Below are 72,089 nucleotides of genomic sequence, written 5' to 3' on the forward strand. Positions count from 1 at the left end.
CATCAGAATCATATAGAAATCCCACAATAAAGTTGAAGAATTGGAAGTATTCTAACTCACATGTACAATGGAGCAGCAATTGGTTAACGTGTTAGGCGTCAGGTAAGTCAGATGCCAACTTTGTCAGGTGCCAGGCCAGCGATGCAATGCGTGCAGTAGGTCAACAGAAGTGGTAGAGCCAGGTTTGACAGGACAAGGGGTTTGCTGCTGAGAGGAGGGATGGGAGAATTGCCAGTGGTACAAAGGGTATTAGGACCAGGGATTGTCAAAGAGACCAGCAGAAGGAAGAATGGGTCTGGTGGACGAGGAGGGTTGCCAGCTGAATGGGCACATCAACTGTACCTGGGTTTTAGGCCATGATGGAGTATTGGGTAACTAGGACCTGATGGGATACGGGAGGGGGGGGAGGGTGGGAAAGTCCATGCCATACAGGAGGAGGTGGTAGTGGAGTGGGGTTTAGGATTCCAGGGATCGAACGTGTCAGCAGAGAGGCTACATGGAAAGTTGAGGCCTCAGCTTGATAGTTAACCAGAAGGTAGAGTAACTATTAGCTGAAGTAGTTCCCTCCAAATTCCCTGTACATTCTGGGCAAGGGAATTTTTCATCAGAAACTTCAATTTGCCCAACAATTCCCATAAATTCTGCTGCACCTATTATTCTGCTGGGTCCCACTATACAATTGCAGACTGTGCTGCTCCTACAGCTGTCTGATCATTGGATTGTCTGAGCCATGACATCAGTTTGTTCAGTAAATCCAAAATAATTCGACCAGACAATGGAACACAATATATTGGTGGACCGTTTTGGGACATATATGGTAGCTGAGTCATAAATTGTGTGACTGCTTCACCACATTTGACTGCTTCACCACATTTCCCCAAATGCAATGGTCTTTTTGAGTGATTGGTCCCTACACTGTCAAGTGCACAATGTGCAGAGACACAAAATAAGATCTCTGAATTGTCACATTACTCTTCGAAGCAACATATTTAGATATGGAATTGCCATCACCAAGGAAAATCATGTTTGGAAAACAGGTTGGGATAACTTTGTTAATTTGTCACCAATCTAAAGTTTTAGAAATACAGGAGAAACGTCCTGAAAAATAAGGGAAGATGAATCAGGAAGTGACCAACATCCAAGCATGAAGCTGTCTCGTCTGCTCAGGAGTCAAGTCATGTGGGTTATACGCCATACTCAGGAAAACTGACTCTCCAAAGAAGTATCTGAAGTGTACAGTAAGCCAAGTCTACAAGATCTCAACATCAAATGAAGCAACGTTGAGGTGAAACAGAAGCTAGCTAAGGAAATTGCATAACTCGATAACATGTACCACCTCCATTTGCACCTAAACCACAACCAATGATGAACTCCGAATGTGAAATTGTGGAAAGCTACTATGAAACAAGCCAGCACTGATGATATCCAGAATGTCAATGTACCTACAAGGTATGAATACCGAAATGATAAGACTGGATCTCAAGAAGACCATATCTTTATGTGGTCCAAGAGGATTAATAAGTGTTCACATGGACCTTTAACTCCTTAACTTACAGATGCAACATTATTTGTGTAAATAGTTTCCAGAAACACTCATGTTGTGTATGTATACGTACCTTTTAATATATGTAATGTTTGAAAAAAAAGATGTTACATCATCATTTTAAAAGGACATTTAAATGCTGAGCAGACCTGAACTATCCTGTAATATACACAGATATGCATTGTGCTGTTCAAATAAGTTTAATCTACTTATAGTTTACTAATCCTGAGTGTGTGTGATTGATGAGCTTCCAAAAAATTCAGAAATGCAACAAGATGGGTGAAAATGATGTGATGCATTGAACAGAATGTGTCATTGCTGGTGTGGTGGACAGGGGATGTTGTCTGAAACTTCAATCACTGACCTTGATCACTCGTACATGTCCATGAGACTTCTGGCATGGCTTCCAGGTCCTTAAGGGCATTGACATCTTTGACCAGAGAATTTACTTCTTGACCACCAGCTCCCACTCCCTTCTTGAGGGTGATCCTCAAGACTTCCCTGCACAGTACCATGACATCTCTCCCCCTGCAACCTCTGCTACTAATGTTTTCCATCACTCTCCCTCTGCCCAGCTGTTCAATTTCCTTGTTTTAAACTACAGACATATTATTGAGTACAGGTTTGCATTAAGATGAGTAGATCTGCATCTAGTGACAGAAGTCTGCCCTCAGTACAATGTTATTTGACCCCCTGTTGAGTGCAGAAACATCAGAACCGACATTGGCAGGGAACAGTGTCAGAAAAGCACCCCTAATGTAACAAAATATCTTAAGGTTTGTTTATAGCTCTGTTAGCAACAAAATTTTATACTGAGCCACGTAAGACCTAATAGGTTAGGGAAATACACAGAAAGATATCGAGAGTGAATTCCAGAGCTTGGGACCTTGGTAAAGATTGTGCAACAACTAACAGAACTATGTAAATTAAGGGTAGATAAGAGGCCAGAGATGGAGAAACACAGCAATCTCCCAAAGATTGCAAGAATAGAGAAGTGTACAGAAATGAAAAAGGGGTGAGGTTTTGAAAATAAGCATAACAATTTTAAAATTGAAGCAATGGTGAACCAGAAGTCAATATAGATCACCAAGTACAATGTTGAATACAGATGTAGCTGGATATCACCCTCGCTCTGCAGCTGAATTCCTGCTGAGATTAAACTCCACACATCTCTTCTGTTTCCCACTCCATTGACTTTATAGAAATCAAGAAATGTATGGAGAACACATGAATAAATAATTGAAGAATGGCAATCGAAATGTATGGGCATGTTTGACAATGTAAGATGATGACATCAACGCGACGGCAATGTGGGTCAATCAGAAAATCAACAGCCTGGATGTTTCTGTATTAATAATGCCAAGAGTAAACACATTAGTTTTTGTTGCAGGTTTCATGAATGCTAGACTTTAGGTTAATTATGATTTAAAATAGTGAAATGAAATTCTGGAAGAGAATGTCTAACTAGAATTCCTGGTAAATACCTCATTTCTAAGAATACCTGTGCGAATAGAGATTCTGATGGGAAGGAAATCTCAAGTAGGTCAGTCACTCACTATCATTTACAACACAAAAGAAATCTGCTCCTGAGATGCAGGGAAGAATAAGAATTAAAACTCTCTAATAAATGGACCTTTACTGATCTGTGGAAAATGGCAAGGAGTAAATGTTTAACTCACTGTTGGAAAAGCGATTTTACTGGAACAAATGATATTGGAATCGCTGAAATTCTGGATGTTATGAACAGAAAGAGATGGGAGTTCATCGAGGTGATAATTGTTTCCAAAACAACTCAGGCAGTATGCAATGATTGTCAAGGTTTTGACCTGGTGTGACAAGGAGAGGTGAACCTCTCCTGAGAAATAGTAATGACTTTGAGACAACTGCACCTTTAAAGATAAATATCAGCCAGAAGCGTAGAGTAAAAGTGTTTCATAACACATTTTTCAGTAATGTAAATTAGTTTATACAAAATGTTTGATGCGTCTTATGTTAATTAATGTATGGTCTATCTTCATTTTAGTTTGTTGCTACAGTAAAAGTCTTCAAAAGTGAAATTCCTCCTTAATTATTTCCATTGGAAATGTGGGAATTCTTTTTTTTAACATGTTATCAATTTCTATAAGGAGCATAAGACAATATGTTAAAACTTTCTATAACTGCAACAACACAGTTATCTGCAGAAATTGTAAGTTGGTTTTAGTGATATCCTGATATTTATAGGCAGCATTGTTGTAGTCTTCAATGACAGAATCTGACAATATAAATATTGTATAACTACCCACCAGCCCCTTGTTTTACAATGGTGAAATATAGATCTAGCACAACTAACAGTGAGTGCTAACAGCAAAATACATGATAATTACTGCTCAACAAATACTTCACAGCTCAAAACTACTTTCATAAATGTGGAGTCTCATGCCTTCAAAACAAAGTTAAGGTTACAGATTTAAGAGAAAAGGTAGCCTCATAGATGTTTACATCACAGAATGAGGCCATTCAGTCCATCGTAGCCATACTAGTCAACAAAGTTCCCATTTCCAGCATTTAGCCCATAGCCCTGAAGCTATTGGGAACACAAGTAAATATATTAATAATGCATAAAAGTGATGAGATTTCCTGACTGAACTACCCTTTCATGTAATGAGTTCTAGACTCCCATTATCTTCTGAGTGAAAGAATTTCTCCACAACTCTCTTAGCATTTTTCTCATCTTAAATTTATGCCCTGCACCCTCCCCCCACCCCCCACACCCCGTAATTGACCTTTCTACCTATGAAGGAAATGTCTTCCCATTCACCATATCTGTGCCCTCATAATCTTACACACCTCTGTCAAGTCCCCCTCTCAACTTTTGCTGGTCCAAGTAAAGCAACTCCAGCCGATCCATAGCCAAGACCCACCATCTAGGCAACACCCCGATAATTATTTTCAGAAGCCTCTCTTGCGCAAATATATTTTTCCTATAATGTTGGTGACCAAAACTGCACAAATATTCCAGTTGTGGCATAACCTGTGTTTTGTATAGTTCCACCAATACCTCCTTGTGTTTGTATTCTGTGTCTTTGCTAATAAAGACTAGTATTCTCAATGCCTTCCACAATAACACAGGAAGCCTGATAGGAAAGAAACATTGTTTATTGTTGAACACTAAAATACAGCCCTACTCATGACGTAGATAGGCTGGTGCAAACCCAGGAAGACAGTTCTACAGACATGTCCCTGAGTCTGCTTTTTCCCCCCTCTTTTCCCCTTTCTCTTTACATCTGGAAGTGTTATCACAAACAATTGAATGGCTTTCCCACCACCAAATCAGCATGGTTTTTAACTATTGACCGCCATCTGCAAAACACCCATGCAGCCAACTAGAAATTTACATGCAAAGCCCATTACAGGCAATGTAAACCGCCAAAAGTGAGGGAGAGATAGGGAAAATGGGAAGAGGCTAAATCAAAATGGAGTTAGACTGGGAAATAAATGACTATATTTGTCACAGTGTCCATCTGACTCTAAAGGCATCAAGAAAATTGGTGGACACCGCATGCTCCCTCTCCAATGACATCCAGGGAACAAAGTGATGGGTCAGATGTTTTTTGATCTGCTTTTCTTTTCTTACATCCAGAAGTGATGTACCAGTTTATATTTGTTTATATACCTAGAAGTGATTTGTATCAATATGTAAAAGGCTGAGCTGATGAGTTCCAGGTGAATAGGCTATTGCCTATTACCTAGGGAATGAATACTCAGTGAGTTGCAAAAGGAGATTAATTTGTGTATATCAAGATGTCTCTGAACTCCAGAGTCCTATTGTATAAGCTATTGCTTAGTTAATCCTTCCAAGAGCATTACCTAATTTTCTCATTGAATTTCATTGACACTGCTCTCTTGAAAGTCCAGAATTATTTATTCTGTACATATGTATATTTGTGAGTGAGGGGCCATATAAATTCAAGTCAAGTCACCATAGGCTTACCAAACCCTAGGACTGCTCTCTCATTAGAAAGAGACGACTGGTGGTGATTTAACCTGAGGACCGTCATACCTCAGGTGAGGGGAGAAGCTGAGAAGAAGAGATCTTCACGGTATCCTCAGCCAGTTTTGGGGATTGAAGCTATGCTGTTGACATTGCACTGCTTCGCAAACCACCCGTCCAGCCAACTGAACTAAACTGACCTTGCTATATTAATTCACAGAACCATACATTTGGCTTTTCTTCTGAATTACTTTTCTTGGGGTTAGAGGGTAATAGAATAGCTATTTCTTTCCCTTAAGAAAGCCTTGTAATTAGCTGTTTATTGTTCCTGGTGAAAGAAAAATTAATTACATTTTAATTGGGAAAAGGCATGGCTACTTGTTCAAAAGAACAGACATTGTTGTTGCAGCTAATGAGGGAGATTAAAAAGATAGGAGCAAATTCCCACCTCCTCACCTGGCCATAGCACTGTATATAAAATGTTGAGTAACACCATTCTTTTGCCAGACAAAACAAGATTTGGCCAAAGTGTTAGATGACCCTGTGGAAGTAAGGTTTATATGAAAATCAGCAGAGGTGGGGAAGCTAAATTCAGATAGTGTTCTCAAAGTGACTGAGGACAACTAACGTGCAGGAATAATGAAAGAAGATTTGCTGGAAAAACCACAGGCAATCAAATTTTAGGTTATGTCATAAAGATGTATCAGTAATCAACATCTAACTCTTGTAGCAGAGATGATCCTGAAGTGTTTTCAGTGACTTTTAGGCTTGTAGCATTTATTCCACAGAACTCGGAATAGGCAAAGAGTCTTCCCAGCACCTTTTGGTACAACGGTGCTTGCTCCTTGGGTGTCTTATCTCCCGTGACTTTTCTAACATCTTCTAGGCATCTAAAGGTCTCAAAGTTTCACATAATAGATTTAAATGAAGATTCACATGCCAGATAGTCATGATGTGCAATGCTCCATTAATTGCTTTGGAATAAAATGGAATTGGAAATTCTGAAATGTGAGTGCAGATGTTAAATACACTGATGCAATTCAGTATGACAGAAAGGTGTGGATTTGAATGATTGCACACATTTCAATAATAGTTTACAATGCAATGTTAACAATTGAATTAAGGTGGACATTAGAACATTGATTTCAAATTATGTCTACTATATAGGAAAATTAAAATAAACAATGTCACACTTACACTGAAGAAATGTTGCTGCCCCTACTAAGACATATTTTCCAACTATTCAGTCATAACAATTAAGACATTATGGGTTTGTGACATTTTTGTTGTGATGTTAATCATTATTTATACATTGCAGCTTTCATTCATGACAACCCTTTGACATTGCAACCATAGTTACAATTCTTTGAACTGATATGTCAACTCTCTGAAGTATGATTATGATCAATGTTATTTTGTGCCATTCCATAGCTGACAATTTAGCTCATGCACTGATGAAACTTTTCTTTTACATTTGATGCATTGTTGACACTTGCAGCTTCAGAAAAAAACGTGCTACCTTTTGTACTTTTAATTTTGTTGTAATTGTCTATTTACTGACAACAATAAGCAATGATGCATTCATTCATAGACATTAGGCAGTTCATTCTAATTGGTAATAATCTCTAATAATTTCTGTCAACATTTGATTCAATGCCAACAGAAGCATATACTTAACAAATGTAAGATGATGTTTATAGATTATTTAAGATAGATACCAGCATAGTATATTTTGAAAAAACTGTTGATATACTTTCAATTCTCTCAAGCATGAGAGACGTAACTGGTGCCAGGGAAATAAATGTTGATACTTGAAAAATTTGCACCTCACAGTTATTTACAAGGTTAGTGCTTAAACTCCTGTGATAATCTATTTAGTTTATAAATAAATACCTTTGCAAAATAAAGATGTGTATTGAGTTCTTCTGATGTCTCCACTTCCTACAGGTTTCCTATGGTACATAATCAAATCCTAATTAGCACTCAAGATGTTCAAGCACATTTTATATTACCCTTGATAAAACTAACTAACATAAAAACTGGCATTGTAAATTGTGTCAACACACTCCACTCATAGTCAATTGACCAAAAATCAATATTGGTTTTATAACTGAAAGGCCTTCATATCAACTATCTTCAGTCATTTAATTAATAACCTCCTTCTGTCATATGCACCCAAAGTAGCAATGATCACTGATGATTACACAGTGCCTGCATCCATTCACAACTCATTTGATAATGAAGAGGCATCCTAAAACTAAATGCAACTATTATCCAAATCTGGAAATTATTACTATTCAATGCTATTAATATTTACATCCCATAACAGAAGTTATCATGCTAAATGAGACAAATTCTAGCAAATTCCTTTTTCCACTAAGAGCACAACAAAGTCTGTTCCCCATTCACAACATCCTGGGGATTACTATTAATTGGAAGACAAATTGAATGAGATACATGGGAATTGTGCAAAATAATTTTTTACACAGTGATTATTAATGACCTAGAACTCACTGGTTACAAGATTGATTGAAATTGAATAGTATGGGGGAAGTAAACTTGAAGAGCTTTTGACACAGCATAACAATTGGAGAGGCAATAGTATTATTGCTGGACTGTTAATCCAGGGAACCAGGTAATATTCTTGGAATCCAGGTTTGAATCCTGCCACAGCAGTTGGTGGAATTTGAATTCAATGAAACAAAACCTGGAATTAAGAGTCTAATGATGACTGTGAATCCATTGTTGATTGCTGGAAAAACCGATCTGGTTCACTAATGTCCTTTAGTGAAGGAAACCGCCATCCTTACCTGGCCTGGTGAACACATGACTCCAGACCCACAGCAATGTGGTTGACTCTTAACTGCCCTCTGGGCAATTAGGGATAGAAAATAATGCTGGGCCTGGCAGTGATGTCCTCATCCCATGAATGAATAAAGAAAAAAAAAATCTCTAGGATTTTTAATTGCCTTGCGCATGTACTGTTGATCACTTTAATAAGCAACGCGTCCATGAAAATTTATAAAAATGAAATTATATCGATTTGCGGGCTGAATGTACATTGCAGACCCTTTGGGATCCTTCAGTTGTGGAAGGAACCATGTGTATCCTATGGGTTCATCCTGCATTTCCTAACCAGGTACATCAAGTTCCAAACTTAGCCAGAGAAGAGGGATAGACAATTGTGTCAAATGGTCTCCTCAATCACCCACTTCCCAGACTTGTTCAGGCTTAAGAGCTAACTAGAAAATCATCCTATATGCCTTCCCTGGCCCCTTTATCAGATGGCCAAAGATCAAGAACATGAGGTTAACCAAGCATTGAGGAAAAGTCACCAGGAGATATTAAAATAGGGACTTCAGCCTTGCGGAGCCTGCATAAACATGGAACACAGACTTTTAAAAACTACAGAAATTACAAGTAAAATTCACTTGATTCACATTTGTTTCATAAATATAACTATAACGAAAGTTGTATGAAAGAATCATGCGCTTATTACACTGATGGTAAATGCAGAAATAATCTGGCAAATTACTGGACTTCCGTGCTTAATTAATGCTACTTAGTATGCATACTATAACTTACCAATTCAAATGAGCATTTATACTTGTGACTCTTCTGAATTTACTGCCATTAAATTCATTGTTCCCAATTATTCTAATATACTGCCATGGTGAAGCAGGCTGATTGACCAGCTTCCAATGCCATAGCAATGAACGTTTACAAACTTTTATTTTTACTTACATTGTATCAGGCAAATTGTCCTCCTCATTCTCATCTTCCACCATAAACCTTTCTTCCACCACTTCGTCATTTGACTGAACTAAATAACAGTTTAAAAATTCATGTATTAGATAAGTGCGTTACAAACTATTACAATATTGGCTCACACATAGCAAACAATTTCAGAGAATTTTTAAAAAATGTTTAAAAGCAATAATTCTTAATTGTGTGAAATATAGAATTTATTCTGTGCTACAATTCACAATAAAACAAAAGTACTCTTTCTACTTAATTAATGGTATTATTCTAAGGACATCTTTAGATACAGTGCTTCAATTACAGTTATTATCATCAGTAAACTGCATTTCCTACATCACGAGAAATTAATAATCATTTTTCAAGTTCTCCTTTGCCTTTCATATTAGTATCCAAGTATGACTTTGAGCTGGATTTTCAGACCTTGCTGAAGCCAAGATTGGACACAGCCAGGAGCTAAGAATAGTCACACTGGCTGTTGTGGGGGTTCTCTTGCTCTAGGCTGCCTTTGTCAAATGTGAAAGAGCAAGTTGGGTTTGGGAATTGGGGTAGTGACAGGAGAGCTATTCACCTGTCTGCAGTAAATCGCTGACATTGAATATGGGTGTGAAAGGGTTAACATTAAAAAGAGCTGTAATCATACTGCATCGCATGGACTAGTGGGCAAAATGGTTTAAGATTACGAAGAAATTGGAGTTAACACATGCTCCTTCTCAGAGAGTCTGTAACAATTTCCATCATATCAATGTAGCGTTTAACTAGTTGCTAGACCAAGTAGACCACATTATTTCCTATGTATAAAGAAGTTTTTAGCAGCAATCTTCATCACAAGCAGCAACTCAGGTAGCATAATGAGCTGGCATGGCCATACAACATCGGGCAGCACATTAAAAGCTACAGTGCCAAATAAAAGAAGAATAACTAGGACTTTTTGGTCAGTTTTCATGTCCCCACAGTGCTAGCACAAAAGTAAGAGCCTAATGGAGGCCACCAGACAGTAGGCCTGAGTGTCCAATTCCAGGCACGCTTCAGAACTTCCCTTCCTGTTGGCCTGCCTGGGTTCGGGAGCAGCCACAGACCTCCCTATCAAATCAGAGTCCCCTACAGTGGTCCCATATCGGCTTATGCCCGAAACGTCGAATTTCCTATTCCTTGGATGCTGCCTAACCTGCTGTGCTTTAACCAGCAACACATTTTCATCCCGTATCTGCAGACAGGATCCACTTCTTAGTTTTAATTTTAAGAAGTTGGAGAGAGGGCACCTCCAAATTGAAATACCTTCTCCTTTTATTAAGGTCGGTTATAGCTTGCTGAAATTTTCAAGCTGGAAAACCTCTGATTAGCTTTCCAGCTTTGACAGTCCCAACCAACCAACACCCCTCAAGCCCGCCTGCCCAATCATATAAATTACTAGGGCACTCCTATGGAAGTCACAATTCTACTCTGCGGGTGGATTCAGGACCTAGGAACAGTTCCAGCTTCAGAGTACAATTTTCCCCAGGTGCAGAGAGAGGTCGTGAGATGTGCATCAATGGAGTGAGGTAGCCCTGGAGAGAAACTCAACTGATTGAGAAAGTCTACTGGTGTGTTTCTTGCCCTGATAGGAATTAAGGCCATTGTGGTCAATTCATTGACAGTTGAGGGTCTCAACTCATCACCTCCCTGACCGAAGGGCCTACCTTCCCAAAACCTGTCTGTCTGTTTGGAGAGGGGTCTCTAGTTTCCCTAATCTGAAGACAGTAGTCGATACAGATAGGTAGGGTGCAAGGTATGGCCACTGAAAGCCACCCCACTCTCATTGTATTAATACCCCTTTCTCTGTGACCTGATCTCACAATATGAACATATAAAATCATTTGGGCAGCACAGTGGCTAGCACTGCAGCATCAGGGACCCAGGTTCGATTCCACCCGAGAGTGACTGTTTGTGTGGAGCTTGCACATTCTCCCTCTGTCTGTGTGTATTTCCTCTGAATGCTCTGGTTTCCTCCCACAATCCAAAGATGTGAAGGTTGGGTGGTGTGGCAATGCTAACTTGCCCATAGTGTCCAGCGAGGTACAGGCTAGGTGGATTAGCCATGGGAAATGCAGGATTACAGGGAAAGGATAGGGAAGTGGGTCTGGCTGTGATGATCTTCAGAGTGTCAGTGCGGACTAGATGGCCAAATGTCCTGCTTCCACACAGTAGAGATTCTACTCTATTTACCTTTTCAGTGCTGGATCCCTCTAAAGAATGGGTCATGACCAAAGAATGTGAGGACTCAGAAGTTACCACCCTCTGTTTAAATAGTTTGGTTCAGCTACAAATTTAACCTTTGTTGGCTTAATACCTAGACCAGGACAGTTTTTTTTTAATTTATTTATTCACAGGATGAAGGTGTCATTAGGTGGCCACCATTTATTGTCTATCACTAGTTGCCCAGAGTGCAGTTAAGTCCACCATATTGCACTAGGTCTGGAGTCACATGTAGACTTGACATGGTAAGGATGGTAAATTTCCTCACGAAAGGAGATGGAACGTGTAAGCCGTTTTCCACAACACATATAAATAGGAGCAGCTAAGAGAAATGTGGAGATGCACAGGGAACAATTTGATATTTGTTTGACCATTTCTGTTGGTAGATTTTTGCAGTGATGTCCAATCTCAGTCAGTTTATTGCATGCTTCAACATTACTTAGTTACATTGGATGCTGTTACCTTCCAGCAGCCCGAGTACCCAGCAGCAGGTGTTCAGCACATTGAGTAGCAAACCAGGGCTCTAGCACATGTTTTAGGAACCCCACCCAAACTTCCTCCTCATTTAGGGCAACATGGTGGCTCAGTAATTAGCTCTCCTACTCATAGTGCTACGGACCTGAGTTCAATCACAACCTTGGGGGACTGTGTGGAGTTTGCACACTCCCCCATGTGTGTGTGGGTTTCCTCCAAATGCTTGGGAATTTTTCTCACAGTTCAAAGATGTGGGGATTAGGTTGATTATCCAAACTTAAATGCTTCATTGTATCCAGCGATGTGCATGTTATGTGGACTATCCATGGTAAATTCAGGATTAAGGGTTTGGGGGGTGGGGGGGTGGGGAGGTTCTTGGTGGGTTGACCTTCAGAGGGTGTGGACTCAATGGGCCAAATGGTCTCTTTCTGCCCTGTAGGGGTTCTGTGATTTGGTGGAAGTCTATGCTATACATGCTCAAATCAACTTTTTTTCCCCCAGAATGCACAAGCTAAGGCCATCCAGAAAAAGGGCAGGTTAATTATTTTTATTAACTATTGTTATATTTTGTGCACTCAGGGGAATAGGAGGGTGCCCCATAAGTATTGCATATTTTCAGCTCAGGCTCCTCTACTGTCAGTTCAGGTTCCCCTGCTTCAATCACTTATTTGTCTCTGGGCTGGCTCAGCTTTACAACTGGCTGAATTGCCCAAAGCTTTGGCTGTGCGCTGCATTGGTGAGCCTGATTTACATCTGCAGCTCACCTGTTTTGTGTAGCCTACCCCAGCCTTCCAGCTTCACTTCCCTCCTGAAAACTGTAATCTCGCTCCAGACGACCAACACTCCCTATCTCTGTAATCCCCCTCCACCCTCAGAAACCTCCCTAACTATGTAATGCCCATCCATTTTCTCAACTCTCCCAATCTCTGTCATGAATGTTGGGTTCATATCTTCCAGCATGCATTCCTGGCATGACTTGCATTTTGCCCCAGATTCTGCCACTACTTCAATTGCTTAAATTTCTCCCCCAGCTGCCAGTTTCTGTGGTCAGTAAGGCAGTAACAGCAACACAATTTCTGAGAAAATGTCTTGAGTAAAATAACCAATTATCTTGAATATTAATTGCTTCCTTAATTATTTTCTGGCTCTCCTTTCTCTTTCAACGTATTTTAATGATCAGATAATTGTTAGTTGTTTTGATTCCTGCCCTGCATTCCTCACCTAAACATTTCTTTTCCCAGAAAATTTGCTTTTTGTCGCTTTTCTTCACCAAATGCTTTGCCGGAGTTTACTTCAGTGCTATTATTCTATGTTTATCTTCCCCCTTTAACACTGCTGAGTGCTTCCTGTCAATCACAGGGTTCATATTCTGAACATATACAGATCCGTTCCCATACAACTTTTCCCACCCACTCTCAAATATTATTCACGTTTTCATTAAACATATGATTTATTTTATTGATTGAATTGCACTAATCTAATATTGCAACTCCCAAGTAATAATAATTTAGCTTTTATTAAGTTATGCTGTCATTTAGAATTTCTTTCTGTTTCGTCTTTGCTATTCCCTATTTCATTTTCATCTTCAAATGAGTGGTAAGATATATCCTTCAATTCATCGTCCACTAAATTACTTGTTAATTTTCTCTGCTTTTCTTATTTTCCAGATGAGAGAACTGTTTTATCAGTTATAGAGGTTTTACTCCTCTACTCCAGCATGCCTTTCTACAGCTTTAACAATAAACTTTTACCTTTTCCTCATTCTTGAAACAGACACTCATACCTATTCCTGGATGTTAAAGAGCAAACATATTTGGCTCGAGCTGATTTCTGCTATTTGTTTCACATTTTGATTCATTATTGCCTGTCTGCATTGCAGTTTTTGTTTAGTATCACTTTTTTGTATAATTTTTCAATTTATTCAAATGTTCTCTCCATTCAATTTACTTCATCATGATTTTTAATGTCAACCTCCCTCATTAGATGCCTGTTGATTTGTCATAGTTACAGACACTACATATTTAAGAGACTGTGCAGTGCCTTTATTAAAATATACTTGTATTTCATAATTTGTGTATACATAAAAACATTCATATTTTAATAAAACACGACAGACTTCAACTAACCACAGCCAACTACTTACCAGGGTGGTCAAAAATGATTGTATTTAACATCTCAAAGATGCGTTTAGTCTCCTGTTTGATGGTTGATATTGTGTTTTCGTCAAGTTTCTTCCAGGACACCTTCAATTTTTCTACTTCAGTGTTGTTGTTCGAAATCCTGAAATTGTTTTGCAGCAGTTAGAGTTAAACCAACCATTTCCAGTTAATATCACCTTTTCCTCAATCTCAAAAGTATATTTGATTTTGCTGTGTGCGTTACTGTCAAGCAAGTTTCAAATGTTTTAAAACAAATATGTTCCTAAAAGAAAGTGATATTGATTTTATATTTTCCATAAAATCACCTAACTAATATTGATGTTGAAATGCCTTGTTACATCAGTTATACTTATTGTTATTGTGGCAAAAATGATGCAGCGTTATTTCATCCCTTTTCCTTACCCATTCTGAAAAAATGTGTGAGAATTAGTAACCATGCCACAGGAAAAATAAACTTTATAAATCCGACTTAATTAAAGATTGTTTGTCCAAACAACTTGTTAGATTGGTTGCAAAGTGGAATGATAATCATTTGACATAAAAGTTCAAACCCCATCAGTCAGGCATTGATATCTGCATTTATATACTGAAGAAATTCAGATCCATTATAAAATCAACTATGTAGTCTGACAAACAGAAAGTAAAAACATTATAAATACTTAGCAAATCTAATAGCATCTGTGCAGAAAGAAACATAACTAATGTTTCAGCTTATGACCTTTCAACAAATCTGGAAAAACTTCAGAACTTCATCAGTCTGCTGCAGGTGAAATTGAGAGTGTGGGCAAAGTGCTAAAAGGAAGGATTGTGATCATATAGGGGTGTGCTCATTTAGTCTCAATCTTATTTGCATGCCTTGGTTTTCATCCTATTTTTCTCTTGCTATTTGTTTTCTGACGATATTTTCAAAATATTCCACCATTTCCACCCTCTCTGGATACATATTTGTTACTTTATTTGTCTAATTATTATTCTTTTCAGTCTTGCAACACTAATTTCTTTTTCATTTAATGCCTTCTTTCTTCTGCCATTTACAGGCATTCCTTTTTATTCTTTTTCCGCTCTCCTTAATTTCCTTAAAACCTAATGCAATGTTAAATGTTTTGAGTTCTAATGAAAGGTCATTGACATGAAATATTAATTCTGTTTCTCTCTTCACAGATGCTGATTGATCTGATGAGTATTTCCAGGATGTTATATTCTCATTTCAGACTTCCGGCATCTGAAGTATGTGGATTTTGAGATTGTCTGAACATCTAATTTTCCAAGAGATCATATATAATCACTTGCATAGCCCTAATTTATATTGTTCTTCAGGGACTTGAAGATTAATTCTGCTCCTCTTGCCCCATGAATATAATTTCTCAGTACTACTTCACCTCAAGGTAAAACTGTGAGAAAGTGGGTCATACCACATGCTGCTCTAAATTTGCATTGAGTTCCTACATTTGCATTGAATTAAGAGTTTTTTTGTTTGATACAGTCAATGCATTTGGGAGAAGAAGTCCCACTTAATCTGGCAGCCAAGTAAAAATGCAGCAGTTATTTTAACTCCATCATTACTCCATTTCCACAGGATGAGCTGAGTCAATATCAGCCTTTCCCCTTGTGCTTACCAGTATCAGCTAAAATCCTACCTTTCGTAAGTAGATTTGAAATCCTGGAAAATAAATCAAAATATTTAAATGTAATTGAAGCTCATATTATTAATTACATCTTTCTCATTAATATATGACAGTGAAATTCAAGAAATTAATAATGGCATAGACATAATTGGTATATAGAGTAACATCGTTTGGCAAATTCATCTACAAACTATAATACTGCAGGGAAAATATGCAAAAATGTCCTCACCATTGTAACTGCAACAGGTGTACGCAGATTAAAAATTATTTCAAAACTGCAATATTTCAAAAATCCACTTGATGATCCCTAGGTATTACAATTTATATTTTGGAAATTAAAGCTCTAACTGCAGATAACTGGTCCATCCAATTAAGAAACTGCTAAAAATAATTCTGATGAAAATACAACCCTGAAAAACTTGGGTTAGTATATTTAAAAGGTAGCCAGTGTGCTTGTCTTGCAATGTCAGAGCTCATAGCGAAAGAACTTTAAGAAGGAATAATTGAAATCTAGGCTTTTAATGGAGCCAAGACGACTTCAGAGACAGAGAAACTATATTCATTAACAATATAATTTGTTCATGTTAATTGTAATTTAAAAGAACATGAAATAAACTGGTTGTCATTTCCGTTTGAGATTATTCCAAACCATTCCACAATTCCATGGAAATAATGATTCAGGATAGGTTCTTGGTTATAAGATTCTTTTGTTTAATTTACTGTACGTGTTTGCTGACAAAGGCATGAAGCTCAGTTTGGGTTTTGAGAAGGAAAAACAACTGAAATATTTACTGTAGCATGTCCTTGTCTAGTGAAAGAAATGTACAATGATCCGTAAATTTGTGGCAGACACCAGTTGGTTTCAATGAATGGTGCAAAAGCTGTTGGCTCAGACTGGGAAAAAGCAAGACATTGGAGTGGTGGGGTTGAAAGATTTCTTAGCCAAAGCTTATAGAAAGGTCTCCATGAAACTTGTGCCTTGGTGGACAACTGGAACACTACGAATTAGATTGAGTTTTCGAAGGTTTCTGCATTCATTTGGATTGGACCCAGAATAAGTTGCGGGATCCAGAACTAGAGGGTATAGGTTTAGGGTGAGAGGGAAAAGATATAAAAGAGACCTAAGGGGCAACTTTTTCATTCAGAGGTTGTACGTGTATGGAGTGAGCTGCCAGAGGAAGTGGTGGAAGCTGGTACAATTGCAACATTTAAAAGGCATTTGGGTGCTGGCAGGCGGGACTAGATTGGGTTGGGATATCTGGTTGGCATGGACGGGTTGGACCGAAGGATCTGTTTCCATGCTATACATCTCTATGACTCTATTTCTATAAATGAATGGATCTTTAAGATTTTGAAAGGAATAGACCTAAGGGGAGTTCAGGTATGATAATGGTGGTCATGATTGAGGGTAAAGGAATGGAACTATGTTCATAACATAAGTATTTATAAACCATTGTGTTGTTATAAGTGCTTACTTGCTTTTTTTTTAAATATAGTATAAGATTTGGTTTGTTTAAAACGTGAAATTTTGTGATGCAGCTCTGTTGGTTAAGTGGTAGACATTCCGAATAGGGCATAATAATGAAAATGTCACTATCACTCCTGATAAAGAGCTCTTGCCCAAAACATCGATTCTCCTGCTCCTCAGAAGCTGCCTGACTTGCTGTGCTTTTCCAGCACCACACTCTTGACTACAATAAGAATACCCAGTCGAAGGAAGTAATGATTTCAGACCTACACAATGTGAACTAGATTTTTTTTAACTATTTGGACAATGTATCCACTTAAGAAAACATACAGTTTTTTTTAAATCATCGATTATTGATTCCTTTGGTTTCCCGGAAGCTGATTAAACTCCCCATGACTATTCATTGACCAACAGCAAAGAGTGTTTTGCAAACAAACAAAATTGCCAGATTAGAAGAGACCAACAAGCCAATCTAATCTGCCTTCTTTATTGGTGACATTATTCAGAGTGAATAGAGAGTTGAGCTGGAAAAAGCGTAGCAGGTCGAGCAGCATCAGAGAAGAAGGGGAGTCAGGTCAGAACATTTCATCAGGGCATGTTATTCATCAGACCATGTGCTTTTTCTCTTTTTTTGAGTGGTTTAATGTTACACTGTGGGTGTAAGTTCAAGTCAGACAGATCAAGGAGAAGATAAGATCAAGAGCTGTCTTCTGATTTACACTTCAAAATAACAGCATTGATTATACATTAATACTAACTACTGTTATCCTCGCAATCAGATACAATTGCCTGACTCTGACCTGATAGTTACTTTAGGTAAGGACTAAATCATCTTCTTTGTGAATTCATGTCCATGGAAGTTCTCCAGTAATCTAAGCTAGTGCAATATAGTCTAATACTCTTACTCTGACCATGCTGTGGTATTTATACTCAGTGCTGTGCAACGCAATGACATCATTGCAGGTTGCTCCTAGGTCCTGTTTAGATGAGAAGTCTGTCTCCTCTGATCAGAAGGTCTGCTGCACTTGAAACAATCAATGGGGCAGCATGGTGGCTCTGGTTAGCACTCTGCCTCCCAGGACCAGGGATCCAGGTTCGATTCCACTTTCAGGCAACTGCCTGTGAGGAGTCTGCACCTTCTCCCTGTGTCTGCTGGGGTTTTCTCTGGGTGTTCTGGTTTCCTCCCATAGGCTAAAGGTGTGGAGGTTAATTAGATTGGCCATGCTAAATTGCTCATAGTGTCCAGGGATGTGAGGTTTGGGTGGGAAATGCAGAATTACAGGATAGAGGGGGTCTGGGTGGGATACTGTTTGGAGGATTGGTACGGACTTGATATGTTAAATGGCCTGCTTCCACACTGTTGCGATTCTATGAACATGTTTCACAGAATATCCTGTATTAAATAGAATAATTTCTGTATAAATGCTTAATTATATTTTCTAGACTCCTTAACCACAGTTTTGAATTCATTTTGTAAATCATCCCTGGGATGTGGGTTTCACTGGCAAAGCCAGCATTTATTGTTCACCCTGAGTTAGGCATGAGAATGTGGTGATGAGCTTCCTTCTTGATCTGTTGCAGTTCATTTGCTGTTTGGAAGGGTGTTCCAGGATATTGACCCAGTAACACTGAAGCAGCAGCGATTTATTTCCAAGCCCAGATTGTGGAAATTGAAGGTGGGTGGTAGTCCCATTTCAATGCCACCCCAGTACTTCTGGTTAGTAGTAGTTGTGAGTTTTGAAGGAGCTGTTGAAGGAGCCTTGATGAATTTCCGTAGTGTCTCTTCTAGATGCAAACTGCTGCTACTGTGGAATTGGTGGTGGAGGAAGTAACCGTTTGTAGATGTGGTGCCAATCAAGTTGCTTCATGTTGGATGGTGTCCAGCTTTGTAAGTCTTGTTGCAGCAGCATTCATCGAGGAAAGGAGAGAGTATTCTGTAATTCCATGATTTTTGACTCATAAATGGTGGACAGGTTTTGAGAAGTCAGAAGGTGAGCTACTCACTTCACAATTCAGAGCAGTTGATCTGCTGTTGTAGTTACAATATTTATATAGCTTGTCTAGTTCAGTTTTTGATAATGTGAATCACTAAAGATATTACTATGGAGGGTTCAATGGTGAAGATGCCATTGAATGTTGAGGAGTGATGGTTGGATTCTCTCTTGTTAGAGGGTGGTCATTGCTTGATACTTGGGAGGTGAGAATGTTACTTGTTGTTTGTCAACCCAAATCTAGATGATGTCCATGTCTTGTTGCATTTGGACAGAAACTGCTTCAGTATGTGAGGAGTTGCAAATGGGTTTGAACATTGTTTACTGATGATTCTTCTGACTTTTGACCTTATGATGAACAGAAGGTCATTGATGAAGCAGCTGAAGATGAAAGGGCCTGGCACACTACCCTGAGGAACTCCTGCAAAGATGCACTAGCAAGGAAATGGACAACCTACAACCATCTTCATTTTGCCAGGTATGTCTTCACCCAGTGGACAGGTTTCCCCCAAATCCTATTTATTCCAATTTTACTAGAGCTTCTTCATGCTACATTTGGTCAAATGCAGCCTTGATATCAAGGACCATCACATTCACCTTACTTCTGGACGTCAGCTCTTTTGAGCACATTTTAACTAAGGCTGTGATGGGGTCAAGACCTGAGTAGTCCTGATGGTACCCCAATTGGGTGTTAGTAAGTAGCTTTTTGCTAAGCTAGTGCTGCTTGATAGCATTGTTGATGCCATCTTTCATCATTTACTGACGATTGAGAGTAGACAGAGGGGCTGGTAATTGACTGGTTGAATTTGTTCTGCTTTTTGTGTATAGGACCCACATTTTTGGGTAGATGCCAGCTTTTTCTTTAATCTGTATTGAAACAGCTTGACTGGTGTCACAAAAATGCTGAAGCACAAACCTTCAGGAATATTGTCAGGGCCACAGTGTTTACAGTATCTAGTGTCTCTAGCTAATTTGTGGTATCACATAGAGTGAATAAAAGGGCTGAAGACTGTTATGTGTGATGCAGAGACCCCGAGAGAGCCAGAGATGGCTGTTAGTGGGGACCTACTAAAAGGCTTTTTGATATGTAGAATGTTCTGGTGGTTTATCAAGAGAAACATTTTGTTCAGAGATGTTTTCTTTACAGTAGCTCTTCAGTTCTGTGGCTTTTTAAACTGCTGGTCTCAAAGATGTACCAAGGTTTTTTTGAACAAAATATTTTTGAATTGTTCTCTTATTCAGACAATCTGGCCTCTGTATCTTGATTTTCACTGCTCCCATGGTTTTCTAGGCAATGAAACTTTTCTAGCCATTGCTGCCACCATCTTTTATCATGTGGCTTGATGCCACACTGTAACTTTGTGTTCTCGACAGACTAGTTAAGGAGAAGGCAAAGTAAAGAACTGTCTTCAGGTTTAGATTACAATAATCCTAAATACATGTAATCATGTAATCATTGTCATTACAAGTTATCATTTTATAGTTACATGAGGTGCTGTTGCATTCATATCCAAGTGTTCATGTGAGTGATCTTGGCTAGTATATACTGTCTGGTTGTGGGCTTATGTAGAATGATCAAACTCTGCCCACTCTGTGCTATTTATACTTAGTGATATGCAACTCCATAACATCATCACAATGGTGCTCCAGGGTCCTGAAACCCTCACACAACATTTCCAACTTGCTAGCTGCCATATTATCACCTGGGGCAGATTAAAAGCAGCAAAACTTTAAAGTCTAGTTGGAAAATTCACAAATATCCTCCCTAATCCTTGTCAGATTCATAATTAGCCCAGGAGGAATACTCTCCGTGGTTTGGAATCATTCGTAGCGCAACGGAAAGTAGTTCTGGCGGTTTGAGGACAAACATCTCAGGCACAGGGAACCCTGTGTTGATTATTGACAAGAAAGTGTCTGGGCAGTGAGAGCATTCTCCATTTGCCCAGATAGTTTTCGGTTCTAACAACATTTAAAGTGTCCAACAATGTCCAGGACAAGGTACTTTTCTTAATTGACTGCCGATTAAACAGCTGAATTAAATCCCTCACTCCATCACTGATGGACAGTGGAGGCTTTGTTCTAGTAACCTGCTCTGCCTCCTTTAATAGCACCTTCCAAAACAATAGCCTCTCCCACTAACAAAGAGGAAGCATAAGATGCGTGGAAACACTATCAGCTAATTTGGAACTATGTTTCCACACATTAGCTGTAGCCAGGTTAAAATTCTGGAACTCCTTCACTGAGAGCACATTTGATTGCGCCTACACCAACAGTTCAAGGCGATGGTTCACCAGCACCCTCACAAGGGATTTAGAGAGGGACAACAAATTCTGGCCACAATGTCAACAATGCCAGCATCCCATGAAAGAATTTTAAAAAAGACTGAACATGATGTAAATTAGTTGGCACCAATCTCTTTTTATACGATATAATCATCAGCCACCTAGGAAACAGCATAATCTTCTCTTGAATGTGCAAGTAAATCAGCAGATGGCTTCATCGGGATTTTCCTTGTCACAGTGTCTCAATCTCATTTTTCTCTGTGGTGGTATAACTAAGATAAATAACTCATCGTAACATGGGACATGAAAATATACTACATAACACTCACCCAAGGTACCGATAGTTTGATACCGCCACAATCTTGGGTCCTATAGATTGCTGCTTCAACATAAAGCACAGACCTACTTACTTTATTTTTGAAGAAAACATTTGTCAGGCACTAATTTTAAATCAAGTACATTAATGTGTTTATGCCTGTGTCATTTGTGAACTGAGATTCTACAAATCTAAAGAAGCCGCCATCATTAGAATACATGGAGGCTGTTGCATATTGATAGAAGCAGTTTAAATTGTGAAACCAAATAAATAGTAGGATGCTTTCACAAATGAAAAATGTAAATGAAAAGACAAACTAAATTAGACAGCTTTGATTAGTTAATGAAAAAATGATTTCAGAACGTGAAGTTTGTAGGAATGAAAAGCCGGGGAAGGGAAAGAGTTTTGTGGTTTTGTTGTTCACACAGTCAACACCATTACCAATTAAACTGTGTGAAATTCATAGCAGTTTTTGTTTGACGAACCTGTGTAGAATTCTGCCTGGAGGATATTGGCAAGTACACATAAAAAAGTGAAATTCTATCCAAAATACATTTTCAAACAGCATAATAAACTGACTTTAATCAATAAAATTATGTTAAATTATTAAGTTGAATCTACTACCTTAATAAAGAACAATGGATCTTTTTGATTTTTCAGGTCTTGGACTTCCTGAATGAGGTGAGTAATAACTTCTCTTTTAATTTCTAATTCTTGTATTTTCTTTAGGACTTTTGAAAGATTTATATTTTTCTCTGTTATAACCGTGTCTAAAATTTGCTTTTCTTGTTTGGTCAACAGCATCCTAATTTCTTGAAACAAGTCAGAAATCTGTTTTCTCAAAACAGCACTGTCTTTCTGTAATGAAAGAAATTTAAAAATCTTATCAATAAATAAGAACAAAATAGCTGATTCTTGCATTAGGAGTAAATGAACAATACATCAATGTAAACTTTCCTCAAACAATGAATTAAACAGCCATCAAAATGCTACCAGGTTCTCATCATTAAAAAAGAATCATTTTCCATGTCACTACGCTATGATATATTTAATAGTTATCTGTTGTTACAAATAAAATTAGGTGAAATGATACATCAAAAGCTGAATACAAATCCATTTATGCTTTCCACTCACCATATAGAAACTCAGAAACACAAGAACATTTGAATAAATATTTTGCATCACTCTTCGCAGAAGAATACCCTAATAGCATTGTAAAGTTAGTAATTAATCAAGGTGCAAAAAGAGGAGAAAAATAAATAGACTGACTATCACTTCCTAAAAAATGCTAGGGAAACTTTTGGGGCTGAAGATCAATAAGTCTCCTAGACCTCTTGAGATGCATCCTATGCTAGTAAAAGAAATAGCTACAGAGATAATGGATGCATAGACAGTAGCCTTCCAGGAATCCTTAATTCCTAAAAATAGTTGCAGAGGAACCTAGCTGGGTAGCTCTTTCAGGAACCAGTTTCCTCCCAAGGTCCAAAAATGTGCAGGTTAGGTGAATTGGCCAAGTTGAATGGCCCACAGTGTTCAGGGATGTGTAGGTTAGGTGCATTAGTCATAGGAAATGTAGAGTAATAAGGTCGGGGAATGGAGGGTCAGTGTGAACTTGTTGGGCTAAATGGCCTGTTGCCACACTGTAGGGATTCCATGATATTGACCTTACCCAATTCTAGAATCTCATTAGCTGCTTTGTATTTCTCTCTTTCAAACCCAAAACTGAACTCCACAAAATATAATCGCCATCAGATAAATATTCTGACATCATTCTCATTGCGTATTATCAGATGTGGCCCTTATCAGATTGAGGGTACCTTGTTACAGAGAGCTATCACACTCCGAATTTCTCCATTTCTTTGGAATGAGTTTACTTATTTGTCACTATCTATAATGCACATGTTAATTCCTGATTAAATCAATCTGTCTTTACTACATATTTGTATGATCTAAGTATTAATCTGTTCTGTCACAATATAGCTGCAATTGGGTTGGAAGGGGACACGATATACAACTGGATGCTGTTCTCTTTCTTAATTCTATACTCAGTACAATGTCTTAGCTGAAAAATCTGTTGCTGGAAAAGCGCAGCAGTTCAGGCAGCATCCAAGGAGCAGGTAAACCAATGTTTCGGGCATGAGCCCTTCTTCAGGAATGAGGAAGGTGTGCCAGGCGGGCTGAGATAAAAGGGAGGGAGGAGGGACTTGGGGTAGGAGCGTTGGGAATGTGATAGGTGGAAGGAGGTTAAGGTGATGGTGGAGAGGTTGGGAAGAAGATTGCAGGTCAAGAAGGCAGTGCTGAGTCCGAGGGTTGGGACTGAGATAAGGTGGGGGGAAGGGCAACGAGGAAGCCTGAGACTCCCCCCTCTCTGAGGATGAAAGATCAGTCCTCAGCAGAGGCCTCACCTTCATCCCCCTATGCTCCCGGATTAACGAGTTCAACACGTGGTGAGACATCGAACAATTCTTCGGCCGCCTTCGCCTCCGCGCCTACTTCTTCAACCAGGATTCTCGCCCACCCTCTGACGACCCCTTCTCCCGCCTCCAACACACCCCATCCACCTGGACACCCCGTGCTGGCCTCTTACTCGCCCACGATCTCTTCATAGCCAACTGCTGCCGCAACATTGACCGCCTCAACCTGTCCAACACCTCTTACCCACTCCAACCTCTCACTCTTGCAACATGCAGCACTCCACTCCCTCCACTCCAACCCCAACCTCACTATCAAACCGGCAGACAAGGGAGGCGCAATGGTAGTTTGGCGCACTGATCTTTACATTGCTGAGGCTAAAAGCCAGCTAAACGACACCTCCTCCCACTGCCCCCTTGACCATGACCCCACCTCCCACCACCAAACCATCATCTCCCAGACCATCCATAACCTCATCACCTCAGTGGTCTCCCATCCACCGCCTCCAACCTCATAGTCCCACAACCCTGCACCGCCCATTTCTACCTCCTGCCCAAAATCCACAAACCTGACTGCCCCGGCCGACCCATTGTCTCAGCCTGCTCCTGCCCCACAGAACTCATCTCTGCATACCTCGACACGGTCCTGTCCCCCTTAGTCCAAGAACTCCCCACCTACGTTCGGGACACCACCAACGCCCACCACCTCCTCCATGATTTTCGCTTACCCGGCCCCAAAGCCTTATCTTCACCACGGACATCCAGTCCCTATACACCTCCATCCCCCATCACAAAGGCCTCAAAGCCCTCCGCTTCTTCCTTTCCCACCGACCCAACCAGTACCCTCCAACTGACACCCTCCTTCGACTGACTGAACTGGTCCTCACTCTGAACAACTTCTCTTTCCAATCTTCCCACTTCCTCCAAACCAAAGGAGTAGCCATGGGCACCCGCATGGGCCCCAGCTATGCCTGCCTCTTTGTCAGATGTGTGGAATGGTCCATCTTCTGCAGCGACACTGGCACCACCCCCCACATTTTCCTCTGCTACATCGATGATTGTATTGGCGCTACCTTGTGCTCCCACGAGGAGGTTGAACAGATGATCCACTTTACTAACGCCTTCCACCCCGACCTCAAATTTACCTGGACCATCTCAGACTCCTCCCTCCCCTTCCTAGACCTCTCCATTTCTATCTCGGGCAACCGACTCAACACGGGCATTTACTATTTACCGACCGACTCCCACAGCTACCTAGATTACACCTCCTTCCACCTGCCCCCTGTAAAAATGCCATCCCACATTCCCAATTCCTTCGCCTCCACCGCATCTGCTCCCAGGAGGACCAAATCCAATATCGAACAACCCAGATGGCCTCCTTCTTCGAAGACCGCAATTTCCCCTCAGACGTGGTGGACGATGCTCTCCACCGCATCTCCTCCACTTCCTGCTCCTCTGCCCTTGAACCCCGCCCCTCCAATCACCACCAGGACAGATCCTCATGGTCCTCACCTACCACCCCACCAACCTCCAGATACATCATATCATCCTTCTTCATTTCTGCCACCTCCAAACAGACCCCACTACCAAGGATATAATTCCCTCCCCTCCCCTATCAGCGTTCCAGAAAGACCACTCCTTCCGCGACTCCCTCGTCAGGTCCACACCCCCCACCAACCCAACCTCCACTCCTGGCACCTTCCCATGCAACTGCAAGAAATGCAAAACTTGCGCCCACACCTCCCCCCTCACTTCCTTCCAAGGCCCCAAGGGATCCTTCCATATCCATCATAAATTCACCTGCACCTCCACACACATCATTTACTGCATCCGCTGCACCCGATGTGGCCTCTTCTACATTGGGGAGACAGGCCGCCTACTTGCGGAACGTTTCAGAGAACACCTCTGGGACACCTGCACCAACCAACCCAGCCGCCCCGTGGCTGAACACTTTAACTCCCCCTTCCACTCCACCAAGGACATGCAGGTCCTTGGCCTCCTCCAATCGCCAGACCATAGCAACACGACGCCTGGAGGATGAGGGCCTCATCTTCCACCTAGGAACCCTCCAAACCACAGGGATGGATGCAGATTTCTCTGGCTTCCTCATTTCTCCTCATTCCACCTTATCTCAGTCCCAACCCTCGGACTCAGCACCGTCTTCTTGACCTGCAATCTTCTTCCCAACCTCTCCGCCCCCACCGCCTCTCCAACCTGTCACTCTCACCTTAACCTCCTTCCACCTATCGCATTCCCAACACCCCTCCCCCAAGTCCCTCCTCCCTACGTTTTATCTTAGCCTGCTTGGTACACCTTCCTCATTCCTGAAGAAGGGCTTATGCCCGAAACGTCAATTCTCCTGCCCCTTGGATGCTGCCTGACCTGCTGCGCTTTTCCAGCAACACATTTTTCAGCTCTATCTCCAGCATCTGCAGTCCTCACTTTCTCACAATATCTTAGCTCCCTATTTACTTCTTATTATATGGGAGGTGGGATGAAATGCGTGGGGATTGGCAAGACAGATTGTGACTCCTTGATGTATTCTTGCCACATTAAAATATTTTACCAATGGATGGCCAAATACAGAGAGGCTGCCTACAGCAGCAGAATTGGATAGCTTTTCACCACATATTGAGGTGGGTGATGAGGATCAGGAATTAAAGAAGATGCCACAGGCAGAGAAGAGAACTTCTATGTTTGCCGTGTACTCCCCACCTCATCCAATCTAATTGCTGGATAGCTTTATCTTCCAATCCTTAGCCCCACACTTTCTAAATTTTTAACATAGATACTGCAGGCCACAGCAGTGTGCACCTGTCCCAGTGGTGCTCTTTGGCCTTGTAAAATCCAGCCTACAGCCCCTTATCATTTTAGGCCCTGATACGTGGTGTGTAAAATATATCTGAGCAAAAATTATCTGATAGCGTGGCTTTGATTACTGTGAGCAGTGATTACTTGTCCTTGTGTCCTCATTGTTGAGGTTATGAAGGTAGATTTGTGTTCCACAAAGTCTTTCTGAGCATAACCTCCTATAATTCACGAATTTCATCTTTGAGCACTAATGCTGCTTTCCTCTTCTATCGGATACTCCTTGACACCTTAGAAACTTAACCAAAACACCCATTAACTTATAAAATTTCAGAGATTACAATCCTGATCTGTGCAATATCATTTTGGAAATAATCTCCAAGCATTCAGGAACAGTTCTGGTAAATATACAGCACTCCTAGGAAGGCTGGTTCATCCTTTTGATGCCCAGAACTGAGAACATCATTCCACATTTGATTTAACCCAGGCTTCCATAGTTGCAACATTATGTCTGTCCTGTGAAATGTACTTCTTGAGATATAAAAGCTAACATTCCAATAGCAAATGCAGATACTCCGAGGACAATGCCTACTTGTCTTCTTGTCACAAGATGGAGGTAGCAGAGTAACAGTATTCAGGCTCAGGTCCTGAGCTCAGGCCTCATCTCTTTCCATCTTCCTTTCTTTTATCTTTCTGTTCTCAGCAGGAGCAGTTCCTTCCTGGAGCGTTGGCTGCAGTTTTTTCCTAGAATGTCAGCAGTGGCAGTAGTGGTACCCGAAAGTGTCGGCAGCTGCAGGTTTCTTTGCTGAAATGGCGGTCCCAGGAGATGGCAGGGACAGCAAAGGAAGGCAGAAGAGAGACGGGCTGCTTCAGCATAGTGGACCCAGTGTTGAGTTTGAGACCAGTTCAGGATCAGGTTGCTTCAGCAGCACCTGCATTTCCGAAATTGGCTCACTCATGGCACAAAATGGCAACGAAGATTGGCAACATGGTTCCAGTGGTGGTGACGCTGCTCCAAGGCATGGCTGCGCCCAGGTACCTGATGGTGGAAGTGGTGGCATTCCGGCAGTGCCAGTGTGTGGGGACTCAGGGCACATGAGAGTTCACAGACAGGGATAGACTTTGTGACTCTGTTCTTCTGGCAACAAGGACTCATGGCAGAGGCGGGGAGTAATGTAGAAAATTCTTTATCTTTTTCTTTTGGCCATTTCTGTTATTTCTGCTTCCGTTTTAAATCCTGTCTATTATATGCCAAGATGGCGCCAGAGAATGCGACTTTGTACACTTTTCAGTGTATTCCTGTACTCAAGTACATGTAACAATAAAATCTAAATCTAGTTGCTTCACAGATATTGCCCCATTTACTCCATCCCTCACCTCTGGTGGGCCTATCCAGTCAATGAGATAGGAATACATCCAGGGATAAGAATGGAGTCATCTGACATGGTAGTAAATAGTTGAATTCACAGAAACAATTCTCTAACATGTTATTGCTTAATTATTCTGTGAAACAGCTCTCTTTTTGACAACTAATTGTCAAATGTTAGGAAGAAGTAGAAGGGTTGATTGGAATGGATTACTTTATTGTTGTCCTGCTTTAATACTTCAGCTGCTGCCAATGTGTCTCCTCAATATTTATTTTATTATTTGTTTTGCAGTAGTAGTTTGATGACAGAATAGTTTGCAAGGCCACTAAGCAAGACTATAAGCGTCAATCCTGTACTGTGGAGACTGGAAATTTCCTTGCCTGAAGAAAATTGGTGTACCAGTTGGATAACCCCCATCTAAACACTCTGTAAATCATGGCTATTCTGTTCCCAGTGACCATGAGAGAATCAAATCTTGTCATTGTCCAGTTGTAGAACCTCACATACAGGCCAGCAAATGCACAACTCCAAAGATGATCTTTTACTTACTGTCTAATGAAGAGAGGTTGTAGGTCACTCTCACAATGCAAATAAAATTCTAACATCATGACCAATGACTATTTTACACTGGAACCTGGTGTCCATTAGATCTTATCTCCCTTATAGAACTGACACAGCTGAGGCGTGTTATGCACATGGACAGCTTCCTCCTCATCCTCAGTGCCCTTGTGCGTCTCCCCCTCAAAAACTGCTCCTGTTCCCTCAGTTCAGCAGCATCTAGAAATCATCTCACCTCACATTGACAGCATTCCATCATAATGGGGCACACTCTATCCAGTCTATGTTGCAGGGGGACACTTGACACTGGTCCAAGCAGCAGAATCATATCTTGACCATCTCTATCCACTGTTTCACAGCCCTGGTCAAAGCATGGGCAGCATTATATCTGTGCTCTGCATCAGTCCAGAGGTTGTGCAATGGCGCTATTAGCCGTGGTCATAGTTACCAGCCTTATGAGGCACCTGAACCCTCAAACACACCAAGTTCAAAAGAGTACTCCGGGATGTGGCAACAATGGGGGTTGCCAGGGTAACAGGCAGACACCCAGGAAGAGATAATAGTGATCCCAGATTATCATCACATGAAAGGAAAGCAACCCTTCCTTATTGATGAATTCCAGTGTTATAATATGGTCCTCTCTGTATGTAATCAATGGCACCATGTACCTGGGGAAGTCAGCAATACTTCCAAATCCTATTGCCCGGGCTGTAACACTGACCTCATCATCAGAAGCAAAATAAACTGATGTAATCTTACAAAGATGGCATCAGGCACTGTGCTAATGCATGTGTGGGTGCACAATTAAGAGATCAACCACAGGGCAGTGACATAGAAGTTCAAAGCTGTTGTCACCTTCATACCTACTGGGAGAGGATAGCCTCCCTTTCACTCTAGCAACCGACAAAATGCCATCATGGTGTCCCAGGATATAAAAAAACCTGCGACATGACCATGCCTTGCTTAAATGTTTATGTATTTGTGCTGAAGATGAGGTTGGGGGAGTGGAGAAAGAGGTGAGCAGAGAGGTGGAGATGGAGCTCAGAGAGAGAGCAAGAGTGAGTGAGAGACAGAGACACAGAGAGAGAGGGGGAGAGAGCAAAGAAGTAGGCAGATGAGGGGATTATTAATACTCGACCGGTACAGACGAGAAGCTGAATAAGTGATAATGAGTTCTGAGAGTAGGAGAGAATAGGTAGGTTGTGTTGAAAGCAGTTCATGTCATAACAGGACTAGATGTGGGGATAGTTAAATAACATGGTAGAATGAAATCAGGCTCTAAAGTTATTGAACCCGATATTGGGTCCTAGGGACTACAGGGTTTCAAGCAGAAAATGAGATGTTGTTCTTTGAGTTTGCACTGTGGCTCACTGGAGCAAGTGCAGCAGGCCTGCAACAGAAATGTTGGCCAGAGAATATGGTGATGTGTTGAAGATGGAATGTAGGTGTTCTGCAAAGTGGTCACCCGTGTGTGTGTTTCATCTCCCCAGTGTAGGGACCACATTTTGAACATTTAATACAGTAGTCTAGATCAAATGAAGTGCACGTAAATCGCTGATACACCAGAATGGTGTGTCTTGGGCTCTGGATGGTGAAGTGGTGGGAGGTAAACAGGCATGTATTACACATTTTGTATTTGCAGGGAAAGGTGTCATGGGGCTATGAGGATATGTTGTGATTGGAGGAGGATTGGACCAGAATGTCCTAGAGGGAATGGTCCCTGTGGAATGCTGACAAGGGAGAGGAGGAGAATATGTGTTTTGTTGTGGTATCCTGCAGGTGTCAGAAATGGCATCTTACAATACTTTGGATGCAGAGGCTGATGGGTGGTAAACAAGGAATGGACAAAAACCCTCTTGCTATTGTCAGAGGGAGGGGGAGGGGTGAGGGCAGAAGTGCAGGAGATGGGTTGGACACGGCTGAAAGGCCTGCCAAACACAGAGGCAATGAATCCTGGATTGAGGAAAAAGGTGGACATTTCTGAGTGCTGCACCACCTCCCCGACCCCACCACCCCTGTCCCCCTATGGAATGGGGTGTCATTAGAACAGATGCAACAGAAACGGAGAAACTAGATGAATGGGATGCAGTCCTCACCGGAAGCAGAATGTGAGTATATATAGTTCAGTTAATTATGGGAATCGACAGGGTTGTAATAAATAATGGTGGTCAGCCAATGGCCAGAAATGGAAATAGAGATGTCGAGGAAGAGAGGGAGGAATCAAAGATGGAGCAGGTGAAGGTGAGAACAGGGTGAAATTTGGAAGCAAAATTGATAAACTTTTCCAGTTTGTATCAAGAGAGGGAAACAGCATCAATGATATAATCGAAGTACTTGAGGGAGTGTTGTAGGGAAGGACCCTTGTAAGTTTGGAACAAGGAATGTTCCAGGTACCCCCACAAAGACACAAACATAATGGGCCCAGGTGGGTATCTGTGTCCATGCCTTTGACCTGAACAAAGTGAGAGGAGTTAAAGGAGATGTTGTTCAAAGTGAGAATGAGTTTGGTGAGGTAGAGGATGGTGGTAGTGGAGGATGGTGAGGTGGAGGATGATGATAGTGGATGGGGACAGTTCAGGCCTTGTTTCCAGAAAGAGCCCTATGACCATCCTGATGGGAGAGAGTAGACATGTTAAAAAGGGACCCAGCAGCCTCTAGGACTCAATATTGTGTTCAATAACTTTAGAGCCTGATTCTGTCCTTTTAGTTTTTTTTGTTATGACACAAGTTGCTTTCAGCACAGCCTATCCATTTTCTCCTACTCTCAGCTCTCATTGTCACTTATTCACTGTTTCTTCTGTCCTGTCCCCTCTTCTGTATACCCTTTTCATATCTCTCCCACTCTGGCTCCATCTTTACCTATCTGCTCACCTCTTCCCCAATATCCCCCAATCTCATCTTCAGCACAAGGTGTTCCAAACACCACCATCACTGTCCTTGTATATGTCCTGTTGCACTGGCAGGGCAGTCACAGCAGAGGTGCCAGCACAGTGGTATACAGTTGGGAGGGAGTTATCTAGGTGTCCTTAACATTGATCCTGAATCTCTTGAAGTCTCATGCCTTTGGGTTTAGCATAAGCAAGGAAACCTCCTGCTGACACACCATCCTCACTCGACTGATGAGCCTCCATTCTGAACAATACTTGAGGAGGCACTGAGAATGGCAAGGGCACAACATGAATGCTGGATGAGGGATTTTGATGTCCACCATCAAGAATGGCTCGGCAGCAACACTAATGTTGAGCTGGTCAGGTCATAAAGGACATAGCTGCTGAACATGGTCTGTGGCAGGTGGTGAGGGAATCAACAAAAGGGGAAAATAGCTTGACCTTGTTCTAACCAATCTGTCAGCTGCAGATGCATCTAACCATGACAGTATCGGTATGAGTGACCACTGCACAGTCCTTGTGGAGATGATGTCCTACTTTCACATTCAGATTACCCTCCATCATGTTGTGTGGCCTTATCAGTCTGTTAAATGGAAGAGAATTGAAACAGGTCTACCAACTCAAGACTGGACATTCATGAGGCACTATGGGCAATCAACAACAGCAGGATTGTACTCTGATACAATCTGCAACCCCATGGCCTGGCATATTAACTGCTCAAGCATCAAGCAAGGGCATCAATCCTGGTTCAAAGGAGAGTGTAGAAGGGCATGTCAGGAGTAGCATCAGGCATTCCTGAAAATGAAACATCAACTTGATGAAACCACCAACAGGACTACTTGCATACCGAAGAGCATAAGCAGCACATGATAGACAAAGCTAAGTAATCCCACAAACTAAGAATCAAATCTAAGTTCCAAAGTCTTGCAACATCCAGTCATGAATAGTAGTGAATAATTAAACAATTCACTGGAGAAAGAGACTGCACAAATATCACAATTCTCAATGATAGAATAGTCCAAAATATTAGTTTAAAAGATAAGGCCTAAGTATTCACAAAAATCCTCAGCCAGAGGTGGATGATTCATCTTGGCCTCCTGCAGTGGTCCCCAACATTACAGATACCAGTTGTCGACCAATTTGAATCACTCCCCGTGATATCAAGAAACAATTGGAGGCACTGGATCTGCAAAGGCTATGGGCCCTGATCACATTCTGGCAATAGTATTGAAGATTTGTGCTCTGGAACTTGCCACTCCCCCGATGTGAAGTTTCATTCAACCAAGTGCGGCATCAATGAGCACCAGAAAAACTGAAATTGATGGGTATCAGGGGGCAAACTTTCTGCTGGTTAGAGTCATATCTGGCACATGGAATTTGGTTGTGGTTGTTGGAGGTCAGTCATCTCAGCTTCAGGACTTCTTGGAAAGAGTTCCTCAGGGTAGTGTCCTGGACCCAACTACCTTCAGCTGTTTCAATGAGCTTCCTTCCATTATAAAGTCAGAAGTTGGGATGTTTGCCAATGATTGCACAATGTTCAGCATCATTTGCGACTCAGAGGCTGAAGTAGTCCATGTTCAAATGCAATAAGATCTGGAGAATATCCAGACTTAGGCTGAAAAGTGGCAAAAAACATTCACACCACACAAATGCCAGCAGACCATCACCAACAAGAGACAATCTAACCACTACCCCTTGATATTCAATAGTGTTACCATCATAAAATCCCCCACTCCCAACATCCTATTGATTTCTAGTGACCAGAAACTCAACTGGTCTCACCAGATAAACATAGTAACTCAAAGGGCAGTTCAGAGGCTTGGAATACTGCCACAAATAACTCACCTTTCAATTCCCCAAAATCTATCTATAATCTACAAGACACAAATCAAGAGTTTGTTGGCACGTTGCCACGTCTGAATGAGTGTAGCTCCAACAACATTCATAAGCTTGGCACTATACAGGAAAGGGAGCTCACTTGAAAGCATACATTGAGAGACACCCACTCCTTCCTGCAGAAATTCAAAGATGCTCAGACAGCACCTTGCAAACCCATAACCACTTCTATTGCGAAGGTCAAGGGCAGCAGATACATGGGAGCACTACCAACTATAATTCTGCTCCAAACTGACTTGGAAACTTATCATCATCATTCAATGTCACTAGTTCAAGATCCTGGAATTCCCTTCCTGAGGGCACATGGACTGCAACAGTTCAAGATGGTAGTTCACCACCACCTTCTCAGGACATCTCATGACAGGTAATAAATTATGGCCAGGCAGCGATGCTCATATCCCATGAGTGAATTTTAAAAACTGAATTGGGTGGGTGCCCCTGCACACAGTGTTCTTGCACCAACTTTTCAATGTCAGTTGGTTCCCTCTGCAATACAGATCCTTACTTACTTGCAAATGGATTGGAGAGTGCCATGAGGATTCTGAGGGGTGGGCAATAATCGGATGTATATGTTTGTAGATGGGGGGTGTATGAGGCTGGCACCCAGGGCTCATGTCCTAAGATTCTGTTGTGTGTTGAGCATGGTAAAGGCTTTTTGTAACCAAAGGTGAGCTAAGTGGCCAGGTACCCTGTCTGACTTCCATACTGAGAATTTTCAGCATCTAGTTAGCTTGCAGGGTATGGTAAGATAAGAAACTGTGCATTAATGAGGTGAGATGTGCCATTAATAATTTCATAAACAAGCAATAATCCTCCTGAATGGGAAGTTTGATGCTGCTCAGTGAGAATCTCACCTCAATGTTTGCGACTTAGTTAAAAGGTGAAACACATTGCACCTGGTGTCATTATAGGTCTGATTGGACACTTTTTGCAATTCTGTCATATTTCTCAACATAGCTTCTATTCAGGCCCCTATAAGTTCTGGTCTAAACTACTTCCAAAGAATCTATGAATATACAATATATTTGGCTGTCCTGCTTTATTTTGATTCTAGAGCAAGTAAAACGGTTCATTGAAATTTCAGAAGTTCTTCTCATGTGCCTTATCAGCTGTCTAAATCACAACTTCATACACATCTTTGTTAATTCTTCAGAATTTTGTTTGATTTTATGCTACTATAAGGCAAGAGGTGGAAAGAATGTCCTGAAAGTTGTACCTCAAAATGTTTCACAACACCAGGTTATAGACCAACAGGTTTAATTGGAAGCACACTAGCTTTCAGAGCGACATTCCTACATCAGGTGATCACCTGATGAATGAGCATCACTCCGAAAGTTAGTGTGCTTCCAATTAAACCTGTTGGACTATAACCTGGTGTTGTGTGATTTTTAACTTTGTACACCCCAGTCCAACACCGGCATCTCCAAATCTCAAAATGTTGGTTTCTGTGTCTATTTTTCCTCTTTCATCCAAATTTCTTACAGAAACATTAGATTCTGGTTGGGTTACAGTGTCTCCAAACATTTAAGCATTACTAAAAAAACAGAGCGAGAAAGACAGCCAGGAATATATGCAAGAAAATTGCTAGAATTCATTATTAAGCATGTTATAGCAGGATATATGGAAAATTAGCGTGCAGTCAAGTACAGACAACATGGTTTATGAAAGGGAAATTGTGCTTCACTAACATTTTAGAATTTTTAATGGAAATGACAAACAAGGTGATATAAGGGGGAAACTGTAGGTGTGATGTACTTGGATTTCCAAAAGACGTGATAAAATGCAAGATCAAATGTTGCTACACAAGATAAGATTTCATGGTGTAAGGTTAACATAGAGAAAGGATTGGTTAGTTAACAAGAAGGTGACAGTAGGTCTTTTATCAGAGTGTTAAAGTGTAACCAGTGGGGTGCTCTAGGAATCAGTATATATGAATGATTTGAATGTGAGTCCAAATATATACTGGCTTAATTTGCCAAGACGCAAGATAGATAAGGAAGTGGGTTGTCAAAAGGAAGTTAAAAACTCTATAAATGTATCCTTTAAGCTAAGGTCAAATGAGCAGGCAAAACAAAATGCAGATGGAGTGGAATCTGGAAAAGTATCAACTTGTCCACTTTGGCAGAAGTAAAAGTGAAGAACTAATTATTTAAGTGGAGTGAAATTGCACAACTTTGAGTTACAGAAAGATCTGGATGTCATGGTTCATGAATCATAAAACATTACTTTGCAGGTAAAGTACACGATGAAGAAGGTAAATGGAACGATGTTGTTTATTGCAAAGGAAATAGAATATGAATGGGATAATTTTACGGCAGCGATACAAAACCTTGGTAAGAACACAGTGTATGTAATTATGTATCGTTTTTGGACAAAGGATACACAGATCCTTCTGCGAAAATGTGACAGTTCTGCTCCTCCATGACCTTGTGCTATAGAAAATTGCGATATGGAGAACTGCTATGGGCAAGATGCTGCAGAAGATCTCTAGATCCCTCCAGGAGAAAGTTCACTTTATCCAAACAGCATCCACAATCCTTCAAACATGTTATAGCCAATTTATGCTGATGAAGTGCATTTTATATCAGAATGACATGTAATTGTATTAGGAGTTCAAAGAAGGTGACTGACACATCCCCAGCATAAATGGTTTACCTCATATATTGGGTCTTTATCTATAGAAGATCGGTAGAACAAAAGATGATCTTATTGAAATATACTAGATCCTGAGTTGACTTTAGATGTGATTTCTGAGGGGATGTTTCACTTTAGTGGAAAACTAGAACTCAAGAATACATTAAAACAAAGAGAGTTCACTTTTAAGCTGCATTTGATGAGTTTTTTTCCGCCCTCGGTGCACCATGACACTGTGGCATTTTCTTCCTAAGAAAATAGTAGAGCTGGCTCATTGAATTTATCCAAAGCTGAATTAGATTTTTGATTGACAAGGGAATCAAGTGTTCTGGGTCCAAAAGAGAAAATGCTGGAAAATCTCAGCAAGTCTGGCAGCATCTGTAAGGAGAGGAAAGAGCTGATGTTTCGAGTCATTGACAGGAAGGTAAGGTTGAGAGAACAATATGTTTCCTTTCAGGTACCAAAGCTGCAATATGTGAATTATCCCTAAGACACCAACCATTTGAATCTTTAAACAAACAATAAGACAACTATATATAAGCAACTAAGTAACAGCAAACAATATTTGCCTACACTTACACATAAACTATATCAAAAATCAGATGGATACTTTCAGAATAAGCACGTAATTGGAAATACCTTTAGGTTCATTTCTGTTCCTTGCAATTCCTTTGTAGCTTCCTCTAAAGTTGCTCGGCAATTCTGCAGCTTCTCCAGTTTTTCAGAAAGGCTAGCCTGTCAAAAAAAAAGACTGTTGGACTATTTATAGTAAAATCTATTTGAATCTGTTGAAGTTTTTATACTTAATTATTTTCTTAATTAATGAGTCTTTTTTTTAATTTCAGAAATATAACACAATATTTTCTTACCTTTGTCTCATTGTGTATGTCTTTTAGAATGCGTATGTCATGATTCTTATGCGGACCAGCAACATAACATGTCACACAGATGCAGGAGTGATCATCCAAGCAGTAATATTCAATGAGTTTCTCATGGTCTGAACATTTTCTGTCTTCTAGTGAACTTGCAGGTTCAATCAACAGATGATTTTTCTGAGCTGTCTTCTCAGAGTGTTTTCTCAAGTGATGTTCACATAAAGATGCCTCACAATTCATGCATGTTTTCACTGCAGGGAGGGGATTGTCCAGACAGAAATCGCAGAAGATTTTTGGTGGCTCTTCATTCATCTGTGTAGCTTCAAAGCGCTCTATTATGTTACTCAATTTCAAATTTTTGTGTAACACAGGCTTTTGAGCATACTCAGCTCGACACTCTGGACATGAGTAACCAAGCCCTGTATCCTTTTTGTCCCAGTTCTTTTCAATGCAACTACGACAAAAATTGTGCCCGCAGGACAATGAAACTGGTTCTGTGTAAATATTCCAGCAAATTGAACAATTTAATTCTTCTTTCAAATTACCAACAGCTGAAGTAGAAGCCATTTTCATATCCAAGAAACAGAACTAACAGCTGTAAAAGATTTGTTAAATGTTAAAATGTTAACTACCAGAAGGAACAAACATTTATATAATGCTTGATTGCTTCAGAATGCTCAAAAAGCACTTCACTGACATTAAAGTACTTTTGAAATGCACTTACAGTGTAAGCAAATACAGCAACTAAGTTGCATATAGCAAACCCCTGCAAACATTAAGATAAATAGACAATTATATTATTTATGTGATTGCAGGGATAGATTTTCACTAAAACATCAAGAGAGCTCTCTTGCAGTTCTTAGAAGAGCGATTCATGGGATGTCTATATCTACTGTAGAGGGTAAATGGGACCTAGAGTCAATTTTCCAACTTGATAATGGCACCTCAGTTTTCAGTGCTTCCTCAGTTCGTCACAGGATTGTCAGTTGAGATTAACAAGCTCCAATTGTATATTAGGATTTGAAGAGACAATAAGACAGAGGTGAAGGTACTACGACTGGGCCAAATATATTGGTGCAGCTTGTTTTCATGATTATGAGTACTTGATTATTTGAACTGAAAATGTGTTGCTGAAAAAGCGCAGCAGGTCAGGCAGCATTCAAGGAACAGGAGATTCGACGTTTCGGGCATAAGCCCTTCTTCAGGAATTCCTGAAGAAGGGTTTATGCCCGAAACGTCGAATCTCCTGTTCCTTGGATGCTGCCTGACCTGCTGCGCTTTTCCAGCAACACATTTTCAGCTCTGAGCTCCAGCATCTGCAGACCTCACTTTCTCCTTGATTATTTGAAGTTAAGTATTAACTCTTCAAATTAAATTCGATATTTTGTTGGCGTTCCACCAAACATTCAAATGAGAACAGCACAAAATCTGGATAGTCTCTAACATGAATAAATGAATTAGACTTAATGATAATTGGTCAATTGTGTAAAGAAATATTCTGGACAGCAGTTCGGCACACTGGAATTGCAAAAATCAAAATAAAATTCATTATGCAACCTCATTCTAGAACAAGGGACTACCAATATTGTGCTGAAAATATGTGCCAGTTATAATGTGTGATAAATAAAATGATAACCTAATCACCCACTCTGCCCCAATACAACTTAGTCTGAAGGCAAACATGAGGACTGCAGATGCTGAGATCAGAGTCCAGATTAGAGTGGTGCTGGAAAAGCACATCAGGTCAGGCAGCATCCTTGGATGGTAATAGTTTGAGGGGTTGTGTTTCAGTGTTAGTGAGGTCAGTGAGTTCATTGAGGTGGTGGAGTGAAAGTTAAATTCCCCATAAAATGCCATTTGTTGCAGTCACTGATTTTCCCTGGATTTTATTGCTGTGTGCTCAGAGGTGCATCAAACACTCTCATTGGAGCAATCAAGTGCCTAATTTAAGCATCCTAAAGAGCAATATATTTAGACTATCTTTAACAGCAAGTGAATCGGCTTCCTGAGCCATGAAACTTAACCAGAATCAACAAGGCAAGCATTGATTACTCAGTGAAATTTACAGATTGGAAAGCCTTTGAAGAGTGGAACTGTGTCAATGCTTCTCTTTCTGTGCTATTCAGAGAGTCAATTTTACAAGTGATTTCCAATATTATCGAAGTCACTTTTGCAATCTTGGATTTTAACCCAGTTTCACTGCAGGATGGAAGCAGCTTCTTCAGCTGTTGAGAAACAAGAGCAGCAGCAACACCAACATGAACAATACCACAAGCAACATGAGCCACACTGGCAGCAGGAACTGCCCACTCTTCAGATACATATCATTTCATAGGCACAAAGGATGCTTAGAGAGCTCATTCTAGATGAAGCTGATAAATCAATGGATCAACTCACTAAACATACTGAGCTACAGCATCTCTAGACAGTCAGAATTTCATGGCAGGTCAGAGATGACTACTAGAACAAGACCCCCCAGGAAGGTGATTACGCTTTGCCATCAAGGTCATCAGATCCATGAACTTCTTCATCATCAACATCTTTGAATTTTGTTTATATTTGTTTATGGAATGTGTAAAGCAAGCATACTTATCTTTGTCTACTTGTTTGGAGACTTTGACAAGTTGATCACATCTTCCTTTGCTAACACTCTTCCCTATTGTTGAGCTTCTTGGATTTTTCCCCCACCCCCACCCCCATCTGCATTCACCCCATTGTCCCACTACCCCTTCATCTTGTTCTGCTCTTATCACTCCAGACATAGACAGAATCATCAACAACTGTTCCTTTTCCCAAGTCACATTGCTAGCTCTGGAATCTCCCAAAGATCTATCCTTGCTATTTCCATCTACATGCTGCCCCTCAGTATATGTCCTACTCTATCTAACTCCAACTCTTAAACCTTCCATTTTCTTTGATTTGTCATACTGGTTGGCAGAAATGCAAAACCGGATGAGCAAACATTAGCTCCAACTAAATATTGGAAAGACTGAAGCCATTGACTTCAGTCCCCATCAGACTTACCAAATTCATTCACCAACTCAATACTGTCCTTGAGCCTGAGACATCTTCTAAATGCATATTTGCTTCATGACTAAGAGTCTTTAATCCCATCTCTACATTAGTAGTCAACTCTACCTTTTCCTTATTTCACTTACTGCTGAGCCTCTCATCCAAGATTTTTACCACCTCTAAACTTGATTATTCCAAAACATTCTGGACTGGCCTCCCATGCTCCAAACCACGTAAATTTACACTCAAAAATTCAGCTGCTCATCTCTTAAATAATGCTGAATCCCATTAGTCCATCATCCTCTACCTACTAACCTATATTGCTGCCAGAATAGGAAATATTTTGATTTTAAAATGCTCAACTTGTTTCCAGATCCCTTCATGGCCTCACCTGTCATTGTCTCTGAAAAATCTTCCTGTTTTATAACCTCTTGAAATTTCTGCAATTCTCCAATTCTGTCCTTTTGTCTATCCTAATTTTAATCGATCCACTAATGGCAGTCATACCCCAAACTCTGAAATTTCTTTCCTAAATCTATGCAGAGGGAGGAGAAAAATTCTTCAGAAATGGGCATCCTTAGAAGAAGCTTCGCAGTATAGTTAGCAGCAACTAGGAGATAGTGAGGACTGCAGATGCTGGAAAAGTCAGAGTCGACAAAGTGTGGTGCTGGAAAAAGCACAACAGGTCAGGCAGCATCCGAGGAGCAAGAAAGTCAATGTTTTGGGTTTGACCCTTCATTGGGACTTTCTCTTCTTTTAAGACACGACTTAAAACATATCGCTTTGAGCAGTCTTTTTGTCACCTGATAATATCTTATCTGGCTTACTGTCACATTTTATTTGACAGTCTTGGATTTTGTGAAGGCATTACATTGTTATTGTTGGATCACTATGCTAAGCCAAAGCCAGCTATGTCCCTTTCCATAAGCTGGCTGGAGCATCTTCCCTCACCCAGCAGGAGCAATGAAGTGAAATTCTCCAAGGAATCTCTTATATTACAAACCGTACCTTCACTTCTTTACTTTTTTGTCCTTTGCATCATGTTTGTCTCCAGCTCAACTCGAATGACACCTGTGGCCTGTTTCGTCAACTATTGGATAAAGGAAGGACAGAGGTAAGAAAATAAATTCCAGCAATAAGCAATTGTAGCAGCAATCAAGAGAACCAGAACAGTGTATTCGACTCCACTAATTCCAGCTGACTGTTGGGTGATAGAACCTAAAAGGAACACTGTCAGCTCATGCCTGTACATTCAATTACTCAGGTCAAAGGTTGAGGCTGTTTGGCAAGTCTTCAATTTACCAGAGGATCAGACTTCATGATAACATTTATTATGTGATGAATTACAAGAGATCTATGTCCTTGCAGAAAATGCAATCACTATAGAACAATCATATAGCACATATTCTGTCAGTAAATTAATGTACAGATTCTATCTGGAACATGAGAAGGACCAGATATTAAAACTCCCTTTTTTGAATCCTAAAGAACACAGCCAGCCATTATACACACATAAAACATCTGTGGCACATTAGATAAAATGTGAATTCATTTCTTAAATTTAACAAAATGTTTGTGGTGGGGAAGTAGTACTTGGATTTTCATCATAAACTGAATGTGTAAATACATTTTTAAAATCTTGCATATTATTCAGGACAGTCAGATGCATTCATAAAATATACCCCAATCATCATAAATAGTTTAAGGACCCTCTTTGAATGAAAAACTCTCAGGCTAATTACCAATGAATGAATTTGTGGAACCATGAACCTTTAAAACGTGCTAACTCTAAGAATTTTACTTATTGTAAATAGCAATTCAAATTTTGCAGCAAATCAGTTTCCCTACTACTATGATTCTGTAATGCATCACAAGCAGCTAATGAGACATTTATTTGTATAGTAAGAAGGTTGTTATGACTGAGGTTGGAGGAGCATGCTGACTGTCTTCTAATGCAACTCTTTCGATGTCACAAAAAGAATTAGATTTACCAGAGTAATAACATGGCCAATTATATAAGTTTTAGACTTCGTCTGGTATAGTACTAGAAACATTTCAGCCAGGTCTTTTTCACCAACAAAGAATTGATAAATCAAACGTACTTAGACAATCGTACAAATATCACTGAATTAGACTGTGCAAAGGTGGGTCTATCTTTTATTCCAGATAAATTTTAACATTCCAAAAATAGCAAGAAGCAAATTTGGGTAGCAGACTATAGAATTCATCTAATAACAAATACAGTGGGACAGATCCGATGCATTTTGCAGTAATCCTCCCCATCCCCAGACTGCCCTTTTCTTTCATGGGAGTAAGCCTCTACCTCAGTCTCGCTGTGAGTCACTAAATCTCATTAAAACTTCACAGGAATCCTAACTGCTCATTTTTGATGACCTGGTTTTGAAAATCCCTCAGGAGTGGCTCAATCATGGATTGTCTTCATTAATGACAGCACACATTCTGATGGTTCATCTTCTTTCCCTGAGACTATGTTTTCCAAGAGTCCGGAAACTGCATTCCAGTACTCACTCACTTACTGTGGAAGGAGTAAGAACTTGGAATACTGCTGCATGATGGGATACTTGACTAAGGTAAAAGGTATCTTGGCTCTCAGCCTTTCACTTTAGTGGGAAAATATTGCTGGAGATAAAGACTGAGGTTGTGTAATTATAATTTGACAAAATATAAGGAGTGTATTATAGGCTCAATAGTGGGGGTGCTTCTTGAGCCCATTAGTTTCTCTGCCCTTGAGCAACATCAAAGAACAAAGGCGATAGCTGCACTGTGTTTATCTTTATCTTGAATTATTATAAAATGTGGAATGTAAACAAATTTGTTGGTATCATTGCATAAGTATAGGCTGACTGTTCAGCTTGAGTGTTGAGACAATGACTGTAGCAGTCTCTTTGTGAATTCACGAAAAATAAAGCTGCTTGAAACAAGACTCAAAGTCTCAGACTAAGTAAGTTCCTCAACACTTACGAACATGGCTCCAGATTTTTCATAAGCAGCTAAATTCACAAACTTAGTACAACCCCTGGATTTTTCTTTTTCCTGTGCTCCAATGTCGCTCAGCTGCACAAAGCAAATAATGGATTCCATTATCCTTGTTCACAGTAGCACTAAGATATTAATGGTTCATACCTTCTTCTAAGACTCAAAAGCTCCCAGAACCAAGCTCTGACTGCAACATGTAAATGTCTACTAATTCTTAGAACTTCCCAGGGTCTGACTGCATAATTCTCCTACTGGTTTTATCTTCTCATAAAGTCCCATCCATCATATTAATTGTGCATTACTGACTACTAGAATTTTTTCTGAGTTCTGACTGTACTGAGTCAGTGTTCCTAATTTGCTCCTCAGCAGCACAACTTAAAGGTTCTTTTCTTCCTTGGAGCATGTCTCTGTTTTCCTGTCCAACTAACAGCAACATTGGAGTTGTTCTTCAGTAACCCCTGAACTGAATGGGTGATCTATTGAAAACCTTGCAACATGCCTCACTCCTATCTCTAGGCAGAATTGAACCCTGGATTTGAACAATTCTAAACAGGTTGATTTGAAAACATCTCTCTTGTGGTACAGAGGTAGTCCCTATCCCTGGTCTGAGAGACCTGGGTTCAAGTCCCACCTGCTCCAGAAGTGTTAAATAACATCACTGAATAAGTTGATTAGAAAATTAGGGTAAGATTTTGGAGTGGTTAAATGTAGCAATCCCCTGGAACTGTCAGTTCCCTGAAAGTTAAAATATTCACCAACCAACAGTACAAATTGCAAAAAGGTGTTCACCAAAATATGTTTTAAAAGAAGTTGTAACATGCAACTGCAGGACACACTTAACATAATACATGGCCTGCCTGCCATTAAAAGATGATATTTTTAACCTCGAAATATGCTTTGCAATCCAATTTTGATAATATTCATCGAAACATGATATCCAGTTAGTAAATCACTGATACAGCAATGCAAGTTAATGGACTCTCCATCATAGGGTGAATACAGCAACAAAGGGAACAATAAGAGGGATGATAAGCAGAGTGGCAAAGAGAATGGAGATTGGGCATCAGTGGGGCAGTGAGGGGACTAGAGAATGGAAGGGGGATGGTGAGCAGCTCAGTGAAGAGAGTGGAGAATAGAAAGGATGAGGCAGAATCAATAGCAATGGGTGCACCTCTTCAGGTTCCAATTTCCAATTCCGGGGATGAAAATAGTGACATCAATGGCACTGATCTCCTGCTCAGGAGCATTCGCAGGACAAAAACACTACTGAAAAATGCATGACCTATGTCTTGGAGGGTACAGTATTTGAGTAAATCATCTAGATGCTGAATGAAATCCAAGATTAATTATCTAGATACACAAAAGGAAATAACAGACACACAAGAGAGGCATAGGTCTAAACATTCTCAAGTCACAGTTGTGAAGTTAGAGCGCTACATTGGGTCACCTGGAATGTAAAAAGTTGGAGGGTTGGGGGGAGGGAAGACCAATTTATGATAGCTCCCTCTGCACGACAAGTACCAGAGACATTTCCCAGTGGTCACCTGTTAAACAGTTTGCTTGCCTGTGCAAAAGGAGTGAGCAGAGAATTGACTCATAGGCCCCTGGCTAGGGATGGTTCTAATGCCTGATTGGCATTTTGTTAGCATTTGAGTAGCTTTCCACCTTGTGTGAACATCAATTCAAGAGAGGTACCCTTCATTCTGCAAGATTGAGGGTCATCAGAGCCATTGGTGATGTCGCAAAGTGTGAGCTATGTGTATTAAAGATCGAAATCAATCTATCGAAAAGAAGTTGTTCCTCCATCCATCTGAGCCCTTTGGTCTGAACCCATTTTAGTTTCTTACAATAGTGAAAGCCAGCGAGGAGCACCTCCATATTGATTGGCCTGTCAACATCAGGAGTCTGCTGTCCCACCTTAATAGAATGGTGAACATTGAGGCAGACATTTAAAAGGACAAAGTGAGGACTGCAAATGTTGGAGATCAGAGTCAAGAGTGTAGTGATGGAAAAACACAGCAGGTCAGGCAGCATCTGAGGAGTAGGAGAATCAACTTTAGATTAGATTCACTACAGTGTGAAAACTGGCCCTTCGGCCCAAGCAGTCCACACCGACCCTCCAAAGAGTAACCACCCAGAACCATTTCCCTCTGACTAATGCACCTAACACCTTGGGCAATTTAGCATGGCTAATTCACCTGAACTGCACATCTTTGGACTATGGGAGGAAACAGGAGCACCCAGAGGAAACCCACACAGATAGGGGGAGAATGTGCAAACTCCACACAGACAGTCACTTGAGACTGGAATTGAACCTGGGACCCTGATGCTGTGAGGCAGCAGTGCTAACCACTGAGCCACCATGCTTTTTCGGGCGTAAGCCCTTCATCAGGAATCCTGATGCTGCCTGACATGCTGTGCTTTTCCAGCACTGTACTCTTGACGCAGATATTTAAAAGGCCACCTTAAGAAAGAAAATTTTGACAGCTCTTGATCCCTGTATATGAGTCTGAACTCCCATTTGGTCTGGACATTGGGTTTCAAAGCTATGATAAAATCCAGACAACAAATGCAGACATAAAGTGGGCCTAACTAGCAAACCAGTAAAAAAAAACATGATTATTATTGTAAGTAATTGAAAATGAATTATACGGAGTCATGAAGACAAAGTAAATTATGTTAATAATGTGCAACCACATATCTTCATGGAAAATGTTAGGTTGTAAAAACATAAGGTAACAAATAGAAGTGAAAGTGTTACTCAATTTTATATTCTCGATTGATAAATGGAACAGAAATAAATTCTGCTCTATATTTACACAGCACAGTGCATTATGAAGTAATACAGACTAAGAAGGAAGAATCATGCAGAAATATTTTACATGCTTCCTGAACATTTTCTTCTGTTGGAATTTCTAAGATGATCATAAATTTGTTTTAGTGCATTGAGTTATATGCAGAATATGACTCATTTGACAGAAGCTAGAATACGACCAACTCGACCATAAGTTTGTTAATGTCATGGCCCCACTTAAGTAAATTTTCTGTTCCACAATGCAAAGTGAAATGTAGATTAGGCCTTTGACCTACATCACATTTTCTTGTTTTCAGAAGAGGTGTAAATTCAAATCTCCTGAATCTGACTAATTTGATTTATTCAATGCCTTTGATGATATTTTCACCTGGTCGCCTATGAATTCTGTGTGCTTGAAAGATGATAACAGGTGGAACACACCATCTTTTAAAAGTTTGACACATTTCACATGAGACTAACTCCTGATGCAGGGGAAGGAAGCAAAGGTCACTTGTATAGCTGTCAATGGTAAAGTGATATTTTTAAAAGCTGAGTAATGATTTATATTTACCTAAATTTCATCCCTGATCATGAACAAAGACGTGCAGAACCTCTTGTATGCAAGTAGCCATGAATTCATAGCCTGACAACCAACATAAAAAATGATGGGTAGAAAAGACCTTTAATTCTTAGCTAGATGCAGTTTCTTACAATGCGTGATTGACAAGAAACAATATTGTATCAAAAAGATTCTCAGGCAATTGGAGTTAAATTGTAGGCTTTTTTTCAAAGCACACAGAAAGTTAAAAGTATGATGACTTCAAATTTGTTTTGGTAATTGAAGAAGCAGATACCTCATCCATGTTGTATCCCTGAAAGGGAATATCCACAATGGATAGATTGTGTCCCTTTTCAGAGTTCAAATGACTAGCTAAAAGCTGTCCGATTTTTTTCACGATCTATTTCACTATGAAATTATTATGTGCAGTGCTGGGCAGAAATAACATTGTTGCCAGGCATAGTTATCAGTGATCACTTTGGTGGCTGTCTAGATCATAAGTGTCAACAATGACTAATACATCAAGATAACTAATTTGGTAATAACTCATAGATAAAAATGTAGCGTACTGCACTTAAGTTTGACCTTGACCTGAATGATCACAGAAGTCTCACTCAATAAAAAGTGCTTATTTCTTATACCACCTCAAACAAAAATGCATGTGATGTCTATATCATGAATACCTTTAAGTTGTGGTTTTGCACATTTGCATGAGTGGAGGGTAGAGTGACAGGGAAGTGAAAATGAGAATTAATCCATATAATGCTGTGTTATTTGACTGGAGATGAAAGATTCTATGCCATTATTTCAATAAGAACATGGGAGTTCTCACAGTATTCCTGTTATCGTTGCCACTCAACCAAAAAAAGAATAATTGCCTCACTGCTCCACTATTAGTGGAACCTTGTTATTTCAAAATGGTTGCCATGGCTGCCTAAACAATACATACACATTATTAGTTAATGTTAAATCCTAACCATTGAATAAGGATTATGTTATTTACACTTCTATTGATTAATCTACACCTTTAGGCGTGTTAGACCAACATTTGCTCTTTTAACAAGCATTTCTGCATAGCTGCAAAACTCAAAGGACCAGCAAGTTTCACTCTGTCTTTGCGATCTTTTTCCCTTCCAATTCTTAGCCAATTCCCATTTGAAACCTGTGTCTGAATCTGCCTCTACCAAACTTTCACAAGGTGTCTTTTTGATCCTTACCACTTGCTCAGTAAAAAAGTTGCCCATTTAGTTAATAGTCTTAAATTAATATTCTCTGATTCATAATCCTTCCACCAATGGGAGCATCTCTCTAACTCCACTGCCTCTAACCCTCAAGAACAATTCTATCAAATCATTTCTCAACATTCTCTTTTCGAAGGAGAATAAACCCAACTACAGCGTACTCTGATCATCTCTGAAAACATTCTTGTAAAATGTTTTCACTTCCTTCCTAAAGCCCTCATATTTCTTAAAGTGAAAACTCAGAATTAGACTCAGCATTCCAGTGTTGTATAAAGGTTTTTATATTCATCATAATTTTCTTGGTTTGCCTTGTCTTGTGACATGTAGGAGGTCAAGGACACTTCACATGACCTAGATAGATCCCATGAGCAGAAAGTGTCCAGCTGTGGAGGCTTGAACTCAGGTTATCAAAGGCAGGCAGTAGCAAGTGTCAATGAGACATGTCCACAAACCAGAGAAACATGTCGATAGCACAATCAAAGAGACAGCCACACCACAAGTTAGGGACAAGTAGACAGGCAGGGAATTGGTGACAGCCAGGCAGTCCAAGAGAAATAGGCAGATGATGCAAGATCCTCACAGAATCTGCTGAGTCGCCTGTTTTGCATTCTGGGGATTGGTAGGTGTTACACTTCATTGGGATTGTGTGCAAAACTCAAGCGCCACTATTCCCAGAGTCATAACAAAACTTAAAGATTTTTGAAAGTATACTGACTTTCATTGAAGTTGACAGAAAGCATGGACCAGGTTTCTCTATTTAACAACAATTACTAATAAATAGACACAAACTACAAGGTAAATAATTATGAACTATTGGCATATAACTCCACTGGTTAAAACTCCAAATACTGTATAAAATTGCCCTTACCCACATACACAGTCGGACACAGACAAATAACAAAAATGCTATGGCAGGAGAAAAAGTCTGGGAAGGCATTTCAGCATTCCCTGTTCATAGGTTTGGTGAGATTATACTTGTCTTGATCTTTTTGGTGTTCCTTCTCCAGATACTTTTGCCTGTTTGCAGGAAGCATAGGATGATTTGCTCACACTGAAAAAAGGTCTCTGACATATTACATAAAAGTCATAGCTTACAGAAACTGCTTGAAAGAAAAATAAGTATTTTAAATTGCAGAGAACAGAAACAGCTGAGTTTGTGGATGACTTCTCCCTATCTTGTTCAGAGCATCACACTTTTCAGCTTCCTGGGAAGCAATCACAGTGTTGACAGGCAGAAAGTCTTTGTCATTGACAACTGACCATGAGTCCACAGACCAATCAGCTACTCATTGCTGGCTAAATCTCCATTTGTACATAGCTCTTGGTATCAGTTTGCCTTCAAACTACACTTTAATTATTGTTTTAACCAGAAGCTTTGTAAATAGTACTTAAAATGAGTGTCAATTTACTTGTTTTTAAAACTGCAGTAATCTTTCAACAATCCTTTAAGAAGCTTTATCCCCATTTCAAGCCATACACATATGTACAAAAAAAAAGACATGGTCTTTACTTGAGGATAAAGATCCTTGGAGAAATGGAGTCAGATCCAAACTCGTTGTATCATTGGTAGCCCAGTCGTATCAAAGAGATGGAAAATGAATGGAAGAGTAGTGGGATGAGAGATTCTTCAGCCATCAATGTTAATCCAGAGATGTACGGTGCCTCCCTGATGTTAGACTGAGGAATGTCACAAAAGTTGCAATGCATTTTTCTGGGTAAAGATTAGCAGCCAAATGTTGTGGTCCACATTAGTGTTAACGAGATAACTATGAGCTAGGAAATAGTCCTGCAATCTGACTTTAGGAAGCTAGGTAGAATATTAGCAAACAGGATCTCTAAAATGATAATCTCTGAATTACTCCCAGTGCCACTTGCAATTGAGTACACAAAAAGAAAGAGAAAGCAGATGAAAAGGTGGCTGGAAAGATAATGCAAGTGGGAGAGCTTTAGACACCTCAGACAGTCTCAGGAGAAGATGGAACTTGTACGAGCTAAATGGGTTGCATTTAAACAGTTCAGGGACTGAAGTCCTTGTAGGGTGATTTGTACAATTGAGGAGAGTTTCAACTAACTCAGGAGACTGTGGGAGCCAGCAGAGAATATTGGAAAGCAATATTGGTGTGCTTAGAATGCTGGAAGGTGGAGAAACAGACAGTACCAGCCTGGATGTTAAGAGGTGGAATCAGAGTACGGGAGGAAATAATAAAGTCTGAATCATACACCACACATATGTGAACATACTATATAATCATTACAAGTGGGGAGTTACAGGTGCAGATTGTCTTGGAGAAAGATGTTATCATGGCGATAACAGAGCCCTGGCTCAAGGGAGGACGTGTGGTTTTTTAAGTATTTAGTTACAAGGTTCAGAAAAGGCAAAAAAGAGGTGGAATGCATTTTGTTTAAGGAGACTATGCAGTGCTGGAGAAAGTGGTTGCCTTGGAAGATTCAAGGACAGACTCAATATGGTTAAGGAATAGAAAGGGTTCAATTATATTGCTCAATGTAATCTAGAGGCCACAACTAGTGAAAAGGATGCACAACAATAAATTTGCAAGGAAGTTATAGAGAAGTGTAAATATCACAACATAGTTATAAGAGAGGACTTTAACTGTATATGGACTGGGATAAAGATAGTGTAAGGGTAAACAGTGTAGTAAAGAAGGAAGTGGAATCATTCTTGGATTGTGATCAGGAGAATTTCATCCTGTACATGTGTCCAAACCAATTAAAAAAGCAGGCACGATTGAAGGGCTGCATGGCCTAATTTTGCTCATATATCTTATGTTCTTTAACATAGACCCATTTAAAATTATATCTTTTGCTTTATATTGCCTCCCCTCCTTCTGATCAATCTGAATCTTTAAACCTTCTCAGTATTAAATTTCATCTATTACCTGCCAGTCCATGCCACCAGCCTGTCTGTATCCTCTTGAAGTCTGGGGAGTTCTTTAAATTGCCTTCTATACACAGTATACAAATTTGTTTACAGTTGTCCAATATCTATGTAGCTAATCATTGTATGTAGAATCATACCACAGTTCAAGTTGAACTAATTTGTTTTTATTTGCCAAAGTCACTAAAGGTGAAGCCAGACACAGAATTCCATTGATTAATGCTAGCTTATTTGACACATCCAGATCAGAACAACAAATTCCATTACTGGGTTCACTATGGGAATTATAATAGGTACGACAGACATTATGAACTGAAATAATTTTAAATTGTTATAAGGCACAAATAAAGATAATTTTCATGTATGCTGCTTCCTTAGCAGTAACAATTATCTTTTTTTATGATGTAACAGAGATACACTCAATATCCAAAATTAGTACTGTTACGAGATGGGGTAAACCCTCCTGCTTAATTTAAAGCAGCAACACAGAAAAGATTTATCCCATGCAGTAATCTGTGAAAATTCGAGAGGCCAAGAACTATTTAAAGTAAAAATTAACAACTCTATTTCTTAAAGTATAACAGAGTTAACAAACAACCATTTACAACTCCTTTCATTAACCTATCTTTTACTTTCCCTTCTATAATACTAGCCCGACAAAAACCCTGATTAAGATTTATTAAAATTCAATTTTTCAAAACCACACAGATGTCAAACCTTCTCATTATGTCTTCCTCTATCTTCTTTTCTTCTTCTTAGGGATTTCTACTTCCCAGGTTATTGATTGATAAAGATACCTTTAAGAGAGCCATTCTCTGGACGGTCTGCAGATGCTGGTAGCTTGGCAGTTTTCATCCCAACTGTTTAATTTTCCCCAGTTTTATACCTCCAAAGCATTGGATTGTGTCATTGGTTTTTAAGATTGTCAATGTACTAAATTCGGACTTCATTTGATATTTTTTTGGGGTATAATTTAAACTGATTGGCCTAATTCAAATTTGTTCTGTCATTTCCAACCAACCAGCTAATCAAGTTTAGATTAGATTAGATTACTTACAGTGTGGAAACAGGCCCTTCGGCCCAACAAGTCCACACCGACCCGCCGAAGCAACAACCCACCCATACCCCTACATATACCCCTTACCTAACACTATGGGCAATTTAGCATGGCCAATTCACCTGACCCGCACATCTTTGGACTCGACCAAATGTTATATTTTATCTTGGTCAGAATACTTGGTGCTGTGTCAGGTAGATCTGCGAGCTTTTAACTCTCTTAAAGATACAGTATACACACATCTTCATAACACCTTCCCCCTTCAGAAAAGATTAACCATCATCATGAAAAGATGGCTTCATTTCTTTTTCTATTCTTTAAACACATTACCCTAACATACAGTTGACTTTATTCTAAGTTCACCTTAACTTCTTGCCATATCATTGTGTGTGTATATCCACATATATAAAACATTAAATAAAGACAAATCTCATTTAAACTTTATCAGTTAAATCTGCAATAATGCATCTGCAATTAGATTCTTATGATCCATAACATGTAGGATTTTTAAATTAAAAGTCTATAACATAAGACACCAATGTCTTATTGGAGATAAGCATTTAAAGCATTCTCAGAATGCAAACAGATTGTGATCCGTGCACACAGCCATCTCTGCCACATTGTGACATACACATTAAAATGTTGTAGGCCTATACCAAACTCAATAGTTCCTTTTCGATTGTGGAGTATTTCCTCTGGTGGATGTTGATCTTCGAAAAGTAACCAACTAGCAGTTCATCCCATCCTCATCCTCCTGTAGGAGTACAGGTTGATCTCTTAATCTCGATGGCAACTTTAAAAGGTTTTGAAAAGTTTGGTGTAGCTAAAACTGGTTTGGTGGTTAATATCAATTTCAAATAGTCGAATGCCTCCTGGCATGGTTCTGTCCACCAAGACTTTGTGTTCTTCTTCAGCAAATTGGTTAACGGTGCACTGCTGAAGTTTGGAACAAACTCATGATAGCATCCGCTAAGTCCTAAGATATTTAAGCATCTCTTTCTTCAAGGTTGGTTGCGGAAATTCTTCAATGGCCTTCATCTTTGCGTTTTGTGGGGTCAACCTTCCATGACTGATGTTATGTCCCAAGAACGTCATCTCTGCTTTCGCAAATTCAGTTTTATTTAAGTTTATCATCAGTTTTGCTTCTCGTAGTTATGCAAAGAGTTCTGCCAACTGTACATGTGATCTTTCCAGAACTTACTAAAGATCACTACAACATCCAAATAGACAGCAAAGTTGTTCACCCAGCCCCAACTCTGTTCATGAGTCTTTGGAATGTGGTGGGTACATTCTTCATTCCAAAGGACATCACTTTAAACTGATATAGCCCATTTGGTGTTACAAATGCAGAAATTTCTTTCGTCATCTCTGATAAAGGTACCTGCCAGTAACCACACATAAAGTACAACTTGGCGATGTAACTGGCTTGTCTGACTTTCTCGATACAGTTCTCCAATGTAGGGATTCGATATGCGTCTAATTTTGTAACGGTGTTAACCTTCCGATAATCCACACAGAATCATTAAGTCCTGTCTGGTTTGGGAACTAAGACGATCAGTGAATTTCATTCACTCTGGCTTGGTTTGATGATGTTCTTGTTGAGCATGGCCTCCACCTACATCTGAAGGTCTCTGGCTTTGAAAGGTTTCAGCCGATAGGGGTGTTGTTTTATTAGAGCTGTATTCCCCCTATGTCTACTTCATGTACAATAGCATTAGTTTTCCCCATCTGGTTCTTACATATGTCCTTACACTGTAGTAACAAATCTTTCAACTCCATTCTGTGCTCCTGAGACAGATAGCTTACTAACCTATCCCACTCCTCAAGGTCTTCTTCATTTTTTTAAGCTATTTCAAGGCACGTCAAAATCCACATCATTTCAATTTGATTCCTCACTCTGCGCTGGAGTATATAACGCCTGTTTCTCCAGGTCTTTCTCTCCAGCATAATATGGTTTCAATATGTTCACATGACATACCAATACCTTTTTTTTCTGTCTGGCATCTTTACTAGATAGTTCATCTGACTCAACTTTTTCTCAATTTGATAGGGACCATTGAACCTGGCTTTGAAGGGATCTCCTATCATTGGTAACATGTTATCCCCTTGGGAAAACATCCAAGTCTCAGAGTTTTTATGTGCAACCTGTTTCATTCTATACTGCGCCCTCTTTAGGTGCTGTTTAGCTAACTCACCTACTCAATTTAGTCTCTCCCTCACCTCCGATACATAAACTATGTGTGAGGTCTCTGACTTTGATCCTGATAATTTTTCTTTAATTAATTTCAAAGGGCCTGTCGCTTCATGCCCGCATATTAACTCGAAGGGAGTGAACTGAGTAGATTCATTTGGGGCATCTATCTCTAACGCCAAACAATACGAATGGGATACCTTTATCCCAATCATTCGGGTAGTCCTTACAAGATGATCTTCAAGGTCTGATGCCACCTTCCTAAAGCTCCCTGGGATTCAGGATGATATGCATTGGATTTAAAGTGCTGTATACCACAGCTATCCATAACCTCTTTAAACAGCATAGCAGTCAAATTTGACCCTTGATCCGACTGAATCTCACTGGGTAGCCCATACCATATGAAGAAATCTACTAACTCCTCTACCTTTTTTTGCCTTGTTCCTCTGTAATGGAATTACCCCTGGAAATCTGGTAGACACATCCATTATAGTTAACAAGTACTGGTTCCCACTTTTAGTTCTCGGGAGGGGACCGACACAATCAATTATGAGCCGCATGAAAAATTCTTCAAATGTGGGAATTGGCAACAAAGGTGCTGGTTTTATTACCACCTGTGGTATGAATGACATGTTCAGCAAAAGTTAACTACATCTTTGCACATTCCAGGCCAATAAAAATATTTTTGTACCTTAGCCTGAGTCTTTCATACCTATAGGTGACCTCCTACAGGTAGTTCATATGCTACCCATAACATTTCCAGTCTGTATGCTACCGGCAACAAAATCTGGTGCACTTCAGCTCATTTCTCCTCTGCACTAATCTGCCATGGTCTCCAATTCTGTCTTAGCATTCTATCTTTTTGATAATGACCCTTCAGAATATTCTGCTTCCTTTTTGGAGTACATATCCACACACATAGCTTTTATCATCTTTTCTTGCTGTTGCAAGTCTTTTAGTCTTTCAAGAGTAAACACTTCTGTCTAACCCTCTGTCTGCTCAGGTTTTCCTGCACCATTGCGTCAATCAGGGTATCCTCTAAATGAACCTCAACTCCTTCATCTTTCTCTTTAATTTTCACTTCTTGTAGTGACTTATGATAGTGGGATCTGGTTACCACATGGTCTCAGAAAATATCAGGATATCTCTGCTTTAACTCCCCATTTCTTGGTCTTCCTTAGTCTTCTCCACAACAAGGGGTATCACTCCCACCTTGGATCCTGCCAAATCATTTCCAAGAACAAATTGAATTCCTGGAATTGACACTCTGCCAATCATTCCCACTGTTACTTCCTCAGTCTTGAGTTGGCACTCCAACCTCATCTTACATAAGGGAATGCCAAATTTCTGTCCAACTATCCCACAAATTACTACACTGTCAGGTAACAGATCAGAAAGAGTGCATAATCGCTCATCCCTTACAATCAACGACTAGGTAGATCCTGTATCTCTCAAAATTATAACTTCTTGTTCTTCTATCCCTGTTCTTTCTGAGTAAGCTTTACCCACAAAGGCGAATTCTTTGTAGAGATCAAGTATTAACTCCATACCCAGCCCCTGCCTAAGCTGTACACACTCCTGCTGCTCCTCAGCTCTTTTTGGGGTCTCCTTTACTACCTTCACTAATGCCACCAGCTTAGCTTCTTTTACCACATCTTTTCCCACAGTGCCTTTCTTTAACGACCAGCACTGTGTCTTCACATGTGCCACCTTCCAGCAGTGGAAACACCTTTCCCGGTGCCCTTCTGAAACCACCAGCCACTGTAATTTTTTGTGTCCCACTCCAATACAGTGAAAACACCTGAGGCCTTTCACCTCCTGTCTACCCTCTTGGGCTTCTTTTTCATCTGGTGGTAAATTCTTACCAGTGCTCTCTACTCTTGGTTTCATAGTATAGGATCTCCCCTTCTCCCAACTTTTATCTCTCACAGGACAAAATTCTGACCGAAAGTTTGTCTTATGCACCAATATGTACTCATCTGCTAATTATGCACTTCTCACTTCCTGAACTTTCTGTATATCCATGTGAATTCTTACCATCTCTGGAAGTGAGTTTTTAAACTCCTCCAGGCAAATAATCTTTCTTAAAGCCTCAAAGATCCTATCTATTTTAAAAGCACACACCCATCAATCAAAATGACTACATTTAATTCTTTCAAGCTCAACGTAAGTCTGATCTGGTCCCTTCTATGTTTCTGAACCACTACCTATATGTTTCTTGTACCAATTCATAAGCCCTTAAAATAGCCTGTTTTACCTCTTCATAATCTCTTGACTCCTCACCTGACAGTACGGCAAATACATCAGTAGTTCTGCCTCCCAGTTTAGCCTGAACTAGCATGTATATCTGTGAGTAAACTAACTGTGACATAAGCACAAACAAAACTGCCTTTCTGACTCAATTACGAAATTGCTTGTTTGATTTTCTTTAAGATATTGTACTTCACCTCTGGGTAAATGGCTTTCTTTCCTCTGTCTCCTTCCTTGTCCTTGACTGCATGGATGCACATATCTCTGCTGTTATCCTGTTATCTTCTTTTCACACTTGAGGGATTAAATAACTGCCTGAACAAGTTTGCTTGTATCACATTACACTTGTAATATTTTGAACTTCCAAATTCTACTTATAATGTTTCCTATGCTCGGAAATAACTTTATAAATGTTCTTCATCAAAATTCTTAAATTATGGTCTGAACTTGGATTAACTCTTGCTTTTCTTACTTCTTTTGTGTTCCATGCTTTGATTCTATTTTGGATTAAACAAATCAAATCCAGGACAGGATTTTCCGTGTGGGATCCTGATGCCATCATGGCTAAATTGCAGGCTATAAATTTTGACAAAGGTTTCGTTTGACAAAGGTTAGACTCATAACATCAGCTCTTTTCTCTCCTTAAAGATGCTGCCAGAGTTGCTGAATTTGGGGTGGCATGGTGGCACAGTGGTTAGCACTGTGGCCTCACAGCGCCAAAGACCTGGGATCAATTCCCTCCTCAGGTGACTCTGTGTGGAGTTTACACATTCTCCCCATGTCTGCGTGGGTTTCCTCCGGGTGCTCCGGTTTCTTCCCACAATCCAAAAATGTGTAGGTTAGGTGAATTGGCCATGCTAAATTGCCCGTAGTGTTAGGTGAAGGGGTAAATGTAGCAGATCAGGTCTGGGTGGGTTGCGCGTTGGTGTGGACTTGTTGGGCCGAAGGGCCTGTTTCCACACTGTAATCTAATCTAGTTAAAAATCACACAACACCAGGTTATATGTTATGTGATTTTTAACTGTGTACACCCCAGTCCAACACTGGCATCTCCAAATCATAATCTAATCTAAATTTCATGTTGTGAAGGGATTTTCCTTGCATTAATAGTGAGAGAACAGACTCACCATCCAATGAAGGATAATGGGCAGGTTTCCAAAGCTGGAAGGCCAATATGAGACCCTCAAGCACAGAAGGAACAACCTAAGGGGAAGAGAGAGAGAGAAAGAGAGAGACACCTCAAGATGAGGTGTCCACTCCCAAAAATCTCCATGCTGAAAGAGGGTGGAACTAATCTTTTCACTGATTTTAGGTCTGTTTAGTTAGATGTAAATAACATCTCAAAAGAAAGGTTGAATTTCAATCATCCCACGTAGAGAGTTAGTACATATCCCAGTGGAGAATCTGTATGCTTTTAGTGACGGATAGAAATTCTGGAAAATTTTAAAGCATCCAATGTTACATGTTATTGGCTGTTTTACTTAGTATGCTGTTTATTGCTATAGAATGTTATGAATTGTCTGAACAGTTGTGTTGGAATTGGTTAAATCTGTTAAAATGTGTGAACACTGTTTTCAAAGCAGGTTGTTGGATGTAGATTATCTTGAATCCACTAAGGTGGAAGCTATTAATAATAGTTTTAATTTTGTTATTTAGTTACAGGGAATCAGCCAAAGAGGGAAGTAATTCAAGGAAGATCTGCATAATTCTAATAATATTTTGTAAAAACAGGATGGCAGAGGTAAGTGCAATATTGCGTGACCTGTTCACCAATTTAATATTAAAATCAAAGATGTTGTAAAACACATCCCTGTCCTCTGTCTGCAATAGGAAAGTCATCTTCAATCAATTACACTGTACACAAATGCCCCCAGGAAAGTAGCAACCAAATGGAAAATTCCAGTTGGCTTCTAAAAACAGGACTTGATAAACACGTGGCAAACTGAATTGGCCAGCCATCACTTGTGACCAGATCAGCCTCCTTTGTATCTTCAAGAAAATGGCTCATGGACTGGATGGTGCCAGGAAATTGGCTGAAAGCATGAAATTCTGCATCCACCTCTACTTACACTCCGATTGTGATCTGAGCTTTACATCCCCAATCTTAATTTTCACAAAGAATTTCCCATGTAGGTGGGCTTAATTACCAGTGAATAATCAAGGTAGTAAATTGTCACATGTATTTTTCTTCAAGGTTTCATTCCAGTACAGCTGGCATCTACCCAACAAAGTGGAAATTAGCCCAGGCATGTTCTGAGCACAAAAAGCAAATCTAACCCTACCAATTACTGCCTCCATCAATCTGCCCTTGATCATTAGTAAAGTGATGGATGCACTCATTAATAGTGTTATCAAGCAACATTTGCTGAGCACTAACTCAATTTGGGTTCTGCCAGAGTCAGTTAGTTCCTGTCCTTATTATAGCTTTGATCTAAACATGAACATAAAAGCTGAACTCAAAAGGTCAGGTCAGAATGACTATCTTTAACGTAAGAGCGGCATTTGACTGTCTATGGACTGAAGGAGCCTAAGCCAAACTGGTATGAATGGGAATCAGGGGGCAGCTCCCCCATGACTGGAGTCATACATGGCACAAAGGAGCATGGTTGTGACTGTTGGACGTCACTCAGCCCAGCCCCAAGACATCACGGCTGGAGTTCCTCATGGTAATGTGTTATGTCCAACTACCTTCAGGTGCTTCATCTATGACTTTCCCTCCATCATAAAGGCAGACATGAAGTGTTCACTGATGATTGTACAATGTTCAGCAGCATTCACAACTCCTCAGCAGTTAAAGCAGCCCATGTCCAAATATACAGCCTTAGGCTAACATGTCATAAATAATATTTCCTCCACACATGCAGTGACCATCTCAAACAAAAGAAAAATCTATCTATCACCCCTTAGCATTCAATGACATTACCATCACTGAATCTCCCAGTATCAACATCCTGGAGCCACTCATAAGTGGCCTGGGAGATGAGTCCCAGAGGTGAGTCATGGGTCAGAGGTCAGAGAGGGAGGCAGCCTGGGAGATGAGTCCTATAGGTGAGTCATGGGTCAAAGGTCGGAGAGGAAGGCAGTCTGAGTCCAGGCAGCCTGGGAGGCGAGTCCCAGAGGTGAACTTCAGGCTGGAGCCTGGACCATGAAGCAGTCTGAGCCCAATATGGCCTGGCAGACGAGTCCAGGCCAGAGGCCAGCACATCGAGACAGTGAGGCCTCGTGTCCTGAAGCCCGGTGGGCAACAAACTCAGAGCAAAGGACTTTAATTTGAGTACATTCTAAAGATACTTTTATTCTTGTTCTGGACTTCAAGTAAGTCAAGTATTTTTTTAAAACTTTGTAATCCTGTACTAACCTACCTTCTTTACTCTTTCAATTCTGTAACAAATACTTAAAGTATCTGTACTTAGGTACCCAGTACCTAAGCTGACACCAAAGCAGTGACTTTACAAACTTTTCACTGCGGGAGCATGTGACAATAAAGGGTATTATTCTATTCTGTTCTAAACTGAACTGCACTAGCCAAATAAATACTGCAGCTGGAAGAGCAGATCAGAGGCTAGGAATCCTGCAGTGAATAATTCACCTCTTGACTCCCCAAAGCTGGACTATCATTTATAAGGCACCCATCAGCAGCGAGATGGAATGCTTTCACTTGCTCACATGAGTGCAGCTCCAATAATATTCAAGAAGCTTGACAATATCTGGAACAAAGTAGCCTACTTGATTGGCCTTACATCCCCAATCACGCCCTCCACTACCGAAGCTCAACAACAGCAGTATATACAATCTACATAATGAAGGGCAGCATGGTGGCTCAGTGGTTAGCACTGCTGCCTCACAGCACCAGGGTCCTGGATTCGATTCCTGCCTGTCTGTGTGGAGTTTGCACATCCTCCTCCAAGTGCTCCAGTTTCATCCCACAGTCCAAAGATGTGCAGGTCAGGTGAATTGGCTAGGCTAAATTGCCCACAGTGCAAGGTGTGTTAGTCAGGAGTAAATATAGAGTAGGGGAATGGGTTTGGGTGCGTTTCTCTTCGGAGTCCACGGTGTGGACTTGTTGGGCCGAAGGGCCTGTTTCCACACTGTAGAGAATCTAATCTAATCTAGAATTGCATAAATTCGCTAAGGTTGCTTCGACAGCACCTTCTAAACCCACAATCACTACCGTGTAAAAGGACAAGGACAGCAGTTCATGGGAACATTCACAATACTGAGAATGTATCAACGTCAAATGAACTGCAAACGTTCAAGAGGCAGTTCACCACCATCTTCAAGGGCAACTAGGGATGTGCAATAAAAACTGGCCCACACAGCACAGACCAGATCCCCTGAATAAATGTTAAAAATTCATAGAACCTAAAAATTTTAATCGCTCCACTGAGTCACATCCACTGTATGGCTCCTGTCTTCATTCTTCCAAACACAAGGGATGCATCATAGACTTATACAGCAGGGAAACAGACCCTTGATTCAACTCATCATCCGAACCAAGATTCCCAAACTAAACCAATCCCATTTGCCTGCATTTGACTCATATCCCTCTAAAATTCTCCTATTCATGTACCTGTCCAAATGTGTACCTGCATCTATCACTTCCTCCACATACAAACTGCCGTGTGAAAATGTTGTCCCTTTTCAATCTTTCTCCTCTCGGCTTAAAAATATTCCTTCTAGTTTTGAACTCCTATAAGACCATAACAAATAGAAGCAGAAATTAGACAACTCAGCCCACCGGGTCTGCTCCACCATTCAGTCATCGCTGATAGGTTTCTCAACCCCATTCTCCCCTACCATAGAGAAAAGACCTTTATCCCTTTATCTTCGAGATCTTATAAAGCTCTCTAAAGTCACCCCTCAACTTCCTACACTCCAGTGAAAACTGTCCCAGGCTATTTAACCTCTCCTTATGACTCAAATCCTCCGGTCCCAACATGCTTGTAAATCTTTTCTGATCCCTCTCCAATTTAACAATGTCATTCCTATAGCAGAGTGACCAGAACTGTAAATGGTGCACAATTGGCTCAGTCAACTGGCACTAGATTTAGCTTGATCACACTGGTGTGATCACATGGCATTTTACAATTCCAAAAGTCTCACACACTCTGTGATGTTTGTAGTAAGTGAAGAAACCCTCCAAAAGGCATTTTTTTCTGCTAAAACAACTGTCTCTTTAAGCTTTTTTCACTCGCCCCCCCCACCTCCCCCCACCCGTCTCCTTCATTTTCAAGAACATTGTGAGGTTTTTATACCTCACAGAGTTCACTGCCATTAAGATTGAAATAATCTGAATAGTTCCTTCTGCTGCTGCTCACTGTTCCCCTTTGAGACAACTCACACTTTACTGAAAGTTGTGTTTGTATGGAGGGAAATGTGGCACAATCAAGAATGTATTTAGACAAGCATTCTGAAAACATGAAGCAGTTCAGGAATGAGACAGATGATTACTAATGGGTCTTGCCACCTCTGTCCTGTCTCATACCAAATCATGTTCACAAACAAGTCATGTTCTTTCTGACCTTGATCTCAAAGCTTCCAAGTTTATATTTTAACCTTTATACTTACAATTTTTCGACGGACTTGCCTTCCCTTATCTCCTTGTCTGATCTACCACCACCATTCTCTTCACAGATATACCTCTGATTCTGGTCTTTGTGGCACCACCCAGTTCTTTCATTCCACCATGAGCTACTGAAGCCCCATTCACCAGAACATCCATCTGAAATGCTTTGTCTTCACCTGCTTCTTCTCTAAGACCCAGCTTAGAACCCACACTGTCGTCACATTTTATGCCATCTGTCTTTATACTTGTAGAAAAATATTCACCCATGGGATAAGAGTGTCACTAGCTGGGTTGGTATTTGTTGCCTATTCCTAGTTGCAATTGAGAAGGTGTTGGTAAGCTGTTTTTTTTTGAACCACTGCAATCCATTTGGGGTAGATAGATCCACAATATTAGTAGAGACAAATTTCCATAACTTTGACCCAGCCACAGTGATATATTTCTGAATCTGACTGGTGAGTGGTGTAGAGAGAAACATGTAGTGTTACCATGTACCTGCTGTTCTTACCTTTTAGCATGGATTTGGATGGTGTTGTCTAAGAACCCTTGGTGTATTTCTACAATGGATCTTCTAGATAGTACGCACAGCTGCCACTCAGCATTGACAAAGAATGTGAATGTTTCAGAATATAGTGCCAATCACATGAAATTCTTTGTCCTGGATATTGTGCAGCTTCTTGAGTGTTGTTGCTGCACTCATCCAGATAAGTGGAGGGTATTCATCACCATCCATGTTTGTGCCTTTTAGATGGTGTGGACAGGTTTAGGGGAGTCAGGAGTCGAATTAGTTGCTGTAAAATTCCTAGTCTCTGATCTGCTTTTGTAGCCATTGTATTTATATATCCACAGAGCCTGCCTGATTTGCGTATGTCTGAATTACAAATGATCGTACTTATAATCAAGATCCTACATTAATATTAATTTTAAATCATCAAAATGTGAATGTTTGCTAATAGATATGAATGGTCATTATTTATAATCCTATACTATATTTTACTACATTTGAATTTGCATAAAAATCAACTGACATATCTATAAAAGAATGGAACCCATTTGTAACCTGGACTATTGTTCAGTTCAGTTTTTGGTCAATAGTAAGCCCCAGAATGTTGATAGTTGGACTCTCTCCTGTTGGAAATAATCTTTGCCTGGCATGTGCACAATGAAAATATTACTTGCCACTTGTCAGTCCAAGCATGGATATTGTCCACTTCTTGCTATATTTGGGCTTGGATAATTTCTGTACCTGAAGAGTTGCAAATAGTGCAGCACATTGTGCAGTCATCAGTGAACTTTGCGCTTCTGGTCTTCTGATGTTGGGGAGGTCATTGAAATGAAGAAAGGACTTTCCTGTTGACAAGAGATTCCAGAACCAGAGGTCACAGTCTAATGATCTGGGTAGGTCATCCAGAGAGTGGTGAACTTGTGCAATTCTCTGTCACAAAAACATTGAATGGTTTCAAGAAGGAGTTAAACATCATTATTAAGGTCAAAGGAATCAGTTGGTGTGGGTTGTAAGTGGGAACAGGTACAATATTGTTTTAACAGGCATAATCTTATTTAATGATAGAACAGGCTTGAAGGGCTGAAAGACCTGGTTCTACTGCACTGTTTATTTATGACAAAGCAGCTGAAGATGGTTTAACTAAGGGCATTATCCTGAAGAATTCCTGCAGAAATGTCTTGGAGCTGAGATGACCAATTTCCACCAACCACAAATATCTTCCTTTGTGCCCAGTACCTCCAACCAGGTCAGAGTTATGCCTGATCCCCATTGTTTGCAATTTTGCTAGGGATCCTTGATGCCATACTCAGTTGAATATGCCCTTGATGTCAACGCTGTCATTCTCGCTTTACCCCTGGAGTTCTTTTGTTTCTCCATGTTTGAATCAAGGCTGTAATAAGATCAGGAGCAACCCTGTTGAAACCCAAACTGAGCATCACTTAACAGGCTGTTACAAAGCAAGTGTTGCTAGAACACAGTGTTGATGCCATCTTCCATGACTTTGCTAATGATCAAGAGTAGACTGATGGGATTAGCTGGGTTGAATTTGTCCTGCTTTATGTGTTATGTGACATACCTGGTATTTTGCACACTGTGGTTGCCAGTGTTGTAGCTGTACTGAAAGAGCTTGACTAGGGACACTACAATTTCTTGGAGAACAAGTGTTCAGTAGTGCTGCCAAAATGTTGTCAGAGCCAATGCCCCTTGCATTATCCAGTGCCTCCAACTATTTCTAAATATCACGTGGAGATCAATTGAATTGGCTGAAGACTGGAATCCCAACACTGGGTATCTCTGGAGGAAGCCGAGGTGGATCGTCTACTCTGTATTTTTGGCTGCACATTGTTTTGAATCCTTCAGCCTTATCTTTTGCATTGTTGTGCAGGGCTCCCATGTTATTGACAAGGGGGATGCATGTGGAACTTCTTCCTCCGCTGAATTGCTTACTGCATTGTTTGTGCAATCACTGAGCTCTAACTATGACCTTTTGCTTATGCTGTGTTTTAGCTTCACCAGGTCTCCTCTTAGTTTTATGTATGGCTGGTGCTGCTCCTGGCATGCCCTCCTGTACTCTCCATCAAACCAGGTTGATCCCTGACTTGATGATAACGGAATATCATACACGGCAAATCCAATCACACTAGTTTTGTGCCACCATCTGAGATGAACTTCTATCTGAATATGTATTTCATGCAATTTAAGAATGACACATTATTAACGTAATATACTAGGCAATGAGATTGCAGATTGTGTTGGAGTCAAAATTTGCAAATGATGATTGCCACAATGCTTCATGGATATCCAGTCTTGAGTTGGTCGATCTATTTAAAAGCTATCCTTTACAGGGAAATGATAGTGCTATGCACTATGATGGAGGGTAAATAGTAAGTTGATATAATCTCAAAGGGTATTCTCAGGATGGAACTTTGTTTGCACAATGCCTGTGTAGTGGTCACTCTTACTGATACTGTCTTGGGCATCACTTGCAACAAGCAGATTGCTGAGGATGAGGTCAAATATGATTTTCTCCCTGTTGGTTCCCTCACTGCCTGCCTTCGACCCAATCTAACAGAAATGTCATTTAGACTTGACCAGCTCAGTGACACCTGATAGAGTCATAGATTCATAGAGATGTACAGCACAGAAACAGACGCTTCAGTCCAACTTGTCCATGTCAACCAGATATTCTAAACCAATCTAGTCCCATTTTCCAGCACTTGGCCCATATCCCTCTAAACGCTTCCTTTTCATATTCCTTCTAGATGCCCTTTAATGTTGTAATTGTATGCGCCTCCACCACTTTCTCTGGTAGCTCATTCCATACACGCACCACGGTCTGCGTGAAAACCTTGCACCTTAGGTCCCTTTTAAATCTTCCAGGTCTGGCAACATCCTTGTAACTCTTCTCTGAATGAGCTACTCTTTGCAGTTACATTGCGTCCACTGGAGTACATCTGACTTAATGTCCATTTTATTCTTTTTAGCTTGGTGAAATGCTTCAGGATTCTTTGTGTTATTAAAAATGCTTTTAAAATGTCAATTGTTGCTGTGTGAGCAAGATGCTTTTTAATCATAGAATTCCTACATTGTGGAAACAGGCCCTTCGGCCCAATGAGTCCATACTGGCCCTCCAATGCATAACCCACCCAAGTTCATTCCCCACCCTATTATTTTACATTTACCCTTGACTAATGTACCTAATCTACACATCCCCGAACACTGTGGGTAATTTAGCATGGCCAATTCACCTAACCTGCATATCTTTAGGCTGTGGGAGGAAACGGGAATACCTGGAGGAAACTCACTCAGACATGGGGAGAATGTGCAAACTCCATACAAACAGTCGCCGAGGGGGGAAATCGAACCGAGGTCCCTGGCCATGTGAGGCAGCAGTTTTAGAACTACAAATGTGGATTAGAAATACTTCATTTAAGAACTTTTTAAGTAAGTAATTAATTAAATGAATTACAATTTGAAATCTATTTTCCAATGAACTGCATGGGTGTTTCAGAAGTCACTGTTGCTCTGGATTGGAAGTACACTGTAGTTGCGTGATCTTGAAGCAATGAAAGATTGCCTCTTGGAAACACTGCTTTAGTCTCGGTAGGTATCAGCCAATGGCTTAGGTCATTGTCACCTTTTTATACTGCAACACTCTCAAAACTATAAATATTTCTAATTAACTAAATTACAAAAATAATTAAACATTGAATACAATCTAGAGCAACAGCATATTGTGAAAATAGAGATATTATTGCGAACAATGAATTTGTTTTGAAAAACTGTGAGCTGAACCTTACCATTTTTCGCTAAGTGGTGAGTCACATCCAGTTTGGTGGAACAACTGAGCGATTTTTTTAACCATACCTTACAAACTTGTTGATGTAATTGCCATCTGAGGCCTCGTAGTGAAAATCACAGGCTCTTTCCACTTTATTTTATGACGCATCATTCATGGAGGAAATCCTCACAACTCAGCATGGGTCATCCAGAAGATCAGCATGCCCCAGGGCCATGAGGGACTTAGCACAGATGCACAGGTAAGAGCAGCAGAGGCAGGCAGGCATTCAGGAATTAGCATGGCTTAGAAGTTGGGGCAATGCACCCAGTGCATCACTTCACTATCTGTTACCGACCAGGCTCTGCAGAGGTGCAGCTAGACTTGTGATAGATTGCCTCCATGGACAGATTGGCACTGCAATGGACAGACAAGTCCAGAACCCTTGGGGCTACCGGGGAGTCAAAAACCCCTGCACTCCATGCTCAATACATCATAGCAAGAGGAACAGGAGGAGAAAAATATATCAATGTTGCATGTGAACAAAGATCAACAAATTATCTGCTTGATTCCCCTATTCCTGACACACTTGTTCTATCTAAAAATCATCCATGCCCTCTTGAATGCCTCGATTGAACCCACCTTCTGAATGTTTCCATGCAGTGCATTCCATAACAAGTAAATAGTTGACTATTTTGCTATGTCCACAGTTTATTTGAAAAACACTTTCATGCTTAAAGTTTCTTTCATGTATGTAAATAGTTACAACATTTCATAAACTGTCATGAAGTGGTCCATGTCTCAGTTGTGTCTGTAGATGCTTCATTGTATCCTGCAACATCACTCCTTGACCTTGAATGAGGTGCAAAGATTGGGGTTCTTTGGTGATCACTCACCATATCATGTGGGAACAGGGGTAGTAATCTATGCACATGGCATCAGCTCGCTCTGACATCTTGTCCCCTCTTTATTATTGCAACTAGCTGGGTGGCAGGGAGTTCCCTGACAATGATGTTGATGGGATAGTACAACTCAGATGGTGCAGGGTAGCTTGGAGGGGAGCATGTTGCAAGCCTATGTGACCAATACATAGGGTCACACAGCACAGAAATAGACCTACGATCCAACTTGTCCACGCTGACCAGTTTATCAAAAACTGACCTCATCCCATTTGCCTGCTCATGCAGTCTGCCTTTCCAGGGGGCAGTGTCAGTACATTGGAGGATGTCAGGAAGGTGATAATGACTCCCGCTAAACCTTTCCTATTCATGTTCTTGTCCAAATGTCTTTTAAATGTTGTAATTGTACCAGCCTCCGCCAACTCCTCTGGCAGCTCATTCCACTCTCTCTTTGAAAAAGTTGCCCCTCAGGACTTTTTTTAAATACTTCCACAGCCTGTTCAGCCTCTCCCTATAGCTCAAATCCTCCAACCCTGGCAACATCCTTGTAAATCTTTTCTGAACCCTTTCAAGTTTCACAACATCTTTCTGATAGGAATTGCATGCAATATTCCAATAGTGGCCTAACTAACGTCCTGTACAGCTGCAACATGACCTCCCAACTCCTGTACTCAATACTCTGACCAATAAAAGAAAGCATACCAAACGCCTTTTTCACTATCCTATCTACCTGCGACTCCACTTTCAAGGAAATATGAACCTGCACTCCAAGGTCTCTTTGTTCAGCAACACTCCCAAGGACCTTACTATTATGTATATAAGTCCTGCTAAGATTTTCTATCCGAAAATGCAGCACCTTGCATTTATCTGAATTAAACTCCATCTGCCACTTCTCAGCCCATTGGCCCATCTAGTCCAGATTCTGTTGTAATCTGAGGTAACCCTCTTCGCTGTCCATTACACCTCCAATTTTGGAGTCATCTGCAAACTTACTAATTGTACCTCTTATACTCTAATCCAAATCATTTATGTAAATGACAAAAAGTAGAGGACCCAGCACTGATCCTTGTGGCAGTCCACTGGTCACATGCCTCCAGTCTGAAAAACAACCCTCGCTCTTCTACCTTTGAGCCAGTTCTGTATCCAAATGGCTAGTTCTCCCTTTATTCCATGAGATCTAACCTTGCTAATCAGTCTCCCATGGGGAACCTTGTCGAACCCTTAGTTTTGGTCATCCCTTTGCTGCAGAGAAGATCTTGGATATTCACCTAATCCATGCCCCCCAAGATTTTATAGACCTCTGTAGGTTTATGTCATAAGTTGGAAGACAATGCTGTCCCCTGTGAAGGCTCAGTGAATCTTAGCCTCCTCACTCATAATTTGCCTCACTCATCCCATCCATTGCAATTTTACTCACAGCCATTCTCTACTGTCCATGTGCTTCACGATCACCCCAATAGCAAGTGGTCCTCTGTGAGTGGCTTTCAGCCTCAGTATTCATGTGTCACTGAACCACCCCCCACCTCCCCCCCAATTGCAGGCTCAACCTTCTCATGATCATCCCATTAACATGCGACCTGAACAGTCTACCTTTCCTGTCACTTCTTCCATTTCCAGGTCCTCTCCCCCAACTCCCCTCCTCCTTAATTTTTGTGAGCTCAGGATTGGGGCAGCTGTGGTCTATCCCTTCATGTGATCTGATCTGCTTGCACCAGCCCTAACCTGCCCAAGCCTTTGGTTGTGGACACATATGACCACAATTGTGACAGTTGCTCCCCCCACCCAGACTGACCCCCTATGGAGGCAAAAGGCTGATTGTGACCCACTGCCTGCAACACAGAGGAACTGTTCCCCTGTTCAACATCATACATGACTGGTAGCCTCTGACTGGTAGGGTAGGCTGTCCTTGACTAACTATGTAAAAACAAGGCCTGCAGATGCTAGAAACCAGATTCTAGATTAAAGTGCCCAAAATGTCGATTTTCCTGCTCCTTGGATGCTGCCTGAACTGCTGTGCTTTTCCAGCACCACTCTAATCTAGAACTTTTCTAACTATGCTGGGCATCCCTTGCCTCCTTGGACCTCATTGCGGTCTACTCCCATAAGACTTTCAGATATGTATAACTACTTACTGCAGAGGCTGTGTATTTGGCACAACCCAGACCATGTCGATGCTGTAGTGATATGCCACATGCATGACAGGGTATATGGGTTTCTGACAGAAGACTGCTGCCCAGCATGACCACTTGCCTAGTTGTCTGACCTTGTTAATGCAAATCAAGGCAGGGCAAGGCAGACATGCTCAGGGCATGTCAGTGGTCACCAAGTGAATGCACCTTCCAACTTGGCATCACCCTCAGGACGTGTGCTACCTGTCAACCTTCCTTCCCATCTATCCACTCCACTCTCCTCTCTGACCTGTCACCATTACTCCCATCTCCATCTAATTCACTTCCCCCACCCCACCATTTATCTCTCCACCCCCTCGGCTCACAAGCCTCATTCCTGATGAAGGGCTTTAGCCTGAAACTTCGATTATCCTGCTCCTCCGATGCTGCCTGACCCACTGTGCTTTTCCAGAACCAAACTCTCGACACTTCATTCTTACTTGTCTAGTTCAACTCATCATACAAGTGACGATTGACTGCATTTGCCAACTTGCGAAGGAGAATGGAGCTGACTCAGGAATACAAATAGATATATGTCAACAGTTGCTTTGAGCAACAAGTGCCAGAAGTAAATGCAACTTGAGGCAACAACCATTCATCAAGAGCTTAAGATCTGCAAATTTTAACACTAATGTAGTCTACTCTCAAAATGATGGAAGAGATCATCAGTGTTATCAAGCAGCACTCACTCAGCAATAACCTGCTCACTGATGTACTGTTTGACTTCTGCCCAGGCCATTCAGCTCCTTGCCTTATTACAGCCTTAATGCAACCATGAACAAAAGAAACTGAACTTCAGAGATGGGTGACAGCAAGTGCTCTTAACATCAAGGCAGCAGTTGACTGAATATGGCGTCAAGGAAGTCAAGCAAAACTGGAATCAATGGGAACCAAGGGGAAAATTCTGTTGGTTATAGTTGTACCTCACATGTAGGAAGACATCATCTGCAGGATCTCCACAGGGCAGTGTCCTACACCCAACCATCTTTAGCTGCTGTATCTATGACCCTTTCCTCTATCGTAAGGCCAGAAGTGAAGAAGTCCACTGATAAGTGCATAGTATTTAACACTACTTCACAACTCCTGAGACACAGAAGCACATCATGCTCAAACAGAACAAGTCCAGACAACATCCAGGCATGGGCTGCTAAATGCTAATTAACACTCAACACAAGTCATGCAAATCACTGTCTCAAACAAGAGAGAATCTAACCATTATCCTTTAGCATTCAGTGACTTAACAATCACTGAATATCCCACTGTCAGCATTCTGGTAGTTAGCATTGGCTAGAATCTGAGCTGGACCAACCATATAAGCACTAAAGCTACAAGAACAGATCAAAGTATGACTTCTGTGACAAATAACTCATCTCATATGTCTGCAAAGCTTATCCATAATTTACAAGGCATAAGTCAGGAATATAATGGAGTAATTCTCACTTGCCTGGATGAAGGCAGCTCCAACAACACTTAAAAAGCTTGACACCATCCAAGATAAAGCAATATACTTGGAACCAAAAAACATAAGCTCTGCAGTCCTACCACATCCAGTCGTGAATGGTGGTGGACAATTGAACACCTCACTGGATGAGGAGGCTCCTCAAATATCCCCATCTTCAATAATGGAAGATTCCAACACATCAGTGCAAAGGATAAGGCTGAAGTTTTTGCAGCAATCTGAAGTACTGTATGCATGATCCACCTCAGCTTCCTCCAGTGGTCCCCAGCATCGGTGATGTCAGTCTTTAGCCAATTCAATTCACTCTAGCTGATATCAGGAAGTGATTGTGACTGGATACTGTATATGCTATGGGCCCTAACAACATTCCGGTAGTAGTATGGAAAACTTCGAGCCAAGCTGTTCCATTAGAGTTACAGCACTGACATCTAACTGAAGTTGTGGAAAATTGCTGCAATATATCCTGTAAACAGGAAGCAGGAGAAATCCAACTCTGAATTACTGCTCCATCAGTCTATTCTCAATTATAGAGTCATAGAGTCATACAGTAAAGAAAGTAAAGTGATGGAAGATGTCATCAACAGAGCTGTCAAGCAGAACCTGATTAGCAATAACCTGCTCAGCGACGCTCAGTTTGCATTCCCCAAGGCCACTCAGCTGCTGGTCTCATTACAGTCTTGGTTCTAACATAGACAAAAGAGCTGAATTCCAGACTTCTCCATTTGCCTGAATGGGTGCAGCTCCAACAACACTCAAGGGGATTGGCACCATCCTGAAACAAAGCAACCTCTTTGATTAGTACCACAGCCACAAACATCCACCATTCTCCACTACCGAAGCTTAGTAGCAGCAGTGTACTATCTATAAGATGCACTTCAGACATTCACCAAAGATCCTTAGACGGCATCTTCCAAACCCACGATCATTTCCATCTAAAAGAACAGAGCAGCAGATGCATGGGAACACCACCAACTGCAAGTTTCCCTCCAAGCCGCTCCCCATCTTGACTTGGAATTATATCATAATTCCTTCACTGTTACTGAGTCAAAATCCTGGAATTCCCTCCAACGGTCATTGTGAATCAACCTACAGCACATGGACTGCAGTGATTCAAGAAGGCAGCTCACCACCATCTTCTCAAGGGCAACCAGGTACAGGCAATAAATGCTGGCCAGCCAGCAACACTAACATCCCACAAATAAATTTTTAAAATCCACGATCCTTCCATCTCTCCCCCGTCAATTCACAGCAGCAGCAGTCTGCCACCTCCAAAATGTACTGCATTAATTCACCATGGCTTCCAAACCAATGACTTTTGCCACCTAGAAGGGAGAAGACAGTGGTTGTAAGAGAACATTACTACCTGCACGTTCCCCTTCACCAGATACCATCCCAACCTCAAATTATATCACTGTTCCTTCACAGTCACTGGGTCAAAATCTTGGAACTTTCATT

The 72,089-nt window shown here is 40.6% G+C and overlaps 1 protein-coding gene across 1 annotated transcript; it reads right to left on the bottom strand.

The window, feature by feature from the left end:
* Window positions 1-8,825: 8,825 nt before the first annotated feature.
* LOC132823552 (E3 ubiquitin-protein ligase TRIM8-like) lies at window positions 8,826-37,829 on the bottom strand. The gene is made up of 7 exons (XM_060837496.1): window positions 37,257-37,829; window positions 37,027-37,122; window positions 22,450-22,683; window positions 15,781-15,803; window positions 14,128-14,264; window positions 9,261-9,339; window positions 8,826-8,889 (listed from the first exon to the last, which is right to left on the bottom strand). Exons 1-7 carry the CDS (start codon window positions 37,827-37,829, stop codon window positions 8,826-8,828), a joined length of 1,206 nt encoding a protein of 401 aa, XP_060693479.1.
* Window positions 37,830-72,089: the final 34,260 nt, after the last annotated feature.

This window comes from Hemiscyllium ocellatum, chromosome 16 (assembly GCF_020745735.1).
Source record: "Hemiscyllium ocellatum isolate sHemOce1 chromosome 16, sHemOce1.pat.X.cur, whole genome shotgun sequence".
In the NCBI taxonomy this organism is placed as follows: Eukaryota; Metazoa; Chordata; class Chondrichthyes; order Orectolobiformes; family Hemiscylliidae; genus Hemiscyllium; species Hemiscyllium ocellatum.

What these genes read in the sequence shown, in the direction of transcription:
- LOC132823552 (XM_060837496.1), bottom strand. Translation starts at nt 37,829, where the DNA reads ATGGCTTCTACTTCAGCTGTTGGTAATTTGAAAGAAGAATTAAATTGT. An exon ending in ACATACACAATGAGACAAAG is followed by an intron (nt 37,123 to 37,256) that starts GTAAGAAAATAT and finishes TTTTTTTGACAG; the next exon opens with GCTAGCCTTTCTGAAAAACT. An exon ending in GACAATTTGCCTGATACAAT is followed by an intron (nt 8,890 to 9,260) that starts GTAAGTAAAAAT and finishes ATGTTTATGCAG; the next exon opens with GCTCCGCAAGGCTGAAGTCC.